This window comes from Azolla caroliniana, unplaced genomic scaffold (genome assembly GCF_043228905.1).
Source record: "Azolla caroliniana isolate FFs.n. ecotype wild unplaced genomic scaffold, voAzoCaro1.0.p SCAF_8, whole genome shotgun sequence".
In the NCBI taxonomy this organism is placed as follows: domain Eukaryota; kingdom Viridiplantae; phylum Streptophyta; class Polypodiopsida; order Salviniales; family Salviniaceae; genus Azolla; species Azolla caroliniana.
In genome coordinates this window covers 9,693,661-9,765,749 of record NW_028230443.1, presented here as the reverse complement: position 1 = coordinate 9,765,749, position 72,089 = coordinate 9,693,661, and the positions used below count along the sequence as shown (strand labels likewise).

The 72,089-nt window shown below is 40.4% G+C and overlaps 1 protein-coding gene across 1 annotated transcript; it reads left to right on the top strand.

The window, feature by feature from the left end:
• The first annotated feature begins 43,730 nt into the window (after nucleotides 1-43,730).
• Nucleotides 43,731-62,369, top strand: LOC147860987 (transcription factor bHLH35-like). The gene is made up of 4 exons (XM_087323815.1): nucleotides 43,731-44,142; nucleotides 44,434-44,667; nucleotides 61,098-61,268; nucleotides 62,114-62,369. Exons 1-4 carry the CDS (start codon nucleotides 43,774-43,776, stop codon nucleotides 62,201-62,203), a joined length of 864 nt encoding a protein of 287 aa, XP_087179941.1. The 5' UTR covers nucleotides 43,731-43,773; the 3' UTR covers nucleotides 62,204-62,369.
• Nucleotides 62,370-72,089: the final 9,720 nt, after the last annotated feature.

Genomic DNA, 72,089 nt, shown 5'->3' with positions numbered 1-72,089 from the left:
TTAGAATAAAAAAACATAGAAAAAACGGGGAATGAATGCACGGCACAATGGAGAGAAGAGTACACAGGATGTTAACATGGAAAACCCAAACTAGGGAAAAAACCACGGCAGCCCACAGACTGCAAACTATCACTATGTCAGAATGTACAAATGGTAAAGCACCGAAACAATGACCTCGAGCTTTCTATCTTCGCCACAGGCGGCGGTTACAACACAGGCAACGACCTCTTCCTCTCTCTCACTCTCTCTGTACACAGTTGCACGCTCTAATCTTGCACCAACAAGAATGACAACAACATCATCATAAGTTTGCCCTAAGTCATATTTATACTAATATGACTTTTGGGCTATTTACAAATATAGTCCCGATGGACTCTTAGAAACATATTTACGAATATGTCCCTTCATCCGGTGAGCACTCCTCACCGGGCCTGCATCATCCAGCGCTTGCCGGGCACACGTCATCCAGTTCTCCCCGGGTCTTCCGTTGCCAGGTACTCCACATCCGGTTCTCACCGGGTCTTCACCATTTGGCTCTTGTTGGGTACTCGTCATTCGGTTCTCATAGGGTCTTCACCATCTGGCTCTTGTTGGGTACTCGTCATCCGGTTCTCACCGGGTCTTCCATAGCCGGGTCTTCCACATCCGATTTGCTCATCAGTACTGTTCTTCTCACTTCCCATCCGGAGGGACCTGTTTCCTAACAGATAGCTAGTTCCGTGTTGGCCTCGGAAACAGTTCCAACTCTTGCTCGGGTAAGCGATACAGTGTTGATTGCATCCATTTCTAATTCTAAGGACATGGCGGTCATGTCCACTCTAGATACTACTCTATGTACTAGCTCTTTTCCATCAAAATACAATGATTCTCTGATGTATTTGAGAAGAAAAATGATGATCGCTTACCCTAACATCGCCCATATGATTGTCCGATTGACTTGAAAGATGGTGCTTGTCCTCCATTTGGCCCTATCTATGGGTTATCTAAACTTGAACTCAAGACCCTCAAAATATACATTGAAGAGAATCTCGCAAAGGGATTCATTCGCCACTCAAAATCTCCAGCTGGCTCTCCTATTCTATTTGTCAAAAAGAAAGATGGAACGTTACGCCTATGTATTGACTATCGCGGGCTCCATCAAATCATGGTTCGAAACCACTATCCACTACCTCTAATTCCTGAACTCCTCAACCAACTTCAGGCTGGGTGTATATTCTCCAAAATCGATCTCAGAGGCACCTACAACATGGTGCGTATCAAGCCTGGAGATGAGTGGAAAACAACATTTTGAACCCGGTATGGGCATTTTGAATACATGGTAATGTCATTTGGTCTCACAAATGCTCCTGCCATTTTCTAGCATATGATGAATATCTAGACCAATTTGTGGTCATCTATCTTGACGATATACTTATCTTCTCACAGACTACATAGAGCACACCAAGCACGTTTGACTTATCTTGTCCAAACTTCGGGAACATGGACTTTATGCGAAACCCGAGAAGTGCGAGTTTGATCGAACCTCAGTCATCTGATGGGCTCACTATGGATGAGAGGAAAGTCGAAAGGGTTCAAGAGTGGGAATTCCCCACAAGGGTCAAGGATGTGCAATCAGTTTTGGGTTTTGCGAACTTCTATGGTCGATTCATTCAAGGATTCTCAATATTGGCACAACCACTTATAGCACTCACTAGGAAGGATTCCCCTTTTTGTTGGACTCCTACAACCCAACTAGCATTCGAGACACTAAAGAAAGCTTTTACCTCGGCTCCGGTACTTCTACACCCAGATCTGACCAAACCATTTATGATTGAAACTTATGCTTTTGACTTTGCCATCGTTGTCATTCTCTCTCGATCAGATAACAATGGGATTCTTCATCGTGTACCTTTTATTTTCAGAAGTTCACACCTCCCGAGATCAACTACCCAGTTTATGACAAAGAACTCTCTACCATTATTGCAGCCTTTGAAGAATGGTGTCCTTACTTAGCATGCGCCCAACAACGTGCCCAGGTGGTCACTGATCACAGGAACCTCGTCTACTTCACCGCTACTCACATTCTGAACCGGAGGCAAGCGCGATGGTCAACCTCCTTGGATAACTACGACTTTGAAATTGTTTTTCGTCCCGGTGCCCAACATGGTAAAGCTGATGCCCTATCTCGGCGTTCGGAATTCGAAATCCGACCAGGAGATGAGACCTACAATCAACAATCACGTTATCTCCTACAGACACATAAGATTCAACTCTTTGTAGCTTATATGAGTGCGGATGAATCATTACTCAACGCAATAGCCATAGATACTGCCACTGACAAATTTGCAAAAGAAATTAAGGAGAATCGAGTCAACAAATCAACCATAAAGGAGGTACAGAATAGTCAAGACCAATTTATGTTTCGAGATGGTTTTCTTTTCCAGAACAACTTAATGTATGTCCTAGATGGTCCTTGTCGTATCTGTATCATGAAGGAATGCCATGATGACGCCGTAGTTGGACATTTTGGCGTTGCAGAAACTTTGGAGTTAATCTCTAGAAGTTATTGGTAGCCGCAACCTTGGAAACTTGTTAAACAATTTGCGAAAACATGTGATACATGTGCCCATGCCAAAGTAGTACATCATCGTCCCTATGGTCTACTTCAACCATTGCCAATTCAAAGTAAGCCATGGGCCTCCATCTCGACGGATTTTATCACCGACCTTCCCGACATTGAGGGATTCAATTCAGTATTGGTTGTGGTGGATAGATTCACAAAGATGACACATTTTATTCCATGTTCTAAAGCAATTTCAGGGATGGAAACAACAGATCTATTGTTAACAAATATTGTACGCCTTCATGGTTTACGGGATGACATTATCTCTGATCGTAGTCCCCAATTTATGTCTCATTTCTAGAAGCGCCTCTTCCAGACTCTTGGAACTTCCACAAAATTTTCGTCAACCTTCCATCCTGAGACAAATGGCCAAATGGAACGAGTAAATCAGATCCTAGAGCAATATCTCTGATGTATGATAAGTTATCAACAAGATGATTGGATCTAATTTCTTCCAATGGCTGAGTTCGCTTACAACAATACACTCCACACATCAACTAGCATAACACACTTGTTCTCAAATTATGGGTTCCACCCACGCTTTAGCATAGCTATCCTTGCCGGTTTTGTGAATCCATCTGTTGAAGAACTAGCTCATCTGATGAAAGAAGTGCATCATGACCTATCCCTAGAACTCTCCATTGCTCAAGAACAACACAAAGAGAAGGCTTATCAACATCGACGGGCTTCACCTAGTTTTAAAGTCGGTGACATGGTCTGGATATTACATCGACATATTCCGACAACTCGCCCATGAAACAAACTTGATTACAAAAAGTTGGGTCCATTCTACATCATTGATAAAGTCAACCCTGTTCCGTCTTGCTCTTCCATCACATTACCGAATTCACAATGTCTTCCATGCATCACTTCTTGAATTCTATCATCCATCCTCAATTCCAAGAAGAAACATCGAACCACCTCCCCTTGTGGCTTTGGCAACCGTGGATGAGTATGAAGTCGAGACCATTCTGGACTCGTGGAAGAGCCGACAAAAGCTCCAGTATCTTGTATTATGGAAAGGATATCCCATCTCTGAGGCTACATGGGAGCCCGTTAGAAATTTACTAAATGCCCCAGAAGTTGTTCATGACTTTCATCTCCGATATCCTTACAAACCTGAACCTTTTTGAAGTCGGCACTCAAGGGGAGGATAATGTCATGAACATCGATTCAAATGTGAACCTTAGGGCCTTGTATATATATATATTTCTCCAAGACAAACTTTAGACTTCAAACTTTTGTATAAAAAGTGGTATGTAAGACTCAATATGTAAGACCCAGTATGTAAGACCCATTACGTAATACTCAGTATGTAAGACTCAGTATGTAAGACTTGATATGCAAGAATTAGTATGCTTGATATTATAGTATGTAAGATTTCGCATGAGCATGCTTATCATGCATCACTACATGTATAAAAAGGGTTGATCTCCCTTGTTAACATGAAGGAGATCAAAACATGTCATGGAATAGATATTTTTACTCCTTCTCGATCTCCCTATCTCATCAACTTCTCCATCTCTTTTTCTCCAATTGTTCATCCGTGACAGCTTTGACCAATGCTTCGGCCACATTTCAACAAGAAATGAATGACATTTTCCGAGAACAACTTGGAAAATTTGTCATTATTTTCTTGGATGATATTTTAGTTTATAGTCGTACATTAGAAGAACATGCTAAACATGTCCGCTTTGTTTTACAAACATTGTGCGACAAGCAATTCTACGCGAAGATCTCAAAATGTTAGTTCTCCAAGAAATCAATTGCCTATCTTGGACATCTCATAATCGAAGGAGGAGTTGAAATTGATCCTTCTCGCATCGAGAAAATCAAACTTTGGCCCACTCTTCGAAATATTTGAGAACTTCGATCATTCCTTGGTTTTGTCGGGTTTTAGTGAAAATCCCTTCGTAATTACTCCCAATTGACGATGTCGTTTACTAATCTTCTAAAAGGTCTAACACATAAGTCTACAAAACCTATTGTGTGGAATGCTACACTAGACCTCGCCTTTAAGGAACTCAAGGACCTAGTGTGCAAGGCTCCTTCGCTTCTTTTACTCGATCCTTCAAAACCTTTTGAAGTTGAAACCGATGCAAGCGATTATGCTATAGATGTTGTCTTATATCAAGATGGTAAACCAATAGAATTCAAGAGTAAAAAACTTGATTCTGCTCAATGTCAGTATACCGTTTAAGAAAAGGAATTATTTGCAATTATACATGCGCTCAAAACATGGCGCCATTATCTTTATGGGAATCGCTTTGTGGTAACTACGGACCACGAGTCCTTGAAATATTTTGGTGACCAACAAGACCTGAAAGGTCGTAAGGCACGATGGGCTGATCTCATCCAGGACTTTGATTTTTCCATATGATATTGTAAAGGTTCCATGAACACTGTCGTTGATGCACTAAGTCGCATCCGTGAAGTTAACATGCTTAGCTTCACTGAAATAACATCAGATCTTTATGATCACCTTCGAGGAAAGTATCCTGATGACAGTTATTTTGCGAAATACTGGGAAAGAGTTGAGTTTGGAACAGACACCGCCACATCCTCAAAGGAATCCTTCCACATTGCTAATGGTCTACTCTACCGTAATGGGAAGGTCTGTGTTCCAGACTTGCCTGAGGTCAAAAAGAGAATTCTTTTTGAATGGCATGATGCACCCTCAACAAGGTACCCTAGAATACATAGTACACTCATTCTCATCCCCACTCACTTCTATTGGCCTAAGATTCGTCCTGACATACATAGCTTTGTGACTAAATGTCACCAATGTCAAGTTAACAAAACCGAGCGACTTAAAGCCGCAAGACTTTTACATCCCTTGGAAATTCCCAATAGGGTGGAATCACGCTATGGTGTACCAGAAAAGTATTGTTTTTGGCCACAAAAAATGTCAGTCCTTTCGATACTGTTAGTACTAAATAATTAAGAAAAAAAAATCGATTTTGGGGAGTGGGGTGAGTGTAGTACAAGTGTCATTTAAGACAAGGAGTGGGGGGAACACGTGAGGAGATGTTCTTTCCATTTTGGGGGTTATTTTCCCCTCACATCATTTTTGGCGCTTCCCCTCAAACCAACTCCTCTTCCTCCTCTTCCTATATCCCTCTGAGCTCTTCATCTCAGACATCCATGTCAAGTTTCTGGTTTTCCTCCAATGTATAGCATTCGTTAGGGTTTAGGGATCATATCTCAGACATCCATGTCAGGTTTTTGGTTTTGAGTTGCGGATTTCTTGTTTTGTTAGGGTTTCTGTTTTAGGGTTTGAGTTGAGGATTAGAGACTGTTCTGAGGCCTCTTATAACAACCAATAGTGACTTCTTCGAGAACGATTTTCTTGCTTTTTCCACTGATTGCAGTTTATCTTACAGTGATTTTCGGCTTTTTCGACCGAGGCGAGGATCCTTCCACCCAATCGAGGCGGCATATCACAAAGATTCAAGGCTGCCTGCACCATTGGAGGTTCCTTCCACCAAATCGAGGCGGCATATCACACAGATTCAAGGCTCCCTCCACCATTGCAGGTTCATTCCACCAAATCGGGGTGGCATATCACACAGATTTAACGTTCCCTCCACCATTGGAGGTTCCTTCCACCAAATCGAGGCGGCATATCACACAGATTCAACGCTCCCTCCACCATTACAGGTTCCTTTCCAGTACTAAAATTCAGAAATATTTTTTCATTTTCAGTACTAAATTTTTTCATTTTTAGAAATTTGTGAATAAAGAAATGATAATTGTCATCTTTGATCCGTAATTCTAATGTCCGAAACGAATTATTTCTCACTTTGCAGGCCGCATTTCAAAACATTTGATTGTGATTTCCTAGTGTAGTCTATATAACATTAACTACTCTCGCAAGACACTTAATTTTTTTGGATAAATCTAGTGACCAAATGGGGATCCCCAACGAGAGTGAGTTGTCAAGTAACTCATGTATATCTGAAAGGACCAAAAGACGAGTGGTTCTTCACATAATCAATTATTTGGTAGAAATAACGAAGAGATTTGGTGAAGAGGATCGTAGGAATATTATACGTAGAGTGTTACACCATCAACGTTTGAATGAAGACATGGGGAGAATAAAATTTAGGGACCAATGTGTTTCAGAAGAGATTGTAGAGTCTATGAAGTCATCCCTAGACTTAGTGAAAGGTGTAGAGAGCATAGACAAACTTGCTGCAAAGAGGGAAACCCTACACATGGTTGTGAACAGTGCGAGAGAAAAAAAATATAGTGATACTAAAGTTGCCTTAGCCCTGGGTATTCAAAGAAGGAACTTGAGGAAACATCACCGAAATATACACTCAAGCCAATTCAAGTGGTTGGCGTTGGGACGTAGACGATGATGTGATGCCTTATCTCAAGAGATTATTGAGAAAGTGGATTCATTTTGGGCAAAAAATACCCGTGTCTCACCAAATAAGAAGGATGTGTGTAGACAACGAAAAAGTCAGGGTAAGTACCAGATTCACCATAGACACTTCTTGGAGATGACGGAGGTATTCCATTTTTTTATATCAATTCACATTCCATAAATTTTTGTTTTGACCAAGTGTATATGAATGTTTGCTATATATATTGGTTGATGTAGGCTGAATTGTACATGCACTTTAAAGACGAACATCCAAGCTTGACTATTGGATTCCGCAAGTTCCAAGGTTTGAAACCATATTATGTTAGATAATTAAATGAGAGGAATACATGTTGTTGTGTGTACCACGTGAAGATGGACATGTTAAGGCTTGGAGTGAATGCAATGCGTACTGATTCTAAGGGTATACATGGGGAATTATGTGTCTACACTTGTGAGGTTTGTAGACCAAATGGGGAGGATAATAGGTGTAATGCACGAAACATGACTTATGCATCCGTTTCTGAGTTATGGAAGTCTTGTGTTTGTGAAAAAGAACCATCATGTGAGTAGCATCGTCATACATGTCTTTGAAGAACATGTAAGGTTTGTCCGCTACCATTATTTTGTAGGCAGGAGCTTGATTTGGGAAACAGTCATATTGTGAAATGGAAATATTTAGAGTATATGACTAAAAATATTGGCAAGGGACTTGTAACTAAGCGTATCAAGGAAGTATATAAGAAGACATGTGCTGCTACCCTTGTCTCAGAATTTAAGAAACAACTTGGGGAGTTCATTCCACATAACTTCCGGAGTTATTGGCAAAATTCATAGTTCAAGGAATGTATTAGTAACTTACCAACGGGTGTCATCGTATCCGTTATTGACTTTGCAGAAAACTATACATTTAAAGTTCAAAATGAGGTTCAATCAATGCATTGGTACAATGATCAATGTACAATACTTGTACATATTTGCTATTAGAGACAAGACAGTGAGTTACATAAGAAATCAATATTTTACATTTTAGATGATAAAAAGCATGATACACTATTTGTTCAACATTTTTTTAAGCTTCACCATGCAGATTTATTGTCTCTAGGGTTTTGCTTTAACCGTCATTGGGTTCATTGGGTTTGGTCTGCTGGTGCTGCCTCGTAGTTTAAGGCGGCACGATTGTTCTACTTTATCGCCAGGCAATTTTTAATCCATATGTTTAGTACTTATAATGCAATGTATAAGGAAGTAATTCTTGTGTTCGTGCATGCATACTAATTATGTTTGTAACTATTCAAACACAGTACTATTCAAATGGATGCATGCATACTAATTATGTTTGTAACTATGTTAAGTGTTCTTGATTGATCACATAGTACCATCCTGTCACTTGAATATGTGTTTTTAATCTTTTAATCCATGTGAAGTGTTCTCCATTGACACATTGTACTGTGTTGTGTGTTGTATCTGTACTAAATCAGTATTTATTGAAGAATGTAAAGTACTCGTCTTGTACTCATAGTATTGGCCGTTCTTAAGAGTTTGTACTAATTATCTTTTAGTCCATGTTGAGTGCTCTCCATGGACACATTGTATTGTAATGTGTGTTGTATCTGTACAGAATCAGTATTTATTGAAGGATGTAAAGTACTCGTCTTGTACTCATAATATTGTCCGTCCTTAAGAGTTTGTACTAATTATCTTTTAATCCATGTTGAGTGTTCTCCAAGGACACATTGTATTGTATCTGTACTAAATCAATATTTATTGAAGGATGTAAAGTACATGTCTTGTACTCATAATACTGTCCTATATTGAAGAGTTTGTACTAATTATCTTTTAATCCATGTTGAGTGTTCTCCATGGACACATTGTATTGTATTGTGTGTTGTATCTATACTATATCAGTATTTATTGAAGGATGTAAAGTACATGTCTTGTACTCATAGTACTGTCATATATTGAAGAGTTTGTACTAATTATCTTTTAATCCATGTTGTGTTCTCCATGGACACATTGTACTGTGTTGTGTGTTTTATCTGTACTAAATCAGTATTAATGGATGTAAAGTACTCGCCGTCAGCACCATAGTATTGTTCAATATTGAAGAGTTTGTACTAATTATCTTTTAATACATGTAGAGTGTTTTCCATGAACACATTGTACTATGCTTTGTGATGTATTCGTACTAAATTAGTATTAATGGATGCTAAGTACTATTGGTTGACAACATAATACTATTTATCTTTTAATCAGTGTAGAGTGTTCTACATGGATACGTTGTGCTATGCTTTGTTTTGTATTTGTACTAAATCAGTATTAATGGATGCATAGTACTCTTGATTGACAACATAGTACTAATGTTTGTTGGAAACCTGGGATACAAAAGCATGTACTTCTCCTTATTCAACATTCGTATGCAATGGAACTACTTCGGATCTGGACATGGAAAAGAAGAGCATGATGGCGCAGGGGCTGTGATCAAACGTGCCTTTACAAGTGAGCAGTTGGATAATAATGGTGCTAAGTTACAAAATGCACATGATGTTGTGGAGTGGCTAACATGGAAGATGTCAAATGATGGTAAGAACAGATTGTTTGTTGAGGTTCGCACTAATGAGGTCGATAGAACTAAATCATATGGTTGTAAAACCGTGAAAGGCACACGAAGCACCCATTGTGTATTAGGGTTTAGCCGCAAGGACACAACACAATTGTTACTCCGTACTTTATGATGCTTTTGTTCCATGTGTATAGATGAAGCTTGGGATAAATGCATCAACCTATCAATCGTGGAGCCCTAGAAGTTGCAGAAGCTTGAGCCTGAACAACAAGATGATATTGAAGAGGATGCACATTTAAATGATATTGTATACTACAACCAACATCAAGACTTGGTAGTTTTATTGGAAGCTGAAGATCATTTTGCGGTGCTCAAATCTCCTCAAAATGAAGATTTAGAAGACTACTACATTGTGGTGTGCAAGCAAGGAAAGACATTATTGAAAGAAGTGGTGAGGGATGGCTGGGGCAACATGTTCAACGTTGGTGAGTCTGTCGTGTATGGAAACTATTCTGCAAAGTTGCCACAATGCAAGAACACATATGCATTACTAAAAGATGCACCCATCGCAATAATCTACATTGTTGCCATTCTTGCGATCAAGTTCAATATGACTCAAGCAAAGCACAAGGTTAAGGGATACAACACTGTCTACAAGGTCCCCCAAGAGGTTCATGAGCACATATTAGGGGAGGTCTCTCTATTTAACGCTTGAAAGTTACCCTATTAATACATTGTAGTTGGCAACTGAAAAACATCCGCTTGTAGTTCACTATTTGATGTATTGATATATTATCTTTGATGATTTACAAATGAATCGATATATTTCGTCTTTCTTCTAATGTGTTTAGAGTATTTATTGAGCTTGTTTTGAAAGTGTTCATGGTAATTATAGAGTTGCTTGTTTCTATGGTTTAGGGTGTGAAGTCTTCAATACTTAGTAACATCAATATGGCCCAGACTTATTCAACTATCAATACCAGTAGTCTAATCCCTATTGTGTTAAGTCTCTATTCGACTCTGACTATGTGCACTCAAGGAAACCATACTTCTCAAGTATCAATATACATATTAGTTTAGTACTAATGTCAATTGTAAGTGTTCACTAATACATAGTAGTCTACCGAAGTATCTCAGTTAGACGGATGGATACATACATCTTATTTTAGTACTAATATGAATGTCAAATTGTTCCCTACTACATTCATGGTTGCAAGACAATTGACAATAGAATACATTCTCATTCTCTACAATTAGCAATATAGAATTTCACATTACACTACAACACTAGATGAGTGATCTGATCTTCACAGCATTTCACAGGGGCAATTTTGACAGTACGCTGGTAACAGTTCAACACAATCATGGCTACATGACAATTAACAAAGGAATACATTCTCATTCTCTCCAATTGGCAATATAGAATTTCACATTACATTAACAACACTAGATGAGTGAACTGGAATCAGTACAACATTTCACATTAGCAATTTAGACAGTATGTTGGTATACCAAATAGTTCAAGTTCAGACATCACTAACAGTTCAGCTATAGTTCAAGTACAATCTTGTAATGTGCTTGTTATTGGCTCCAGTTTTTTGTGATTTTACATTATCAGCTTACTAAGTGGCACTTCATCATCTCACATTAGCAATTTAGATAGTATTTTGGTATACCAAATAGTTCAAGTTCCAACATCACTAACAGTTCAACTATAGTTCAAGTACAATCGAAAGACAATCAGGCACCATTTCACAATTTCGCCAATCTTGTAATGCGCTTGTTATTGGTGCCAGTTTTTTGTGATTTTACATTCTTCTTTATCGTAAAGCCTTTAGGCATCAGCTTACTAAGTGGCACTTCATCATCAAAGACATTAGAGACAGGTGTGGATGTACATGCACCTTGTACCAATGGCAAGCTTGAGAGAGAAACTATGTTTTCTGCAACTATAATGCTTGTACACACATCCACAAAGGTATTGTTGATAGTCAAATTATCACTCATCTCCTGTATGTGGGTTGTTTTAGTACTCATGTTATTAGAGACATCAACTAATGTAAGCATGAGATAAGGATAAAAATAAGATAGATAGATACCAAGAAGAGAGAGAAAGAAGGGTGTCGATCCACCCGACCACCCCCGAGCGAAGGGATCGAGACGGACTCGAACCTCGATCGGCGTCCCATACCACCACCATGGCGTTGAGTCGTACCTGGTGCTGGCGCGCTCGCTACAAGAGTTGACCCACCACAAGACAGAGTCTCGACGTATTCAACCAGATAATGAAATGAGGGTAGCTAGGCCTCTTATGTATAGCGATACCCAAGGCCCCCAACCATGTTCACACTTGGCCCAATGGGTTGTCTCAATCCTCAGGATTAAAAGTAATCCTCCCCTTCTTTACACTCTCGTTTAACCCTCACACTTATCCACGTGTATAGAATACTATGGTAAATTCTCACCACGGGATATTATATGGCCATGCTCGTAACATACTCCCCCTCTTTAAAACATTCAACTCTTGCAATGGAAAGTTAGGGAAGTTAGTTCTGAGAGTACTTTCGCGCTCCCATGTGGCACCTTTTATTGATTTATCCATCCATTTTATTTTAAATTCTCGGATTTCTTTAGTACATAATTTTTTGTTTTAACATCGAGAATTCTTTCTAGTACATGTGGTTTAGAAGATAATTCTTCAGAAGTAACCAGAGTTTTAGTTGTAACTGTATTGTTGCCATAACCTAGAAGTTCTTTTAGACGACTCACATGAAAAACTAGATGAATTTCAACACCATCGGGAAGAGCGAGACGATAGGCTGATGACCCAATGCATTTGAGGACGGTAAATGGTCCACAAAACCGTGGGGCTAACTTAGCGCACCTACTCGTAGACAATCTCTTAGAATTGTGAGGTACACGTAAAAATACCAGGCTTCTATCTAGGGTTGAATACACGAGGTTGCCTATGATGCTCAACATAAAAACGCGCTCTATCTTGAGTTGTTTTTATATTATCTCGTGCAATATGCAACATATCTTGCATATCCCGAAGAAAGTTTTGCATACTTCGCAACTCATCATGATGTATATTAACATCAATCGGGGCTCGTGGCTGAAAACCATGCATCAACATAAAAGGACTATATCTCGTCGATGTATGCTTGGAGCTGTTATAAGAAAACTCCAAAATTGGGAGATAACGTTCCCATTTTGTTGGGTTTGCACCAACGTATGGCCGAAGCATGTCCTCAATAATTTGATTTACTCATTCTGTTTGTCCATTAGATTGAGGATGATCCGTGGAGCTCATGCTCAACATAGTTTTTAACTTCTTAAAGACTTGCGTCTAGAAGTCACTAGTAAATTTTGGATCTCGATCACTCACAATATCCATCGGTAACCCATAAAAACGAAATAACTCGTCAACGAATTGGTAAGCCAATTCAGGAGCTGTTACCGTGGTTTTAGTAGCAATAAATCTAGCCATTTTAGTTAGTCGATCAACCACAACCTAGATGGTATCGTGGCCTTTTTGGGTGCAAGGAAGGCTAACAATAAAATCCATGGATATACTCTCCCACTTATTATTGGGAATTTCCAAGGGATGTAAAATTCTTGCGGTTTTAAGTCGCTCAGCTGTGTTAACCTGACATTAGTGACATTTAGTCACATAGCTATGTATCTCAGGGCACATCTTAGGTCAATAGAATTGAGTGGAGATGAGAACGAGTGTGCGATGTATTCCAAGGTGCATCATGGCATTCAAAAAGAATCCTCTTTTTGACCTCGGGTAAATCTGGAACACAAACCTTCCCATTACGGTAGAGCAGACCGTTAGCAATGTGGAAGTATTCCTTCGAGGATGTGGTGGTGTTTGTTCCAGACTCAACTCTTGCCCAGTATTTTGCAAAATAACTGTCATCAGGTTACTTTCCTTGAAGGTGATCATAAAGATATGATGTTATTTCAGTGAAGCTAAGCATGTTCACTTCACAGATGCGACTTAGTGCATCAACGACAGTATTCATGGAACCTTTACGATATCGTATGGAAAAATCAAAGTCCTGGATGAGATCAGCCCATCGTGCCTTACGACCGTTCAGGTCTTGTTGGTCACAAAAATATTTCAAGGACTCGTGGTCCGTAGTTACCACAAAGCGATTCCCATAAAGATAATGGCGCCATGTTTTGAGCGCATGTATAACTGCAAATAATTCCTTTTCTTGAACGGTATACTAACATTGAGCAGAATCAAGTTTCTTACTCTCAAATGCTATTGGTTTACCATCTTGATATAAGAAAACACCTATAGCATAATCGCTTGCATCGGTTTCAACCTCAAAAGGTTTTGAAGGATCGGGTAAAAGAAGTGAAGGAGCCTTGCAAACCAGGTCCTTGAGTTCCTTAAAGGCGAGGTCTAGTGTCGCATTCCACACAATAGGTTTTGTAGACTTACACATTTGACCTTTTAGAAGATTAGTAAACGACGTCATCAATTGGGAGTAATTACGAAGAGATTTTCACAAAAACTCGACAAAACCAAGGAATGATCGAAGTTCTCGAATATTCCGAAGAGTGGGCCAAAGCTTGATTTTCTCGATGCGAGAAGGATCAATTTCAACTCCTCGTTTGGTTATGAGATGTCCAAGATAAGTAATTGATTTCTTGAAGAACTCATGTTTGAGATCTTCGCGTAAAACTGTTTGTCACGCAATGTTTGTAAAACAAAGCAGACATGTTTAGCATGTTCTTGTAATGTACGGCTATAAACTAAAATATCGTCCAAGAAAATAACGAATATTTTTCCAAGTTGTTCTCGGAAAATGTCATTCATTTCTTGTTGAAATGTATCCGAAGCATTGGTCAAACCAAAAGGCATAACTAGAAACTCATAATGGCCATAGCGTGTACGAAATGTCGTTTTAGGAACATCATCCGCACTTATACGAATTTGATGGTAGCCAGTACGTAGATCAAGTTTCGTAAAATACCGAGCTCCCTGGAGGCGGTCAATTAGATCGTCAACCCGGGGCAATGGATACGAATTCTTGATCGTCACTTTATTCAAGCGCGGCAATTAATACACATATGCCATGTGCCCTCTTTCTTTTTAACCAAGAGAACTGGTGCACCCCATGCAGATTTACTATAATGTATATAACCCATTCATAAATAGTCCTTGAGTTGCTTAGATACCTCATCCTCTTCGGATCGACTTAAGCGATAAGGAGGTATACTTATTGGTGCAATGCTAGGTACAATATCTATATGATAGTCTATATTAAGTTTAGGAGGTAACCCATCTGGTAGTTCACTCAGAAAAACATCATGAAAACCATTTAAGATTTCATCAAGTTGTTGTTCAAAATATGTTAATTGAACTGAGACATTATCGATATTGTAAACGTGAATGTCCGGATCAAGTACACAATAAAATAGAGTAGAACAAGAAAACTCGATATTGATGGACACGAGGAAACAATCGAGAGGGATTGTTTTTTGACACATCGAATAAAATGAGTACAACCGTTTAGTACAAATGTAATTGAATGATGAACCCAATCAATAGACAAAGAAGAGCTTTTATTATAAAACCAGGGATAACCCAATATTACATCGGTGGTACAAAGATTCATTACATGGAAGTCTACTTCCTCTATATAAGTATCAATAGAAATTCCTAATGAATGAATCACCCCGTTGATGTATTGTACTCTTCCATCAGCCAAGTGCACCGTGTAGGTGTGATCACTTACGGTGGGTTGGATTCCCCATATCTGAACCAAATGATCATTTACATAGTTGTGTGAGCTTCCCGAATCAAACAAAAATTGTACGGGGGATCCATTGATATACCCGTTTGCACGTAGTAAATCATTGGGACCCAATACATAGTGAGGGAAAGAACATTGACAATTACTTAAATGATGTGTATAGACCTCAAGGACATTAGGAATATGACATTTATGGTCTACAGCTTTAGCTTTGTTGTCGTGCTCTTTGCGTTGGAGCTTTCAACATTGTTCTTTTGTATGACCCTTCATTTTGCAGAATACACAAAAAGGATGTTGTCGCTTACAATTGCAATCCATGAATTTGTTGGGTGTCTTGCATTTCCTAGCGAATTGTGACTGCTTAGTCCCGGGCGCTTCGTTGGGCTTATTGTGGTCCTTCTTCGAAGTTCGTTGATAGCGAAGAACTATTTCAACGGCCTCTTCGAAGGATTTTGGATCCTTATCGTGCACTATCCAGTGATAGTCCGAATTGGGGATGCCATTGACAAAACAAGCTATTAACCAATTGTCCCCTTCTAGACCCAATTTTTGGATTTGGGTTCTAGCATGGTGAACATAGTCTTCTAGAGAGGAAAATTTCTGACTAGAGAGGTTCATTAAAGCTTGTGTTGCCTCAGTTCGAGAGGGAGGTTGCAAAAATTGGCCCTTGAAAACTGTGACAAAATCTATCCAAGTATCGGGCAATTTCCCCAAAGTACGGAGCCCATGCCACCAGGTGGTGGCCTTACCCCCTAGTTCTCAGCCGACATATGCAATCTTTGTATTATCTGGCGTGGGATAGTGCTCAAAATGAGACTCCCATCGGCCCAGCCACGTGCAGATTGCTTCTTCGGTTCTTTCCTTTTTTTTCTCCCGTAAATGGCTTAACGACAAATGATGGTTCACCCCGTCGCTCATCAGGTCTATTAGTCTCACGTTGTAGACTAATGACACGTGCCTCAAGAGCACTTTGAGATTGTTGAAGTTCGGTCATCTGTTGAGCGGTGAAACTAAGGTATTGGGTTATTTGCGAAAAATACATCTCAATGGACATTATTCCAGGAGGATTCCCTTGAGTTCCTTCCGCTTGAACGGATGACATCGGGTCATTATTTTGAGCCATTAAATGATTATTTCTGGAAAAGAAATAGGATAAGGTCAGAGAGATAGTCATAACATCATGTCGTGATGTAAACATATCATGGGTGAACATTAATCGATATCATTATCTCACGTCAATACCCCTCTAGACGTATGAGATGAGGTTCAAGATTAGGTTACTATGGTAACACAAAGGTGTTTTAAAAACCATGGGGGTGACAATTTAATGTCTTTCCCTGATATCTATATCGATATTTTCATGGCGGCTCCCCGAGGCTCAACCATGTATGTTCGTGTCCTGAATAGTTTATACACAAAAAAATGTTAACAATGAACTATGTTTCGGTGCCCACATATGTGGTGTCGGCTCTTTAAGTCCTATTACGAGAACCCCGAAGTGCACTTAGACCTCAAGTCTAAACATGTGTTATAGTCATATGTATCAACGATGTTGTATAGTCTTGGTCATATTTGAACTCGAGACTTCGAGAACAAATACATTAAACACTTGAGCCAACCAAGTAGATTGCTCTTCTTTGAATGTTTAATGTTTCATGTGTATAAGAGATATGCAAGGCATTTGCCCATATATGTTTTTTTAAAAGAAACATATATGTCAAGAGTCCTTATTTCGCCCTCATTTACTACAACTATGTTGGTACGTTACCTAACCTCAAGTCTCGTAATTATGATGGCATACGCCAAAGTGCAACCTAATGGTCAAGCCAAATGAGCCCTCTTTTCATAGTAGGCCCACGTGGCCCATCACATGTCACTTCATTACGAATGCCTCTCGTAAGAATGATCTCATGGTGGCATCGTATCCATGTAACGAGGGAGGGATGTTGGATATGTGTGTCATAGGAGCAACCTCACATGAAGTGGTTCAAGCCCTACATACTCAACATCATTATGGCTATAGGCGTTTCTTTACGTAATGAAATATCGAAGTCACCAACAGGGATTTCAACAATAAAAAATTGTTGAAAAAAGGGATGGTGACAACACTATTCTCACAAAAATGTGAGGACGGCCACCAAGATCCTTTCCCTGAAAAGGAAAACATTTGATTTACACTTGGCCCAATGGGTTGTCTCAATCCCGAGGATTAAAAGTAATTCTCCCCTTCGTTACACTCTCGTTTAACCCTCACACTTATCCACGTGTATAGAATACTATGGTAAATTCTCACCACGGGATATTATATGGTCATGCCCGTAACACATGTTGTTGACGAACTCCTCTTGGCTGGTGATAGTCACCTCATTCTTAAGACCACTGTGCTCTCCTTCTTGGGTGGTCTTTATTGGCCTATCATCATCGGTGATGCTAGTATACTCGTTCTTAGTACAATTAGACTCCTATATGTGGGTTGTGGCAGTACTCATGGTCAACTCCTCTTGTACGGTGGCTATCAACTCATTCTTAAGACAACCGTGCTCCCCTTCTTGGGTGGTCTTTATTGCTTGGTCCTCATGGGTGATGCTAGTATGCTCGTTCTTAGTACAATCAGGTTCCTCTTCATTACAAGCTATATTCTTTCCACACTCCTCATGGGCTTCTATAGACACTACTAAAACATTCTCAATACAATCAGGCTCCTCTTCAGTACTAGCGATATTCTTTTCACACTCCTTATGGGATTCTTTAGACACTACTAGCACATTCTTAGTACAATCAGGCTCCTCTTCAATACTAGCGATATTCTTTCTACACTTCTCATGGGCTTCTTAAGACAAATTGTTGTTTATACATGCCAACTACTCTTCAAATATAAATCCTTCCTTTTTTTCACAGTCCTCATGTGTGGAAGATGTGCTCCTAGAGTTTGCCTCCGTTGTCGGGGTAGTTGTGGTTCGTGCGGCGAAGTCGCGGGGACTAAGGTTAAGGGGAGTTGAAGGTACTTAACTTTTAATAAGGCTTGTATGGTGATGATAGAATGGTTAAGGATAGTAAGAAGAAGAGTTACGAGTAATGTGTGTGTGTGTGTGTGTGTGAGAGAGAGAGAGAGAGAGACAATCATAGATAAAAGATAGAGGCAATGTATGATTCAAGAAAGAAGATTGAGACAAAGTATGATTCTAGAAAGAAGATTGAGACAAAGTATGATTCAAAGAACAAGAGTATATGATATAAACATGATGTATATTAAAAATATAATATTTTACCAACTTTACAATCCTTGATCGCAGGATGAATCTTTTCAATACCGACCCTTGATTTGAACCCACGACTTCCACTTTGAAACTCGAGGCTCTTCACCGAATAAGATATCTTCAATACTTGCTTAGATTCTTTTCTCCCATTTTCTCTTCTTTTCTTCCTTTCCTTGTTTTCCCTTTCCCCTCTTGATATAAGTGTTGCCATGCATATGGTAATGTATGGGAGCATGGCATGCATGAAATGCATGAGTTACATGTAATGCATGATCGCCATTTGGCGCACATGCATTGCATGTGATGAATGATGGCTATGTATGAAAATAGATATGGGATAAGTATAATGATGAAAATGCATTCTAAAATAACTAACCTAGCTTAGTGCTGTATGCTTGGTGCTTTGTATACAAGGTTGAGGGTTCAAGTCTCTCAATTTTACTTAATACAATATATAGCTTCATTCTTATATCATGAAGCGGAACCGGGGCGCGGGGTGTCGGGAATTGGAATGCGCCACAAACAAACGATGGATAATTAGGATCTGAACGATGAGTAGGAGAAATCTAAGCCATAAGCGAGGGTTGATAATCATCCCTCATATTAGAAATTATTAGATTCTTTAGCTTACCCAAAGGGACGGACTAATGTGAGGTTGAAAGTGATAAATTCTATGATACTTTTTTTATCAGTAATATAATCTTTGTGAGTAAGTCAATTACTTTTTTTGATCGATGGTTAATTGATGGTCTTATCAACGGAACGGGAATTTTCAGCTTATTTGGTGGAGAAGGTATAAGATATGGAGGTGGTGGTAGAGTATCTTATTATCTTTTTGCATTAACTGTTGGCGCAGTACCCATCCAATTTCATTAAGGATTCGTGTGACAACCATAACATATTAATCAGAGCCATCAACCACCAATTTTTTTTTTTTCTCGTTTTGTGGATGGAATAGATATAGGATTCTCAGAGATGGGCGAAAGAGAAATATCGGATCAGTGGCTTGGCTAAAAATCCTGTAGTATACTATTCATATAAAGTTTAACTCTCTTACCAATGTAAGAATAAATAAACTTCTGAGCACTTTTCCTCAGATTAACTTAACGGTTTTTTGTAAGGCACCTCCTCTACGGAAAAGGGTTAAGGCCGATCGGACTTATCAACCGTTGATGCCCACTCACGAGTCATTCCCAGCCCGAGTTGATCTCGACTCATTCAATAGCAATGATAGATCAGTTGCCAAACATCAAGGTACTGTTCATTCAGTATCAGAACGGGGTGCATCTTACCTAACCCTATCGGCGTTCAATTTCTTTCGTAAAGATTCGTCTATTGATTCGGATATATCTTTATCAATAATGAAAGCGGCTAAGTAATGAATTTTTTTTTGCATAGACAGACAAGAAGGGGATGCGGAAAAAAGCGGTTATACGGCTTTGGTCGTCGTATACGTATAATTAGTTGTCAAATAAGAAATAGAATAAATAATAGAACCATTTCGAAATTTTAGTAGTTGCTTATAAAAAGAAATGATGCTTGTGATGAGTGCTACCCAAACTAATGGGTACAAACTAGCTTTCCATCCGTGCCAGAAAATATAAAGTTTACCAAAAAAACCAGATAGTGGAGGAATACCTCCGAGGGATGGTGAACGGAAAACCGAAGAGAGTGTTAGAACAGGATCCTTCGTATATGATGCTGTATAATCTCGAATATTATCAGTTCCAGTTCGCAAACTAAATAGAGTAACACAAGCAAAAGTTCCATCAAGCCATTAATAGCTATTAAGGTCCTTCGATTGATACACATACATATTTGTTGTGTATATAACGAGACAATGGGAAACCCGTGGAATGAGGGATATACCCCCAACCCAATCTATTCAAACGATTGGTAGATTACAAGCATTCCGTGAATTTTCATAATATTTTTTAATCACAACATCAATAATAGCTTCGGGTCTAGGTGGACAACCCGGCAAATAAATATCTACAGGAATTAATTTATGTACATACCACTAGGTTAGGCTATTTATTTTACAAATAAATAGGTTAGGCTATTTATTTTACAAATAAATAGCCTAACCTAGTGGTATGTACATTGTACATCGTATATAAGGATGTGGGTTCAAGTCTCTCAAATATTATTAAATACAACATTTAAGCTCATTTTTATATCGTGAAGCACATTCTTCACGACACCCACCCCCTTTGAACTTGCACATTGGTTGTGCAGAGTTCATCCAACACTTCTTCCGATTCTTTTAGTTCTTCTACTTCTTCATAAAATTTAGGCTCTAATGACTCCCTCCTTTTAAATATTTTAATCCTTTTTCCTGCAATTGGGATACGAATTTCTATCCCATCTAATTTATTGAGGAAATATGTGGCTTTGTCTGTTATTTTCCTAACTTCATAAGGTTCAAACCATCTTTTTGCAAACTTCCGAATAGTACTGTATTGATTATCTAGGCTATTATCATATACTAATACCCAATCTCCCTCTTGCACCTTCCTTGGTGGTATTCTTTTCATCTTGTCAAATCTGTCCTTATTCTTGATTCTTGCCTCTTTCAATCTAGTAGCTGCTTTTTCTATGTTTTCTGTCCTTGATTGAAGTTGTCGTATTCGAACCGCAAGTAAATCTTCCCTACTCATTTCCGATTCCCAAGGCAATACAGCCCATGTAGTTATCTTTTCTTCAATTGACATTATTGGCTTCTGTCCTGTGATTAATTCTGCAGGCATATATCCAGTAACAGTGCTGTGAGTTGTCCTATCAGCCCATAGTGCATAGGGTAAGGTTTTTGGTCAATCACTGACCCGTCCTCTACATGCCTTTGCCAAAGCTTTGACTATTGGCCCATGTCCCCTTTCTACCTTTCCATTAGCTTCTGGATTGTACGCCGTTGTCAAAGAAAGCCGAATTCCTATTTTGTCGAAAAAATCTTGAGCTTCCACAGAATTGAGTTCTCCCCTATCTGCCACTATCTTCCCGATACATCCATATCTACAAACAATGTCCTCCAAGATGAATTGACATACTCCTAATGTCCCTTTTGTTCGCAATGAACGACCTTCCACTTGATTTGTTAGATCTTCTCTAGCAAGAACCAAGTATCTCTTTTGTCCTACTCCAAGTGGCATTGTTACCAAATCTATCATCCACTTGTAATGCACCCCCGGTGAGTATGTTGGGTGTAATTCATCACAAAATTTTACGTTTGAATAATATTAACAAGCAGGACAAGTTTCCACATACTTTTTTATTTGCTCATAGTATCGAGGCCACCAAAATCGTTCTTTAATCTTACTGAAAGTGGCCCACATTCCTCGATGACCAGCCCATTCTTTGTCATGTAGCTCTCTGATTATCTCCTTACTTTGCCCTTCAGAACCTATTACTCTTTGCAGGTTTCCAGTCTTGGTTTTCGGATGTCGCCATAGATATCCTTCATGCAGGAAGAACTTATGGGCTTTCTTGCGAAACTGTGCGAACTCTTTTCCAGATCGACCTTTGTACTTGTTAGGGGTTTGTAGGTATTTCCCAATTTCCTTGAATTCTTCTTCATACTCCTCTTCTAGAAATTGCATTCCTCTTTCCCAGGTAATGCTTGTGGTAAGGACTGTTTGTTCTTTGTCCTCATCGTCCGAGATTGGAATCTCCTCTTCCTCATACCTTGCTCTTGATAACATATCTGCTACTGCATTTCTATTCCCAGAGATATGTCGAACTTCAGGGTTGACTGATCTAATATAGATACACCATCTTAACATGGCTTGATCTGGAATATCACAATTAGCTATGATACCAAGAATAGGCACCAATTAAGTAATCTCTGTCTGTCTTTACAGCTGTTACTATCCCCCATAGCTCTCTTTTCACCTGTGCATATTTTCTTTGTCGACCACTAAGAACCTTTGCCTTGAATCGGACTGGATACCTTTCTTCCCTATCTTGTTGGCTTATCACCCATCCAATTCCAATGGGACTAGAGTCTACTGTGAGATATATGGGCCGGGTGTAGTCTGGTTGCTTTAATGGTGGAGCTTGTGCCAAGTAGTACTTCAATTTCTTCATTGCCTCTGAATGCTCTTCACTCCATTCAAATGTCTCTCCTTTTCTTAGGATTCTATATAAAGGTTCAGATAAATGGGCATAATGCGAAATCCATTTACAGTAAAAAACACATACCCCCAAAAACCTTCGCACTTCTGAGATGGATGTACATTCCTCTTGCATATTTTGAATTGCATTGACCTTGGTTGGGGATGGCTTTCTCCCGTACGGGCCACACATATGACCAACTATTAATATCTCTTTTGCCCCAAATATTGACTTCGCCCTTGATAAGGTCGAATGCACTTCTTCCATCCTTGATAGCACCTTCTCACAATCCTTGATATGATCAGCAACGAATTGACGGCAACCACTTTTGTCCAATTCCTCGTTCTTCTCTTCCTCCTTGCATCCCTTAATTGGAACATCATATAGAAAAGGCATTGTAATATGAGGAATAAAATCACGAAGTACCTTGTTCATTCCATTCATCATATGCACCACTGAGTTGGTCGCTCCTTGCGGCAAGGTGCACATCCGTACTAACCCTATAGGTGTCTTGATAGAAGTTATATCTCAACTTTTGATAGCAAGTTGAAATTGATCATACCCAGAATAAAGGTCTCCCATTGAATATATACCTCTTCCTGCAAACATCTCAGCAAACTCATCCACAATTGGCCCTACTCCTGAGTTTCAGATTGTTACCTTATTCACGGGTTGCATATCTTGGATAAATCGGAGTTGCCCATCTTTCTTTAACACAGTGAACCATCGACTCGAGTAAGGAGCGTTCGATGGTTCCAAGATACCCATCCTTATCTTTTCTTTCAAAAGTTCTAATAGTTGAGGGATTCTCGCCCTAGGCATGGGTATTGGCTTAAAGTTCCATGGAATATGAGGGATAGTGAATATAACCATGGGCTCCACAATTTCTGGATCCACACACCCTATTTCCTCCGGTTGGAATGCGAACGCCTTTCCGTGCCTTTTTAACATCTCCTTGAACTACTTTTCTTCAGCAGGTAATAGGAAGTCACCCCCTCCTATTTTCACCCCTTGCATTGTTTCCGGAGTAAACACATGTCCTACCTTTCATGGGTCTCTGATCATTGGCTCTTTGGCTGCTTCTTTGATTGCCTTTTCACTATCCCCTGGAAGTGGAGCAGCAATAGGACGAACCTTCTTCTCCACTGTCTTGTACTTTGTTAGTACATGTGCTTCATGATCCTTTCGAGCAACTTCTTCAATGACCTCGTACATCTTGATTGAATGGACGGGAACTTGGATTTCGTTGTCTTCTTCCATGGCTTCCAAATGAGTTATTGTATCTTCAAAACTTAATTCTTCAAACATATCCTGAATTTCTTCATCATCGTCTATTAATCCAGAACACTTAAAGTACTCGAAAGCATTTTGTATTTTATTATTATTTACTTTTAGTATAAAAGTAGCACCATTAGATGAGATTGTACAAGGAATATCTTTATTTACATTATTATTTATGGGGTTTTCTTTTATGCTCGGGCTATCACAGCCCCTACCTGTAAAAGCCCTATCTAAAAATCCTGGGAAAACTCTTCATCCATCTCTTGAATTGGATGTTCCCTCAAGTGTTCTTTGTTTCTTTCATGGTTGGGCCTCACAGTTAAGAATTGGACAGTCTTTCCTTGAATTGGATGTTCCCTCAAGCATTCTTTGTTTCTTTCATGGTTGGGCCTCACGGTTAAGAATTGGACAGTCTTTCTTCCGTCTTGACTCTTGATTCTCGCGAAAGCCGAACCATCATCAATAACCTTTGTTTCCATCCTCATTGCGGTGATGTAGGGCTGACCCAGGAGGACGGGGTAGGTTGATCGATCCTGCACAAAGAAGTTTTGATTCACCGACACATCACCAATTGTTACCTTCACACTAGGACATGCTCCAAATGGATCCTCCGTAGTCTCTGTGGCAGCTCTTATTTTCCACCCATGATTCTTGTCGATCGGCCATCGTCCTCGAGCGTAAAATTCCGATGAAATCATGTTAATCTCGGATCCATGATCGATCAAAGCAATACATGGAATTTGCTGCTCCCCAATTTTTGCAGGTGCCTCCGTTGTTGCTCGAGCCCAATGGTCCCTTGTATAGTGACTCCTATCCCCTTCATGGACGCCAACATCATTCTGGTTTTTTACACTTGCAGCATTGATGGTGCCACCATACAAATCTTGGAGTGTTGTTGCACACCCTCCCGTAATTTCCTTCGTCACCTGTCTCTTCCTTCTAATAATATCTATGATAACTTCATGAAATTCTTTCTTTGCTATACCCAGCACTTCTCTTAAAGTAAATTCTACCTTACTATTTAGTATTCTTGTTTCTAGTACCTTTTTTATATCCGTCGTAGTTTCTATGTCTGAGGCAAGCTTGAAAGATGGGCTTGTCTTTCCTTTTACTTTATCAGCATCCTTCAGCTCAGTAGCACCCTTTTCCATCTCCCTTCTCTTCTGTTCTCGTGTCTCATGTCTCTTTGTCGGATCTGCTTCCTTAGCTCTCTTCCGCTTCTCTTCCACTAGCACATCTTGGGCATTCACTTGGCCGAATGCTGATAGCGCGTCTACTGGATCATTCCATCCAGTGAAGTTTCGTATTTCATCTCCCGCTCTTTTTAATTCATCCACTCGAACGTTCCCTTTTCTTGCATAATCCATCACATCTTGCCAAAAGCCAGATCCACCATATGAGTCTTCTACGCGCAATCCTAAGGTTGCCACGGATTGTATCGCTTGAGTCGTTTCCCTCTCGGCATCTTCCATTAGCTTTTTCATTCCTCCTCGCCCGAAGTTGAGTTGAAGTGATTGTCGAGTCTCTGTGGAGTGAATCTTGCCATCTTGATAGTAGATTTTATTACGATTAAGAGCATCCCTATGCTCTTGACAATCTTTCTTCTGGTGGTCGATACTATCACACCACATACACCTTCGGACCATTCCACCTCCATACCTTGATGAAGTTGAGCTTTGTCCCGATTCTAGCTTCGTCACTTTGATCGACAAGTCTTTCATGCCTTTCACCAATTCGTGTAAGAGTGATTCTTCTACTTTCTTTTCTCCCAACTCGTTCCTCGTTTCTTCATCATTTCTATCGGGCAACTCCATAAACCATAACTTTTTTTTGCAGAAATGGGCGCACGCCCTTTTCACGTCCTCCCAGTCTTCGATAAGTCCACTTGGACTATTCTGATCTTCTAAAAGCATTCCCAAGTCCTTCCTGTCTTTAATATTTGTGGCTTGGAGAAACAATATTACTTTATCTGGCATTAGTATATTTCTATCCCTAATATTTAATTGCTCAAATCTTTCAAGAAACTCTTTTAATACTTCCAAAACACTTAAATGTTTATCAAACTCTACCCAATCCATGAAAGCTCGCCTTGTCATCCTTGACATATCGTTGAGGTTGTATTCATTGAGTAATGCTCTTTCGAACGTTGTCCATGTCTGATTCTCCCTTTGGAGCTCTTGGATCCTCTCTTGTAGCCCAATCGCAACAACTCGACTAAAGCTATTAATTTTTGTAGCTTCGTCGACACCCTGTTTAAGCATTTCTTCATTATAAATCTTCAGAAATCTTGTTAAATTTATACCATCGAAGATTCCTACTCGTGCGAGAATATTGTCGACGGCTTTGTCGATGCTTGCCATCATCCCTTGTTCCCGCATCACTCGTTCGATCATCGTACACATAAGCCGCAGTTGTTCCTCCATTTCTCCTCGTCGCCGCCTTCACGTCGGGTTCACCAAATGTGTCGGGGTAGTTGTGGTTCGTGCGGCGAAGTCGCGGGGACTAAGGTTAAGGGGAGTTGAAGGTACTTAACTTTTAATAAGGCTTGTATGGTGATGATAGAATGGTTAAGGATAGTAAGAAGAAGAGTTACGAGTAATGTGTGTGTGTGTGTGAGAGAGAGACAGAGAGAGAGACAATCATAGATAAAAGATAGAGGCAATGTATGATTCAAGAAAGAAGATTGAGACAAAGTATGATTCTAGAAAGAAGATTGAGACAAATTATGATTCAAAGAACAAGAGTATATGATATAAACATGATGTATATTAAAAATATAATATTTTACCAACTTTACAATCCTTGATCGCAAGATGAATCTTTTCAATACCGACCCTTGATTTGAACCCACGACTTCCACTTTGAAACTCGAGGCTCTTCACCGAATAAGATATCTTCAATACTTGCTTAGATTCTTTTCTCCCATTTTCTCTTCTTTTCTTCCTTTCCTTGTTTTCCCTTTCCCCTCTTGATATAAGTGTTGCCATGCATATGGTAATGTATGGGAGCATGGCATGCATGAAATGCATGAGTTACATGTAATGCATGATCGCCATTTGGCGCACATGCATTGCATGTGATGAATGATGGCTATGTATGAAAATAGATATGGGATAAGTATAATGGTGAAAATGCATTCTAAAATAACTAACCTAGCTTAGTGGTGTATGCTTGGTGCTTTGTATACAAGGTTGAGGGTTCAAGTCTCTCAATTTTACTTAATACAATATATAGCTTCATTCTTATATCATGAAGCACATTTATTACACACTTTTACAAATAAATAGCCTAGCCTAGTGGTATGTACATTGTACATCGTATGTAAGGATGTGGGTTCAAGTCTCTCAAATATTATTAAATACAACATTTAAGCTCATTTTTATATCGTGAAGCACATTCTTCACGACACCGTGCAAAGGTTAATCCCAGAATCTGACTCTGCACTTGTGCTCCATATAGTTCCCAATTCATTTGAATGCAGTTGGGAATCAGACTGGTCTTGTAAACTTAAATAATGGGATTCCAGAGGATATTAGTATCAACTCACATACTCAAAATTTTGCGAACATACCAACACCAATGAACATAGGGTTAATAGGCACATTTTTACCTATTGTTACATCGTCATACTGTATAGCCGTAGACAACCCATTGCAAGTGGTAGGCTCGGTCATCTTCTCCACAACATCTAAGTGTTCAACAGGTTGGAGCTCATTGTCAATAGAAGATTTCATAATAGTATCTATAGAATGCACCAAAAGCACCACTATAATAGGGTTGTTATGATCTAAATCATTGTTTTCTTAGAGGGCTTTTGACGTGTACCTGGGAGTGTGATAAATTCGTCTTCATGATCAGGTTTTGGACTTGTATCTCCCTCACCAAAGATCATTCCGTCATCAGCTAGTAACACAAGTACATGGTATTAGACAATGCATTAGGTTGACAACTCTCCGGACAAGTGAGAACGTATATGACTCACCATTGCATTCAACTCTGCCTTTCTAGCCCTTTCCATACAACTTTCTTGCAGCATTCCTCTTCTTAGTGGGATCTTTTTTAAAGACATTGGGCATTCAACATACACACAAATGAGAATTAAGATATGCTAACTCAATTTGTGACCGGAGCTTGGGGAATTTGTTTGTAGAAGCATATGTTCCACTGTTCCAATAGCCCTTCTCATACATTCATCTTCATCATAAAACTCATAGGTTACTGGTAATGATGGTCCCTGAACCTTGGAATGTGCAGTAGATACCGAGGGTTTAGGCACAGGGGCTAGTTGTTCCATTACCTTCCCTGGCGTGGAGTTGTTTGACCCTACAACATTCATTGCAAGAAACAAAAAAACCTTCAACGTTAGTACCGTGATATAAAAAATAACGTTAGTACTATCATATAAAAAATACAATGTAGGTCACAAGAACTGCATTACTAAATCATTAGGCTACACCTAGTTCCCATATTACACATCTAGTACTAATCGTGAACAATGTATTACTCACTTAGTTCCCAAATTACACAACTAGTACTAATCATGAACAATGTACTACTCACTTAGTTCCCAAATTACACAACTAGTACTAATTGTCAACAATGTACTACTCAGAAGAGATGTTACACAACTAGTACTAATCGTCAACAATGTACTACAAGTATAGTGTACTAACACTAGTACTAGGCACATTGTAATATAGATTGGACTAACATCTAATCCAACAAATGTAGATTGGACTTTAGTACTAACGTGGTATTTTGCACACAAGTAATACTAAACGTGATATGTGTTCTACACACCTAATTACATAACTAGTACTAATTACACCAACAATATTAATCTTCAACAGTATTAGTACTAAACGTGATATGTGTTTGACACACCTCATTTCCAAATTACACAAACTGTACTAATCTTCAACAATTTACTATACACCTTGTTCCCAAATTACGTAACTGGTACTAATCATGAACAATGTACTACACAACTAATTCCCAAATTACACAAATAGTACTAATAGTCAACAGTCTACTACAAGTATAGTGTGTACTAAACTAGTACTAGGCAAGTTGTAATATAGATTGGACGAACAACTTATCCAACAAATACATCTAAACGACTTCCTTCTTTAGTACTAGGCAAGTTGTAATATAGATTGGACGAAGAACTTATCCAACAAATACATCTAAACAGTTTCCTTCTTTAGTACTAACGTGGTATTTTGCATACAAGTAGTACTAATCATGATATGTGTTCTACACTCCTAATTCCCAAATTCACGTTTAGTACTAATCGTTCACAGTGTACTACATACCTTGTGCTCAAATTACATAACTAGTACCAATCCCAAACAATGTCACACGGTTCCCAAATTACTCAAATAGTAGTAATTCTGGAAAATGTTCGTTCAACTACCCATACCAATTATATATTAAGAGTACTACCAATACTAACCCACATAAATAGGGTCCCACATATTAGTTGTTGGAGCTACACTAGTACTAATTCATTGTTTTCCTAAATTTGAAGTATGAATTGTGGCGTACACTAGTTCTAATCCAAATGTAAATTGACATCATATAATACAAAAAATAGAATAGTAGAGCCACATACCATACGAGTGTACTTTTAAACCCCAAGCATAGTACCACTCAGCAGCAACTGTAGTTTTACAGTCCATACATGTATTTTCTTTCTCAAAATGATACTTAGCACATAACACATTATATGTGTGCAAGCACGATGTAATCACAACTTCCATAGCCTCAAGCTTGAATCCGAGGCCACAAAATATACACCTGGCAGATTGCAAACACAAGTTATAATATATTAGCTAATATGATATTTATACCAAAAAAGTAGAAATAAATAACTTTTAAAGCCAATATAGTGATATAGCTATACTAGTAATGGTACTTTCCATACCACTTGTGTGCTCAATTATCAATGGACACAAAGTTTCAAAACCTTTTCGTTTTAAATCCTACATCAAGCACGCAAGGTTCTCGGAATGCAACTTATTATCTAGTTCGCAATGTGCAATTCTGCAAGTATCGAGGTCTCTCATCTCTGATCCTAATTGAGTGCCCATATTGTTCAGCTCTTTCTTCAACTCCTCTTTCAACACCTCACTTTCTAAATTTTGGATTTTCGATGCAATCCATTCATATGTAGTCTTTATTGAAGAGAATTGCTTTTATGCCTGTATCTCAACTGATTTAACTGCTTCCAAATCAGCAAGTAGTGCTTGTATTCTTGAGCTCATAGAAGCTATGCAACCGGCCATCATCTGTTCATGCTTTTCAGTCATTGTGGCCTGTAGTTTTGCAGATTGAACTTTGTGGACATGTGTTGTAGCCGGAATATCCACATGAGAGGTTCCCAATGACTTCAAGCCAGTGTTGGTACTGGAGGACCCTTTATAATGTTCTGATCGGTGACGATTAAAATCTTCCCAATCTACGTCGATGCCACCTTGAACTTCACATGCAAATGCACGTGCAAAAACAATACCCACCTCATTGTTACAGCTTTGATTAGTATCATAAACAAGTTCATATCTCGTCTTCAATAAGTTCACATCTTCCTTCTTCAATCCAGTTATCTGGAATCCTCGCCTTGTATCAGGATGTGGTGACCCCCAAGTTTTTATCAACCATTCTCTCAACTCTTCATAAACTTTAGGTTGTGCTTGAAGGAAATAATGCCATCCGAGAGGTGTGTCTCGAATGATGGAGTGGCACATCTTCTTTCTCTGAGTTGATGAGTTCATCACCCTTTCTCTTGTGGGTGTCTTCTTGCTTTCTTTGATAGGTGTCCTTTTTCTTTCCTTCATTGGTGTCTTCACTTTCTCTTTCACCAATGTCTTCTTTATGGGTGTCCTTCTTGTCATTGTCCTAGTCTTCACTATTCTTGTTGAAAGAATATGCATGTACAAGAAGAACACTCATCAAAATACCATCAACAACCAGCAAATCATCATAGCTAACTCAATCTAAGTTGCATGTACAAGCCATGTGAAACACACAAAAACCCTAAACAGTTGGAAAAAACTCATCCATGTCAAACACACAAAATAAAAACAGACAGACAGGAAACACAAATAAAACGAAAACAAACCAGTTGGGCATGCAACACATAGAATATGAATAATCAAACCCTAAACAGTCGGAACAAAACTCATCCATGTCAAACACACACAAAATAAAAATAGACGGACAAGAAACACAAAGAAAACGAAAACATACCAATTGGGCATGCAACACATACAATATGAATAATCAAACCCTAAAAATGCAGCATAGAGAATACTTGGAGGTCGTACAAGTTGCAGATGGAACGATGGGTCGAAGGCAGATGGAGCCAAGGTCAAGCTAGAGGTACCATACTATGTTGATTTCTTCACCTTGTGAGCACACCAAGCTGAGAAAATCACCTATATGCAGGAGGTTGTTGACGAGGCTGTTGCAGAGGAAACAAACGAGCATACACAAAGGAGACAAACGAGCATACACAGAGAAAGCACATCAACAACAAGAACAACGTTAGTAGAGGGGAAACAACAATCTCTGCATATATAGAGTTCAGAGATCGTAGAGAAACAACAACAAAAATCATGCACAGAGGGAACACAACAAGAATTACATGGGGAAATAGAGAATCGAAGGTGGAGTGAGAGAGAGCAAGAGAGAAAGAGAGAGATAGGTAATAGATATGTGTTTGATTTCTAACTTTCTGCAACTCTCTGAATGACAACTTTGAGACAGAAGAGAGAGAGAGAGAGAGAGAGAGAGAGAGAGAGAGAGAGAGAGACAGACAGACAGACAGACAGAGACAGAGAGAGTGAGAGAGATTGGCCAACTGACACGTTCGACTACCCATACCAGAGAGAGAGAGAGAGACTGAGACTGACCAACTTACACATTCAAAACCTTCTCCAGGTCTGCTTTCGTACAACTCTACCAAGGAGAATGAAGTTTAGTTAATGTATTAAATACGGCCTTGGGACACTTTGATTGTGACGTATAATATCATTGAACATTCGTATTGAATTTTTTATATGAATTTGAACCTCATTCAATGGATGATAATCCACTAGTTTGTGCACTAATTGTTTTATTTTCAATTTTTCATGTTTATTTTCTTCCTCGATTTAGTACTAAATTTTTGGCAAAAAGTTGGTACACCGTACCATGCTTCGACCCAATAATAAGTGGGAAAGTATATCCATGGATTTTATTGTTAGCCTTCCTCGCACCCAAAAAGGTCATGATGTCATCTGGGTTGTGGTTGCTAGACTAACCAAAATGGCCAGATTTATTGCTACTAAAATCACGGTAATAGTTCCTGAATTGGCTTACCAATTCGTTGACGAGTTATTTCGTTTTTATGGGTTACCGATGGATATTGTGAGTGATCGAGATCCAAAGTTTACTAGTGACTTCTAGAGGCAAGTCTTTAAGAAGTTAGAAACTACGTTGAGCATGAGCTCCACGGATATCCTCAATCCGATGGACAGACAGAATGAGTAAATCAAATTATTGAGGATATGCTTCGAGCATACGTTGGTGCAAAACTAATAAAATGGGAACGTTGTCGTTAAAATCCGTCACAACAGGTGGATCGTGAGGTGGAACCGCCAGGGTTATGGATGGGAAGGAAATAGGGCTCAAACACACAACAAAAGGAAGGCTTACACAAACAAGGCATGAGTATTCAAACATGTTTGTGAAAAGGAGAGGTGCATGGGCAAAGCTCGAATCGACCCCGAGTCACAAGGCGAACGAATGTACGCGAGTAAGGCTTACACACAGACACACAAGGAAGGCTTACACAAACAAGGCATGAGTATTCAAACATGTTTGTGAAAAGGACAGGTGCATAGGCAAGCCCAAATAAACCCCCAGTCACAAGGCGAACGAATGCACATGAGGAAGGCTTAGACACGGACACACAAGGAAAAGGCTTACTTACACACACGAGAGACAAAGTTTTGAATGCCTTTGTGAAAAGAGAGGTGCATGGCCAAGCCTGAACGCTCCCTTGTTACAAGACACACGAACACACAAGCAAGGTTTACACACGGGAGATACAATTTCGGACGCCTTTGTGAAAGGAGAGGTGCATGGGCAAGCCCGAATGCTCCCTTGCCACAAGTCGCACGGACACACAAGAAAGATTTACACTAACACGCAAGACACGAAAGTTTGAATGCCTTTGTGAAAGGAGAGATGCATGGGCAAGCCCGAAATGCTCCCTTGTCACAAGACACACAAACAGATAAGCACATATGACAATAACATATAAGACACGTAAGTTGGAATGCCTTTGTGAAAGGAGAGGTGCATGGGCAAGCCCGAAACGCTCCCTTCTCACAAGACACAACAAATAAGCACAAATGACGATAACATTTAAGACACGTAAGTTTGAATGCCTTCGTGAAAGGAGAGGTGTATGGGCAAGTCCGAAACGCTCCCTTGTCACAAGGCACACAAACAAATAAGCACAAATGACAATAACATATAAGATATGTAGGTGAAACCAAACATTAGTTTATTGCAATATAATAGATTCTTTTATAAAATAAGAATCAATTTTACAACGAGTTTGATATGAATATGAGAGAGAATTTATAAAGGAAGGGGGAAGGGAGGTGGAGGAAAGAATAGAGTGGAATATAGAAGAAGGTGATTCTTTGTTGATGATACCTCTCGATGTTGTTGATCGTCCCATTGAGTCCAATTGAGTAGAGCTTCCACATTCCTTCTCCCTGCCCCCCTTCCTCACTAGAATAGGCTCTTATTTATAGGTTTAGGATTGCTTGTCTTTTTCCCCTAAAAAAGAACTTGTCTATATGAGTTGAGTTTTCTTTTCCTCACTATTTATGTTTTCTAGCCCCAAATTTCACATGCAAGATATTCATGGAAAGTTGTTTGGGTTAGCTTTCTTATGCATTTTTCTTTTCTAACTTGGACATCTGACGAGGAAATTATGAGCATTTTTCTCTACTGTGCTCCTCAAATTCACGCGTGCTTCTTCTTTTTTGCCCCCATCATTTTCTCTACTTTTGTCAAGATTCGAACTCTTGACATGACCATGTTATAATCGAGTGTTATGTGTTAACCACACATCTAGCATATAATCATGTATATACTTCCTCATTGTAGGTTTTAGCTAGCATCATGTGCATAATTTCTCCCTTGTATTATTAACACTTGGCACATGCATGCGTACCTACTGCCTACATGCTCTATTGTATCACATGCGTGCAACAAGTATGCATGCCACTTAGTATAAATAGTTGAGTTCACTTTGAAGGAATTCAAGGTGAACAACGCCAGTCATGGACATATCAATCTAGTATTCTCGTTTCGCCCATCTTCTCTCCTTAATCTTCATCTCTATCTTTATGCTCTTGTGTCATTCCGTCATCACTCTGTCGTAGCCTCATCATCCATGCTCCGTCTTAGTTCGCACATGGTGTGTCCGTGACAACTTTTGTCTACTTTTGAAAACCGCCTCTAACTTAATATTCATCATTATTTATAGTAAGGTTCTATCCTTTGACCTTTTATTTATGAGGAGTTATCTTTGGCAAATGAAAAAGTATTTATTGCTACCAATAAAGTTGACTTCACAATACTAGTTTATTTGAACTACTATTTTACTTCTTTTCGAGGGTGGTTTCACATTATGTGTTAGAAACATCACGACAATGTTATCTCTAATTTTGGAGTTTGCTTACAGCTCCAAGCATACATCTACGGGATATAGTCCTTTTATGTTGATGTATGGTTTTCAGCCACAAGCCCCGATTGATGTTAATATACATCGTGATGAGTTGCGAAGTACGCAAACATTCTTCGGGATTTGCAAGATATGTTGCATATTGCACGAGATAATATAAAAACAGCTCAAGATAGAGCGTGTATTTACGCTAATCATAATAGGCAACCTCGTGTATTCAACCCTAGCCAGAAGGTATTTTTACGTGTACCTCACAATTCTAGGACATTGTCTTCGGGTAAGTGCGCTAAGTTAGCCCCATGGTTTGGTGGACCTTTTCAAGTCCTCCAAGGCATTGGATCATCAGCCTATCGTCTGACTCTTCCCAATGGTGTTGAAATTCATCAAGTTTTTTAAGTAAGTCGTCTAAAAGAACTTCTAGGTTCTGGCGACAATATAGTTACAACTGAAACTCTGGTTACTTTTGAAGAATTATCTTCTAAACCACATGTACTAGAAAGAATTTGAGAATAATCCAAGAATATAAAATTAAATGGATGGATAAATCTATCAAAGATGTCACATGGGAGTGCGAAAATACTCTTAGAACTAACTTCCCTAACTTTCCATTGCAAGAGTGCAATGTTTTAAAGAGGCGAAGTATGTTATGGGCATGACCATATAATATCCCGTGGTGAGAATTTACCATAGTATTCTATACACATGGATAAGTGTGAGGGTTAAACGAGAGTGTAAAGAAGGGGAGGATTACTTTTAATCCTCGGGATTGAGACAACCCATTACGACAAGTGTGAACTTGCCTGGGGGCCTTGGGTCTCACTATAAATATGAGGCCTAGCTACCCTCATATCATCATCTCTTGACTACGTCGAGACTCTGTTCTTGTGGTGGGTTAACTCTTGTAGTGAGTGCGCCAGCACCAGGTACGACTGACGCCATGATAGTGGTATGGGATGCCACTCGAGGCTCGAGTCCGTCTCGATCCCTTCGCTCGTGGGTGTTCGGATGTTCGCTATAAATATGAGGCCTAGCTACCCTCATATCATCATCTCTTGACTAGGTCGAGACTCTGTTCTTGTGGTGGGTTAACTCTTGTAGTGAGTGCGCCAGCACCAGGTATGACTGACGCCACGATAGTGGTATGGGACGCCGATCGAGGCTCGAGTCCGTCTCGATCCCTTCGCTCGTGGGTGTTCGGGTGGATCAACACCCTTCTTTCTCTCTCACCTTTCATATTTCTTATATATTTTATCCTTATCATATGCTTATGTTAGATAATAACTCTAACACTATCACCCAATCCCCTTCTTCAATCTTCCATGGTCGAAGTCGGTGGTTTTTGTCAAATCGACGTTTGTTCCGAAAACGCACTTCTTGTTATTTGTGTACCACTTCCTTTATGTATTTTGGTATTCCTTCTAGTTGTCATATCTGGACTGGTAGTAGTTCTTCCCGACTCATCTCTTCCTTCCATCATAGCACTGTCTATCCATGTCGCAATTGCGGTTTCCGTAGGCATTACCGGAGCTTGTCCAGACATAAGTTCCTCTGGCACATAACCAATCACAAAACTATGCATTGTGCGATCCGCCCATAGTGCATACAGAAGCAGCTGAGGCCAATTCTTTACCCTTCCGTTGCATGCTTTCGTAAGTGCTTTTACAATTGGACTATGTCCTCATTCGATCTTCCCATTAGCTTCTGGATTGTATGACGTGGTTAGTGTCAACCATACTGCATGTTTGGCGAAGAATTCCCTAGCTTTATCAGAGTCAAGTTCTCCCCAATCCGCAATCACTTGTCCTACGCACCCGTACATGTAGAACACTTCTTCCAAGAGAGAACATGTTTTCCTCCATAACACCCGACCTTCTACTTAGTTCGTCATATCTTCCCGAGCTAACACCAAGTACTTCTTTTGTCCGATCCCGGTTGGCATGGCCACGATGTCGACCATCCATTTAAAATTGATTGTCGGTGAGAATGTCAGATGTAATTCTTCTTGGTGTTGTACTCCGGAATAGATTTGACATTTCTTATAGTTTTCCGTGAACTCCGCTACATCCTTGTACATATTCTTCCACCAATATTTTTGCTTGATCTTTGCAAATGTCGCCCATGTTCCCCGATGTCCAGCCCAATCAGATTCATTAAATTTGGATATTACCTGTTTCTGTTGCTCCTTTGTGCCGACTACCCAGAGTGGTATGCCATCCGGTCTTTTCGGCTCCCTCCAGATTAATCCATTGTTCAAGAAGAACTTCCGGACTTACCGTTTCTTCCTTCAGATCTGGACTCTCTTTTCTTTATTGTCCGATGATTCCCCGATTTCTTGTAGCACTTTCCCGATCAACAAGCTTTCGCCCTCGTATTCGTCTTCCCAGAACTCCCGAATTAGATTTACCTGGCATATGTGCTCCGAAGTAAAGTAATCTTCGGAATCTTTTTCATTATCTGATTCGACTATGTCATCTTCGAACCGGGCCCTTGATAACATATCTGCTACCGCGTTGTCTTTTACCGAGATGTGTCAAACCTCCGGATTAAGTGACTTTACATATGCAATGCATCTTAGGATAGCCTCATTTGGTACCATGCAACATCGCATCATCCCAAGTATCGGAAGACAATCTGTTACGATCACTATTTCGGCTCCGATCAAGTAATCTCGATCTGATTTTATTGCATACACGACTCCCCATAGTTCTCTTTTAACTTGTGCATATGCATGTTGCCTTTTGTTGAGAACCTTTGCTCCAAATCAAATCGGGTATTGTGAACCATCTAAGTCGACGTGGTTGATGACCCATCCGATCCCGTTTGGACTTGTATCAACCGTTATTATGATCAGTCGGTCATAGTTCAGCTTCTTAAGTGCTTCTGCCCTCTGTAGTGTTTTCTTGAGCTTCCTCACGGCTTTGGTATGTTCCGGTCTCCATTTGAACTTCTTACCATTCCGCAACAAGTGATAAAGTTGGTCCATAGTGTGTGCATAGTGTGGAATCCATATGTGATAAAATGCACATGCACCAAGAAACCTACGGACTTCGGATTGTGACTCGCATATTTCTTTCATAGCTTGAATCACATCGATCTTAACTAGTGATGGTCTCCAGCCATAGGGTCCACATAGGTGTCCGACTATCAATATCTCTTCTTGTTTTCTAAACTTCATGCTTTTTCTAAACTTCATGTTTATTCTAACCTCATGCATTTTTTTTATTAACTATAGCACGCTAAATGTGCATGTGTAGCTTTTTTCTATCATGTGTTTTGTTTTAACTAACTTTTTCCTAGAAAATATGCATGAAATAGCATTTCTATGTGGAATATCTATTTTTCTAATACTCATGATGTGTTAGTATAAAGGTAAGGCTTCAACTTATTAACATGGAGGGACAAGGTTTGAATTTTTCCCTATGCATGTAATGTATATTTTAATGATATTCATTGAATCTAGTAATCTATACGTTTTTCACGTAGTGTACGAAATACACTACGACACTCGCCCCCTCCAAACCTGCACATCCTCCGGTATGTGCCGAAATTGTCGGAGCTCGTTATTCTCTATCCATAATATCCTCTGTTTGTCCCACTATGTTGACTTTGTCTCTTCATTTTGAGCACGTCCATTCCTTCCACTCGAACCATTGTCGTCATTCGATCCACCATATTCTTCGTTCACTCTTTGCATTGACATGACCGGTTCTCATGGCTCCTTGTGCTCTTTTTTAGCTTAACCCTTCATGTCTCGTGCATGTGCCACCTTCGTTCCGATTGTCTCCTTGGTCAATGCAATTCGACCCATCATTTGTTCTTGTTTCGTTCCTTCCTCCCCAAGGATTTGTCTAAATACCAACATTGACTATCCCATGTAGACCCTTCAAGTGCATATTCTCATGCTTCTCACTTTGTCCACCTTCGTTGTACAATCTTGCTTTAGAGTTGACAATCTTCATGTTAGAGCTCTCCTTCTCTGTCAAGATCTCATCCTCAGTAACAACCTTCAAATCCGCTTGGCCCTTGTCGTCCATGGTAGTGCGCCTACTTGGCCTCTTACTCATGTTCATCAGCCTCGATCGTTTCGACCTCTGGTTGAGTCGGATTAGCTTCTTTCCGAATCGGTCTCATCTAATCGGCTTTCGGCTAGGTCGGCTTCCATCCGGATTTGCATTCATCTAAATCGAACTCGGAAATCGGTTTCGACCGAGTCGGGCACCTTTCGGGTCACGTTCAACCGATCGGTTTCGGTCTGGGTTGGCATCCTTTTGGATCGGAATACTAGCCTAATCATCTTCCATCCCAATCGACTTCCAGTTCTTCCTTTCTTACCGGTCTCTATCTCTTCATCGAACTCTACCTCACCGCAACATTCCATCTCTTCGGTTTCATGTTGGATCTCGTGCACAACTGTCGAAGTCTGTGAAATAGGATTGGAGGAATCCCTAGGTCTTTGATCAATCACAATCACCTCGTACTTATCTCTTGCATTGGCTTGGTCTTCCACTTTCCCACTGCCACCTTCTGTCTCTCCGGTCTCACATTGCCTGTCAAATGCAACCGCTGAAGTCTCTAGAATTAGTGGGCAGAAATCCTCGATATTACCATCCTCTGTCGTTTCGCCCAAAGCCACCTTCTGGGCTATCTGTCCGTCGTATGCATCGGCTTCGACCTTCATTTTCTCTCCGCCACCTTCCATCTCTTTGGTCTCTCGTTGCCTTTCGAACGCAACCGCCAAAGTCTTTGGAATTAGAGGTGGGAAAGTCTCGACACAGCCATCCGGTCTTTGACTCGTTCATCGCCACCTCTGACTCGATGTCATCTTTTGTGGCTACCTCCTCAATCACGTCTACCTCGCACTCTTTATTACCCCTTTTTCACTCAATGTTTCAAACACTCGTGTCCCGAAACCTTCTTCCACCTTTGAAGTAACATTCGCCACTCTCAAGTTATCTCCCTTATCATTGGTTTTCGTTCTTTCGCAAGACGAGAGGTTATCTAGTTCTATACCCTCTCCCGTGGTACTGCCGTATCGTGCGTCGACCTTCATCTCAGACACATCATTCGTCCTCAATCGATAGTTCCTCATGGATCATGTTGTTGCTAACGAGATTCTCGTTTTCCTCTTATCATGTCTTTGGCATACTCTTTGGACTTCGGCCCAATCCTCAGTGAGTCCATTTGCACCGTTATCATCTTCAAGTTTGATCCTGATGTCCATCCTTTCTTTCCGATCGATCGATCCTACGAACATTAGAACTTTATCTACCCCCATCAATCTTTGTTCCCACTCCAAGAGTTGAGCAAAAATGCTCAACCTCTAGGAATGCTTGTCACGCTTTGGTTCTTTTGTATTGTTCAAATGGAAGATAGTACTCACGTTTTATAAAATGCGCGATTGCTTAACAAATTTGGAGTTACCTTTCTCAAATTTGGCAAGTTTGATCACAATGTTATTTGACGTGTAGACAGTGCGTTTTTGCACAATTTACACTGGTTGACCCAAAATCAGAGATGGGGATTGTTCTCCTATTTCTGAGGGACTAGGGATTGCGTCATAATTGGGATATGCACAATGCTTTTGTATCTGGTGGTAGGCATGGAGTGAAAGCATATCGACAAAAATAGGAAATTTTCATTACTAGAGCAAGTGGAACTTCTTTCTTCAATGGAGTGTTCGTCTTGCCTAATGGCAATTCAACAAATTTCGGTACGCATGTAGTTAGTGGGTAACACCCATTGTAAATAGTGTTTTTCACACACATTTTTTAATATAATTGTGGGTTTTGACTAGAGAGAGAGAAAGAGAGAGAGAGAGAGAGAAATATATATTAACGTCTTCTAAGGCCAAAATTGGCCCATGAGACAAAAGGTTTACAATAAAAATGGGGTATTTACCCATTCATCGAAAGAAAAAATAAAAACAAAATAAAATAAAATAGAGCTTAAGCTAAATGTTGCTATTAAGAAAACATGTTCTATAAGGAAATGGCTTTATACTAGGCCTAGTTTCATTTCCATCCAAGTCTCTCGAAAAGAAGCGGGCGGTCAAAAGGTTTCGATGTGGATGTGGCTTGTGGTCCTAATGTAAGAGGTACCCCAACCATAGCTTCTAGGCGACGTAACTCACGTTCCCTTATCTTCTTAATCATTTCTACTCCGTGTCGAGTTGCTTTGAAGCCCAACATCTGAGGGCATTTTGTTGTTCTTTTCATTTCAGCTTCATCAAGAGAGAGGCCGAGTGGTGTAGGTGTGTCCACATTTATTGTCTCCCCTTGTTCCTGAAAAATTACATTAGTTTCATGTTGGTGGATATTAAAAGGTTTATTGTTAACACTTTGTAATTTATTCTCCATATGTTGTTTAAGCTCTAAGATATACCTACCTAGTCTCTTTATATCCGGGGTTTCTAATAGCTTGGAGAGGGTGGGAGAGGGTCCTAGTATATCTTGGTATTTCACCCTTATTTCGGCATAAGTTGGACACTTACATGTAAAATGATGTCCATCCTCTATCTCTATGTGACATAACCTACATAGCCTTTCCTCTCTAGGGACTCTATTAGCACGATCATTCTTAATCTCAAGTTGGTGAGATGATTTCCTAAGTTGTCCAATGGCCACCCTTAGTGCATTTGATAAGAATGTATTAGATATGTTGGTCGTGTAATAAAACCTAACTGAGAGAAGTGCAAGAAGTGTTCCTTATAGTACAACATTTTCGATGGGAGTGGCTCTCGTGGGGCCACTCCAACATTAGGAAACTTTTAATTTCTAAGTTCCCCAACATTCTTCGTTGTCAATCCTAACTTCTACTTGATTATGCTTTTTCATGGTGGCCCTCAAAAGTTTCGAGTTATGTGTTTTACATGGTGTTACTATTCAACAAATGTGAATATTGTTATATACTGGTGAGAAAAGGATGCCTTTACATCGAAAGTAACTTCTTCCATCTTAATCTTCATAATAATGGCAAGGCAAAAGGTCCCTGTGCATGCATTAATTAGATGGCAAACACGTAACCAATTTTATGTCCATAAGTATTGTTTGAAGCAAATGACACACTTTAACATTTTCCTCCAACATTGATAGTGACCCCTCTACAATAGTTTTCACCAACTTGGCTTTATTACCATAACAGTGTAAGTGGCATTTGAACTGGAAGCCCTAACACCATGTTGGTTGGCAATGGCAATCTAGTTAATGATAGTGTTATTTAGGATAGCATGATTTAATGGTTTCAAAGACTCTAGAGTCTATACTCTATCTCGGGAGGTCTACTTTTCATATCATTTCAAGTGAAGAAGATAGATGATGGTTGTGATTATTGCTTAGGGCAATGTGTGAGAAAAGGAAAGAAGTTTTGGTAATAAACCCTACATTTTTGTAGTATGTATACTCATGTTTTCGATACCTTTACTTTCAAATACTAAAGCATTTCAATTATGTTTCTATAGACAATTTGACACTTTAAAGAGATTTAGAGATGACAGAATTTAGGGCAACTTGACATCTCCTGATGTCATTGGTCTAAACAAACAGAAACTTTTTTATGGGGTGCAAGCAATGCATTTCTATGAATGGATGGCCATACCATTTCTATTCATTTTCCGAACATAAAGTTTAATCAACTTATATTGTTTAACTATACGAGTCATATCTCTCTTAGAGAGTGTTTTGGTCACATGTGTAGAAGAAAGCACATCTAATCACCTCAAAGCAAAAGCAATACATATAACAAAACAAGCTCTCATCATTATGACTTCTAATGATCCTCCAACCTTTTGGGTGGGTTTTCATGTATGGTCATGAAGTGTGTGTGTGTGTTTAGCATGGCATAACATGTCTTCTTGTGACAAAGTGTGTGTTGATATGTACTTATAGATTTTATGTATAGTAAAGGAAGGAAAGAGAAGGGGATGAGGACAAGGAGTTAATGGTGGAGAAAATGATTCATGACCGCACATTACGCAAGTACAACCGCAAAATGTGAAGGAAAAATATGTAAAGGATTGTTGTGAAATGAGGCAAAGTTGGCCACGTCTGTCTTTGTAATGAAATGCTCTTTTCTTTGCAAATTGCAAGGATTTAACATCCATCCATTCCCACACCTATACACTAGTAAATAAATATACGTCCCTTTCTTTAAGTTAGTTGATCACCACACACATACTACATACACTCTTATATAAACAATCACACAATGGCGTTGTTATCATTATTATTTGCCTATTCCATTCCATCTTTCCACATTTTAGAAAGTGTCGGGCTCTCCGAGTGTGATGTCCACCGGCATTGATACGTCCTACGGCACCATTGCGGGAGCTGCCTGCCGTGATGCTCCCTTTTTGGGTGGACCCGGCATCGGTGATGGCAATGACCTTGATACCATGAAATCGCTCTCCTCCGAGTACACGATGCTTGGTGCCAATGGCATCGTCCCCACCGAACCACTACTCTCGCCCGCCTGCCCATCCGATCTTGAACAATCGATCCCGCACTACGACTTACCCGTTGTCCCATGCCATGACACCCCACAGAATTCGGCCGCGTTTCGTGCTCCTCCTCCTCCTTATACCAATACTCACCACCACCATGACATCGATCATCATGAATCTACCACTTACAATGGCCATCTCTTGGGCTTTGAGGATTGGGATATAATTGCTAGTAATATTAGTACTTGGAATGATAATGACCATGATGTACCTCCTAATGAGTTTATGATTCAGCGGATGACTACTAATCCAGCCGTCAATGTCCATGAGGTCCATCTATCCGGCCAGATCTATAACAGTACTAGTCACAAGAATTCTTCAGGACCCACTATGGTGATAGGTAGCATAATTCATGATCTAGCAATCCCATCATGGGATATTATGGATGATCATCTTAGCATGGGGATTCATACGCAGAACTCGCTGCCGCTGGACAGTAGTTATGGTCAGGATCCACATGAAGATGATGGTGAACATGACCACGATAAGGACGGCAATGATGATGATGATGATGATGATGATGATAAAGTGCGGACTCATTACGGAAGGTTCGAATCATCAGATGCATGTATGTTTGATAGCTGCTTCGGTGATTACATATCGGATGACATAATAATGAATCAGATGGGATTGCAGGACATGAATGGGATGGTTAACAGCAGTCATCCATATGTTGTTGGATCAACTAGACATCAGGATTTCCTTAACCCTAATTCGAGTAGCGATGGAGTGGTGCCTACCATTCACATGGACGACCACAAAAAGAAGAAGACAAAGACAAAGACGACCCAAACAATAATGGCTATGAAAAATGAGAATGGTGTGAAACCAAAGAAGAAGAAGAAGAAGAAGAAGAACTTGGTTGCAGAGAGGAAACGCCGGCAAATATTCAATGAGAAGCTCTATTCATTGAGAGCCCTTGTCCCCAACATCACCAAGGTAAATTCTTCTTCTTCTTCTTTTTAAGTAAGTCGCAAGCTTAGTAAATTAATTACATTCCCTCACTCTACTTAGTACCATCATTTGGGATTCTTCTCTCTTCAATTTGATTGACATCTTTGCTACCGCGATCAGTTTGTATGTTATCGATCCAATTTGTTTTCTTAAAACCATGTTGATACAATCTCACATTTTGTTTGATCTTTTTTATTTGATCTATTACCAATCCCATCATTTGCTCAGAAAACCATATTATTGTCGATACAATCTAACATCTTGGTTTGATTTTAGATGGACAAAGTGTCGATTATTGGGGATGCAGCACGATACATGAAGGAGCTACAGACGGATGTGGACGAGGATGAAGCCGACATTGAAACCCTTGTGGCCATAATGCAACGTGCCATCACTGGCCAATGTGGTCAAGACGTTGGCATACGACATGTGGATCCCTTAACATTTCCTTTACCAATGGGCAATGCATCCCTAGAGAATGTATCCTTCCAACCTTGTGAGATTATTAAGGTAATCTCTCTCTCTCTCTCTCTCTCTCTCTCTCTCTCTCTCTCTCTCTCTCTCCATTGGATTTTATTTGTGTTTTATTTTCGATGATTGGGTACACATCCTATTTTGTAATCAATTGTCTCATGGGCCAAATCATATCTTAGTGGACATGAATATATTTTCCTTTATTTCTTAGTGGCTACACTCGTTTAGATGCACAATACTACTCATACAACGCTACTCAGCATTTAGAACTCACCTCATATTTGTTATGCAATCTAAATCTAGTTAGGAAGATGGTTAACACCTTTAATGCCAACCTTTTACTTTTAACTTTCTAACCAAAGTAACTACAGTAGGAGATATGACAAGCAACCGTTAATCCAAGTTCGAACCTGCATGAGATATTATTGTACATGTCTATTTTGAGGGGAGGGGATAGGGAAGAAAAATTACAAACCAGGCTATGGGAACAAATAAGGAAAAATATAATCAACAGTTTAGAAAAAAATCACCAAAAAGACCATGTACAACAAAGGAAGTCCCCAAGTCATCATCACTAAATAGTCTCCTACCAAATGATATGTTTTTTGTTTGCAATAATATGATTGGAAGGATGTTGTTTTCCCTTTTTTGTAGTGTACATTCACTCATATGTATTTTCCTTTGCAATACAATTGAGACGATGTTGCTTTTACTTTATATAGTATTCGTAGCATGTGAGAAATATATTATGTGTATGTACATGAATCTATAGATATTTCTGTATCCATCCTAGCTAAATAGACAAGTCCAAATTCAAGCTCTCTTTGCAATCTGATTGGATGGATGTTGCTTTTACTTTGCATACTAATTACGTTTGTCCTAAGGTGAGAAATATACGTTCCATAAATGAATAGATTTTTATTAGTGTCTTACGCCTTTTCAAATGTCATATTCTACCATCATGTGGTTGTAACTTTGGACTCTTTGATTCTCTGGTTATGCATTGAGTTTCCTCTCTCTCTCTCTCTCTCTCTCTCTCTCTCTCTCTCTTTTTGCCTCATCATGCATCTGCTCTTGTAGTGAGTCCACGTTTACTTTCTACAATTCTCAACTTGCCCACATTGTGAGGTGTACCCGTGTAGCATCTTTACATACTTGTGGTAAGGGGAACAAGTAATTATGTACATACTCCACATATTTTAAAAGGCGTGCCATTACACCTTGGGACAACATTATGATTGTTTTCATTTCCGGCTATTTAATGCATTGATTTCCATGCAGTCTATAGAAGACATGGAAAGTAATTATTAGAAAACACTGAAGAGAAAGAAATTATAGAGAGAGGTACTCAATAGACTACGAGAAAAAGGTATTGTTGTATTAAAGAGGAAGTATTACATGGGGGGCCTTCCCCTAATTTCCAGAAAATGGCCTCCTCTTCTTTGTGCACACAAGCTAATTAAATACCCATGGACTCAACTACTTGACCACTAATTTCTCTAGCTACTCCCAACCAATCTTCCATTAATTTCTCTAATCCTAACTACTCCATAACACTCTCCTACGAGGCGAAGAGTTTCATCCTCGAAATTGAAACACTAGTACACTAACATGACCGGCTAAGTTGAAAAGCATAATGAAAAAGAGAGAAAGAAGAACAATGGCAAAAGTGGTCTTACCATATTGATACAGAAGGAAATGCCTAAACCCTTGCCATTGTAATACTAATTATAGCTAGGGTACCAAAACAAGAATGTGGGATCCAAATGAAACAAACTTCTTTCAAAGATCCATGTGGCTTCCGAAAGTGGTCGGCCTTTCCACTTGATCAAAAATTGCGTATTTCCATTGCGCGCTTGTTGTTTTAAGATTGCTTCAGGTTCTTTAGCTTCCTCACATGGTTAGTCTTCCAGCTCCAATCTTTATCTGCATGAAATCTTTTAGCAATCTTACATGAAATGTGTCATGCACCTTGATGAAATTAGGTAATTTCAGCTTGTAAGTAACTCCATTAAAACTTTGTAGTACTTCATATGGCCCGTAATAACGATGATTAAATTTTGGTGAGAGTCGTCTAGGTAATGGCCAATGAGCGGCACTAATGAGGACCAAATCACCTTTGAAAAAAATCGATGTGTTGACATTTTTTGTTGGTTGCCTGAATCATTCGTTCCTTCGATTGTTTTAATCCTTGTTGTGCAATCTGCATTGTTGCTTGCCAGTCTGCTAGAAAAAGGTCGACATCAAGCTCTTGAATTTTATCTCAAACAACATGAGAGACCAAAGCCACTGGTGTAAGAACTTGTCTCCCTATAGCTAATTCAAAAGGAGAAAAACCACCGGTAGTCTGTTTAGAGGAATTATAACAAAATTCCAGCATATCGATATGATCCGCCTGCACATAACAACGAATGTAGTCTTCAAGACTCTGATTTACCATTTTCGTTTTGCCATCTATTTGGGGATGAGCCATAGAAGACATTTGGAGTTGTGTGTCTAGAAAATTGAAAAGTTCTTGCCAAAATCGACTAGTAAAACGTAGGTTCCTATCTGATATGATAGCCACAAGCAGGCCATGATATATAAATATATGTTTGCAAAACAATTTGGCTACCTACAAGGTTGTCAACGATGGTTTTGTTGGTACGAAGTGAGCTTGTTTAGAGAAATAGTCGATGACCACCATGATAGCATTGTAACTTCTCAACACGGGCAAATCTGCTATGAAATCCATACTCACCACATCCCATGGTTGAGTGGGTGTTGGCATGGGTTGTTGTAATCCATATGGCAGTCCACATCGAGCTTTGAATTGTTGGCATATCACACAAGATTGGACGCAGTCTTTTACATCCAACACCATATGGGGCCAAAAAAAATGAAGTTGGATGTTGGTAAGTGTCCTGTGAATACTACCCTACCCTGCCATCTTACAATCATGTGCTTCGTGCAAAACCAATGCCTTAATTTCCCTTATATTAGGTACAAACCTGTTACTATGTACCATTATTTGACCTTTGTTCTTGTTGCATTCCAAGTGACCCATGGGCCGCATGTTTCATTCCATATCAGAAATCAATTGTTGTGTGTAGCGATCATGTTGTTGAGTTGTTTGAATGCCTTGTAGCAAAGAAGAATTAGAGATCACCAAAATGGTACAAGCATGAGGCATTCAACTTAAAGCATCTGACATAGGATTAAGAGCACCACTTTTATGGTTTATGCAAAAGTCAAATTCTGCTGGAAAATCTTGCCAATGTGCTTGTTTAGGGAACGACTTCGGCTATGATTGAAAATACTGCAAGGATATATTATCTATGAATAATTTAGTAATTTATCTTGGACATAATGATGCCATTTGCATAAGGCATAGACAATGACAAGTATTTCTTTCACATGAGTAGGCCACCTAGTTTCAATCTCTAAACATTTCTTGGATTCATAAGCGACCATATGTCCATCCTATATCAAAATTGCACCATAAGTCACATCAGAAGCATATGTATGGATTTCAAATGATTTAGTAAAATCGGGTAACTTAAGCACCAATTGTGAACATAGTGCTGCTCTGATTTTTTCGAAAGCATTTTGTTCTAGAGTTGTCCACTTCGGGGTTAGCATATAATTTGTTTTCTCGCAATATTTGTAATAGCTTCTTAACATGTACCAAGTGCTCTTCCAATGTTTTGCTATAGATGACTGTTGAGTAACAAGCTCAACATGAAGCCGAATCGGCTAATAGCCGAAAGGCTGAATCGACTGGTAGGATCGGCTGATAGCTGAGAAAGGGCCATAGGGCCAGATCAGCTAGAGAAGTTGTTCAAACCTATATTCCTATTTTAATAGGAATATTATAGGAAAGTTAGGTGTCAGAGCTCATAATTGAGCATTTAGTACTTTTTAGTACTTGTGTTAGCCCACTCTCAAGGGCTTTTATAAAAAGTACTTTGTGTGAACATTGTATGTACAGAGTCTTTTGTAATAGAAATTTTTTCATGTTGTTTGCTAACTCTATCTCTCTCTCTCTCTCTCTCTCTCTCTCTCTCTCTCATTGTGTACTCCATCTCAATCACCATTCTTTGTTTTTTTACCTAATTGTTTATTATCTTTTTTTCTGGCTCAACCACATGTGTAAAGCTTTCACATCATAAGAGCACCAGGGATAGATGGATCCTTTGTAACCGACAAAGCAATTTAAAACATAGACCAAACAAGTCTTTTGGACACACATAAAAATAGGAACATGGACAGAGGTATGAGTATTTCTCTACCAATTGTCATGACACAGTGACATCAAATACGTTGTTAGTGAGGATTGAACTTTCAACCTCAAATCTACAAGACGTCATACTCAACCATCTAGATATGAGCATGTATTTGTATGATAATAATTGTATATTCTAGCATATATACATTCCAGAATATTCTAGAAATATTCTATGGTGTATTCTAGACGGGTATATTCTAGAGATATTTGTAAGGTATATTCTAGAGATACTCAATCTTAGAAATTGTATAAATACTTTTAACCTCCTTGGTTCCTTTCAAGGGATTCAACACTAGACATTGACATATCAATCTAGTATTCTCGTTTCATGCCATATTGTCTCCTTCGTCATCTATGTCTTCATGCTCTCAATAGCTTCCTAAGTTCATAGACTCATCACTCACAACTTCTAGAGCTCCTAGCCTCATCACTTTTGGTTCCACATCCGTAGCCTTATGGATCGTATCCTCATCATCCATGCTCCGTTGTAGTCCGCAGTTGGTGTGTCCGTGACACCGACAGAAAACTCGATAGGAACATCTATGTATATTGGGAATACAAGATGCACCAGTACGTGCTCAAACACGAGCACTGGAGTTAATACGTGGATGGAGCAAATTATGAAGCTCCGGAGCCGACACACAAGGATTTCCCAGTCTGGGAGCAAGCAACAAGTCGAGTCTTGTACTGCTTGGCATCCTGTGTGCACGATCAGATGCTCGGCTGCAACTGGTATGCGAAGACACCAAATGACACTTGGAAAAATCTGAAAAAGTTTTTTGCTACAAGCATGACTATTAAAAAGTTGCAGTTCAACAAGAATTGAACAACATTAGGCAAAAAGACATGTCGGTGGCCGATTATACCTCCAAATAAAGGAGATGTACGACGTTCTAGGGTCCATCAGTGTGATGGTGGATGAGGACAAAATGGTGTAGGTCTGCCTCAGAGGTTTGGTGCAAAGTTTCAGATAATTCCGAATGGCACTCTATACTAGGGAGAAAATGTTAGAGACACCCACAACAAAACAAAGGGGTTTTACCTTTTTTGCCCTTGCCATGACCTCCATTACCCCATCGTCCACTTCATCAAGAATGTCGAGAGGTTCATGTCTATTGTTGTCGAAAACATCATCAAGATCCCTAACATTGGCTTGGGCTAATAGAACTTTTGTTGATTTCCTTAGGGGACATTCAGATGCTAAGTGTTGGGGACAAGGCCGTCAATGCGGAAGTGCAAGCAACATTCGTGATGAAGAAGAACTTGTGTATGCGCATATGCAAGATAAACACACACAAAGAGAGAGAGAGAGAGATAGGCACAAAGAAAACGTTATATTCGAATAGCAACAGTTACAAAGAATGACAACCGACCTTTACTAAAGGTTACAAAGTCACTTTATATAGTGACTATCCTAGGGAACCTACCCTTTATGCTATTTACAGAAATAGCCCAAACTTGGGCTGTCCAAAGGGACAGTGTGAATACGGCCATTATACACTCGTATTCGACACTCCCCCGTAATGGGCGTATACATAGGTTATCTAAAAAATTACAGGTATATACAAGGTTTATCGGACGGATCGGTTTTGTTAGAGTTGGCAAGATCCAAAGAAAGAAGACCACACCGGTCAGGTCAGAAGAGCTGAAGCTGATCCTCAAAGAACCGATGTCGGTGGTCCAAAACCATCCTGTGTTGTGTGTCCGACTTTAACTAGACTGATTTTTCGTTACGCCCATCTGGTGCCGAAGGGACCGGAAACGATCCGCCGAAAGACACTTGGTCATTCCATCTGCGACATTATCGGTTGTGGATATTTTCTCGAGACCGATTTTCCCTGAAATGACGCAGTCCCGAACGAAGTGATATCGAACATCGATATGTTTGGAGGTGTTGTGGTGAATCGGATTTTTGACAAAGCAACAACACGCTGACTGTCGTTGTAGACAACTAGAGCCGAGTCGAGGTCGGACGCATAAGGCTTCTTTTGCCGCATCGGACGCAACTACATATTCCGCTTTGGTTGTTGATGTGGTTGTGCACTCCTGAAGTTTTGACTTCCACGAGATTGCTCCATTGCCGAATTTGAAACAGTATCCGGTTGTTGATTTCCGACTGTCCACGCAGCCGGCGAAGTCCGAGTCAGTGTAACCGACTACGCTTGAAGTTGAGTTCGGGCCAAAAAGAATGTCGTGGTCTTTTGTGCTAGCTAGATATCTGAATACTTGCTTGACTGCGTTCCAGTGCGATCGGCCTCGGTTGTACATGAATCTGCTGACGACTCCTACGGCGTGAGAGATATCATGCCGTGTCGTGACCATCACATACATAAGGGAGCCGACTGTCGGTGCATACGGTACCGACTTCATATCTTCCCCCTCCGGACCGAATGTTGGGCAGTCTCGCTGACACAGCCGAAGGTTAATGGGGAGCGGGGTCGAAGCAGACTTGCTCGAGTGCATGTTGAAGCGTTCCAAGACACGTCCGATGTAGTCGGTTTGAGACAAGAAAACTTGTTGTTTATTGTGATGCCGACTAATCTTCATACCAAGTATGTGTCTTGCCGAACCAAGGTCCTTCATGGCAAACTTCAACCGCAATTTCCGAACAAGTTCGGTGAACTCTCCAGCATGCCGACCGGAGAGTAGCATGTCGTCCACGTAGATGATGAGGAAGACGAGAGACCCGTCTTGAGTTGTTTTGGTAAAGAGACAATGGTCCTCATCGCTCTTTGAGAAGCCGACCGATTGGATGAAGTCGTCGAACTTCTTGTACCACTGTCGGGGTGCCTGTTTCAAGCCGTAGAGACTCTTCCTCAGTCGGTAGACTAGATGTTCCTGGTTGGATGCCACAAAGCCTTTCGACTGCTCCATATAGATTTCCTCCTGTAGGTCACCGTTGAGGAATGTCGTTTTTACATCTAGCTGAATTAGCTCCAAGTTGTCGGCGGCCACGACGCCGAACATGAAACTAAGGGTTGTCATTTTCACCACTAGTGAAAAGATTTCGTCGAAGTCGACGCCATATTCTTGTCAAACTCCCGTCGGAACTAATCTGGCCTTGTACTTTGGGTTGGTCGAGTTGGACGTCTCTTTTAGTCAATAGACCCACTTACACGGAAGAGCACGTTGATTCTTCGGTAATTCAACCAAGTCCCAAGTCTTATTTGCCCAAATGGAGTGCATTTCCGACTCCATCGCCACATGCCATGTGGCTGAATCGGTAGATGCCGATGCTTCTTCGTAAAACGTCGGTTCGCCGGCGTCGGTAAAGAAAATTCCGGGAGAGTACATCTCCGGAGGTTGCGACAGTCTCTCGGATCTGCGAGGTATGACTGGACTAGTCGCACCAGGTGTCGATGTCGGATGGTCGGGAGCCGAGCCATTCGGTTGTGCCGAGTCGGTGGATTCAGTGCGAGAGTTGTCGGTTACCCGTGAAACCGATCTCGTGTTGTGGGTTGGACCTTCATGAAGGGTTGACACTTAAGACAATATTACCCTTTGGACTTCAATAGGCCTTTCGGTCATTTTATGCATAGCCGACTCGTTGAACACGACGCCCTAACTTCAGATGATTTGTTTGTGCTCAGGGTCCCAGAGTCGGTATCCGATCTCGCCGTTGGGTCCATATCCAAGGAAAACGCATTTCCTTGATCTTGGTTCAAGTTTCCGGCGGTCGTCTTTCAGTATGAGGCCATACACCCCGCGGCCAAAGATCCTCAGCTTGTCATCATTCGGCTTATTGTCGGTCCATGTTTCCTGAGGTATTGTAAGTCCTACAGGTCTACTTGGCGACATATTTATTATGTGTACTGCTGTAAGTAGAGCCTCCGCCCAGAAGCCATCCAACAGTCCATAGTGTTGGAGCATGGATACTATGCGTTCTTGAATCGTCTGATTCATGCGTTCTGCTCCGAACTATAAGGTGTCGTATATTCACGTCGAATGCCGTCTTCCTGGCAAAATTTGACGAATTCTTCAGACTTGAATTCTCCTCCGTTGTCGGTTCGGAGACATTTCAGTTTCTGACCAGTCTAATTTTCGACCATTGCAAGCCATTCGGAGAAGATCGAGAACACCCGATCTTTGGTTCTGATGGGGTAAGCCCACACCTTCCGAGTCGAATCGTCAATAAAACTAACGAAGTACGAAGCACCACTGAGAGACTGATGTGGCATTGGGCCACAAACGTTCGAGTGGACCAAATCGAGGGGACTTGATTCTCTTGGTGCTGATGTCAGGTGTAATGTGGGTACCTGTTTGCCGTACTGGCAATGCTCGCAGAATTGGTGATCCGAGAAGGAGAGTTTGGGGATGTAACCAGCTCTAGATAGGTGCATTATGCCGGCCTTGCTGAGATGTCCAAGTCGTCTGTGCCATAACAATGACACGGGGATATCAACCAAAAATAAGTCACCTTCCTTGAGTGTGACATATAAAGGATACAAGGATTGTACCTTTGGTACTCGAGCAAGAAGGAGGTTCCCTTTGTGGAGTGTCCACCCTCCTGATGAGAATCTGGCACGGATGTCAGCTTCGTCAAGCTGTCCAATTGAGATCAGGGGTCTTGAGAGCTCAGGAACGTGTCAGACGTTTTGAGTACGAATGTAGAGCCGCCCGAAAGGTTGAGGTCTACGGTGCCGATTCCGATTATAGCACAGTGTAGCGAGTTTCCGACTCGAACTGAGTCGGGGTTCCGGTCCAAGTATTGCCAAATCTGAGATCAGTGAGGTGTCACATGATACGATGCACCCGAGTCCAAGAGCAGAACTTCTTATTCGATTGGGTTGTCTATGGAAAGTATGTTCGGGTCGATCGTCAAAATTTCGGCTAAAAAGCCGATGTACTTGACCTACTCATGCCGGCTACTCTTCTGATCCGCTCTCAGAGCTTTGTCGATTTTTGCTTTCAGTGACCGACAATCGGCTTTGATGTGTCCCGGTTTCTTGCATTAGTTGTAGATTTGGTTGTCTCAGGACTTGCTCCGGCTTCGTGTTCGGCGGTCGGGAAGAACTTCTTCCCCGGTTGTTCGATCGGTTGATCGAACGTTGTACTACGTAAGCTTCATTTGCCGAGTCTTTGGCAAAAGACTTTCTCCGACCTGCTTCAGTCAGGATTGCGCTCATGACTTCGGAGTACTTAACGGTAGCTATTGAAGCATTGCACACGGTTGTAACGAAAGTTTCCCATGAAGAGGGAAGACTACTCACGAGTATCATTGCTCTGAGTTCATCCTCGATTGCCGCCCCCTGAGACGAGATTTGGGAGCTTATGCTTTCGTACTCGTTGAGGTGTGCCTAAACCGAATCGGACTCTTTCATCCACAAGTTGTAGAGGCGCCGGATCAGATACATCTTCGTTGCCGCGACCTTCTTTTCATACATTTCCGACAGTGGTTTCCAAAGTTCAAATGATGTCGAGCATGATTGCACTGTGAAGTACACTGACTCCGACAAGTGCATCCGAATCGTGGCATGGACAATTCTATCCAACTTCTGCCACTCGTTTGCCTTGCATGCTTCTCGGGAATTTTCATTCTCAATCGGGTCTATCTGAGCCTTGACTTTGATCCTTCGAGAAGTTGAAGTTCAAGCCCTTGAACCTCCTTAGACTCATCTCCAATGAGCCGAATGTTGATGCCATATGCTTCGGTTTCGGTTGGTAAGACTCGGTTCGGAGTTTACTACGAACCTTAGTGGGGTGCAGCCGGTTGGCTCACCCGATATCGTTCTAGTCGGTTTTGAACCCGAGTCGGTTTGGTTTCGGGTACTTGTTGCTGAACTTGCTCGGAGTGACTCCGGTAACTTGAGGGACAAAACCGGCTGGTCTTCCTGAATGTTGCCGAGTCAGAGTTAGCCCGGTTAGCTTCTGATCGTATGCCGAATACCGATTACCGAAACTGATTGTTTGGGCCGATTCTGCTTCGGATGACTGCAGCGATGAGAGGGACGGATCCAACTGATCCTCCAGAATGTCGATCAGCCGAGTGAAGCATGAATTTGGTTATTGCCTAGAGACCAATCTGTAGCGGGTGGTTACAACAAGCGGGTGAATAACGTCTGGTGACCTATTCGGATGTTGGTTAACCGAATGAAGCACGATTGGGTCAGTTGTTGCTCAAGGAGCTCCCCTCAAGCAGTTACAATCACAGGAACAGAGTACATCCGACTGGTTTACTCCAATTTGTGATTTAACATAGTGAGATGCGAGCTTTTTGTTTTTTTTTTCTTCTTCTCCCTTCTCTGTTCTTCAAAGAAAACGAAAACGGAATGTTGTGTGGTGTACTATGATGGCCGGCAACGTGTTGAAGAACCTCCAATGCTCTGATACCCAATGTTGGGGACAAGGTCGTCAATGCGGAAGTGCAAGCAACATTCGTGATGAAGAACCTGTGTATGCGCATATGCAAGATAGACACACACAAAGATAGATAGATAGATAGATAGATAGATTATATTATCGTCTTCGGAGATCAAATATGACCTATGAGACCAAAAATATTACATTTCACGTGATACGTGTGAAAGTGAGTAGTGACTCTCGATGTTCAAGAACTTTACCAATGAATGTTGCAATCGAGAGTGCACATTGTGGTTGTGAGAGGAATTCATGCAAAGATTGGGCTCGATCGAAGAGATGTGGAAAGCATGGTCGAATATGATCAAAGGCAGAGCATTGTATCAAAGTGTGATACTCAGACTCGCGAACTTGTTTAGGGCAAAGTGTGCATAACCGACCACTCTCATCACTTGTACCCCAACGCCCTGTTTCACATCGCAATGCATGTGAGCTAAGTCGCATGGAAGCAATGGTTCGAATGGCAGATAACGGTATGGGCTCTAACATGTATGGATGTGTACGATTTCCCCGTTCCGCAAAGAATATGGTTTTGTAGTTAGGTGCAACATGTGTAGTATAATGTGTGAAGCGTGAGCCTCCACATTTGTCCCATGTCATGATACATTGGCGTTGCAAAAATGCCTCATTTACAGAGGAATCTAATGATGCATCATGAAGCAAGTGTCTCACATCCCATCTACCAAACCATTTTTCTATATCTTGCATCCAACCGGAACACAAAAATTTGCTTTTATGCGTCTTTTGGATATTTTTGCTTGCTTCCCACGCAATTCTAGGAAGTCGATGTGAGGGACTTTTTTGAACCTTAAGCATGTATTCAACAACCCTTTCCATGGCCATGATCTCAATGGGAAGCGATCCTGTCTCAAGGAGGAGGAGGGTGTAGGGCGTTTGTTTCTTAACTTGTAGAAACTTGGTAAGAAAATGCTTTTGGACATTTTCAAACTCTTTCCACATAGACTTAGGGATGCTACCGCCCCATACTTCCACCCCATAGAGAAGAACTGGTGTCACCAAAGTGTCAAAAAGATATTTCTTGAGGACCCAACACTTAATATCTCCAAGATTGCATGTGTTCTCAAATGCATAGTATGCTCGTTTGCCCGCCTCTAAGCGGCGTGTAGCACATTCATTCCATCTATGATTTGAAGGAACTTCAAGGCCAAGATATTTGAAGCTTTCCACACATTCAAGTGGCTCATTGTTGTACATAATGCATGGTTTATCTCTTTTTTGGCTCTTCACAAGCATAATCTTTGTTTTAGAGCTATTGACACTTAATTTAGTATGCATGCAAAATTTTTCCAATGCCTTCATAAGCTTTTGTGCATCTCCTAAAGTATTTGCAAAAAGCACTACGTCATCTGCATATAGCAAAAGCATAATCACAACATTCCCAATGGCAACTTCTTCAACACATTCTTCCTTTGCAAACTTGGTAACCATTTCTTCCAATTCATCAATGCATAGACCAAATAGTGTTGGTGAGAGTGGGCATCCTTGCTTAACACCAATAGTGCTTTTGAAAAAATCTGAAAGTTTATCTTTCATGCGCACACAACATATAACCTTCTCATAAATTCGGGAAATTGCAAGCATATATTCACTTGGCACCTCAAGTTCTTCCATTCGCCTCCAAAGATGCTCACGAGGTACCATATCAAAAGCTTTCTTGAAGTCTACAAAGCAACAATATAAACCTTTACCTCTAAGGCGACTTTCCTCCATTAATACTCGAAGGGTGATAAGGTGATCAATGGTGCTATGGTGTTTCCGAAAGCCAGCTTGTCCATAAGCTCTCTTACCACTTTTTTCAGCCCATACACTTATCTTTGATTCCATTATACATCCAAATAGTTTTGCCATTAATGAGCCAACCATGATGGTTCGATAATTGTTTACATTATTTATATCTCCACCTTTATGTAAAGGTTTGATCCAATTTGTAGTCCAATCGTACGGCATACCATGTTGCAATGCATCATTAAACATATCGCTTATCCATATATGTGCTTCCTTTCCCGTCCATTTGAGCATTTCAGCCTTTATACATTGAAGATCGCTTGCCTTTCGAGAGGCCAATTTCTTAAGTCCTATGCATATATCTTCAATTGTAAAGAAGGAAGGCATATGTGAAAGAGAACCATAACACATCATCTTTCCGGCAAGAGATAACTCATATAAATTCTTACAATGCATAGACAAGTCGTGAAGAGTTAAGTCACCATAACTCTCAACACGTTTTCCCTTTAGATTTCCCCAAAATTTAGCACATGCATGTGCTTTCTCTTGCGTTTGGATAAATTGTTGAGTAACTTCCCATATTCTTCTCTTTCTTTGAATAAGCCTTTTATACTCATGCAAATGCTTTTGGTAATTCTCTTTATCCTTAACTACATCCAAAACCATAAGGCACTTTCGAGCTTCACGACATTCTTTATCAAACCATTTTTTCCTAAGTTTCTTGGTGCATTTCCAAGATGTGCGGTTGGTCGAAAAACATTTGTTTGTACATGAGAGAATGACTTTCTTGAAAGCTTCCCATTTGCATTCTAGTGTGGCACCATGTTGTATCTTTGTCATTTGTAACATATCCTCAACCATCTTGGAATACATGGGTGCTCGCTTAAGGTTCATGCTCAAGTGCGGTTGTTTATTATCTTCAATAGCCTTCTCACAATCAAACCTATGCATACATTTGAGATCAATACATAAAGGCCTATGATCTGATTCCGGTGTCCATTCACCAAGTGAGAATTTATGTATACGATCCAAAATACCTTCGGAAAGTAGCACATAATCAATCACACTATTTCCGTTGTATTTTCTACATGTAAAACCATTAGTGTTGGGCCATAAGGAAATACCATTTGCAATAAGCAATCCGGTACTATTGCACATTTGTAGGAGTAGTTTCCCAAATTGGTCCGGATCTTTTTCATCGCTAGAAGAGCGGTTATACATTTGCATATCCTCTTGCATCCTTGAGATATGTGGCATGAAAGATTCTTGTGAATCAAGTTGGAAACTTCTTGTACGAGCATTCATGTCACCAAAGACAATAACTTCCCCTTTGGATTTGAAATAAGCAATATCATCTTCTAGATTGGCAAACGGTTGATCTTTATCCAAACAAGCATAAAAGTTAGAATCTTGATGAGGAATGTAACATCCAACAACAAAAGTGGGCAAATCATTAGGTGTTTCTATTTTGAGCCATATGTAGCATTTATTTTCATCATTTTTTATGATTGACACATATTTCTCTATTTCCTTCTTAATCAAACATGCCACCCCTCCTTGTCCTCTTCTTTGTCTTGGATTTTTCTTCCATATCAAAGAGTGTACATTATAGTTTCCTAAACCTTGAATCCTTTGAGTATCATGCTCCCATGTTTCAACAAGAAGTGTGATATCCGAGTCATTGGTGAACTCCTCTATGCCAAATCCCGCATTCCATGGGTATCCATTGCAATTCCAAAAGCATAGTCGTAAAAGGCGTGGGTTAGTCTCATAGATCACGTGTCCCTATTTGCCTACATTTCCATCTTTAGGCACATCCTTAACCTTGTTTTTCAATCTTTCTTCATAGAGAGAGAGAGAGAGAGAGAGAGAGAGAGATAGGCACAAAGAAAACGTTAACTTCCAATAGCAACAGTTACAAAGAATGACAACCGACCTTTACTAAAGGTTACAAAGTCACTTTATATAGTGACTATCCTAGGGCAACTGCCCTTTATGCTATTTATAGAAATAGCCCAAACTTGGGATGTCCAAAGGGACAGTGTGAATACAACCATTATACACTTGTATTCGACACTAAGTGTGGAATGCCACATTCAAAACAGCCCCTTCGAAGATTTTGGATCCTTTTCCCATTTGATGTGGATGGCATGATTTTTCATGTTCCACGATTATCCCCGCAATTATCCTTGGACATAGTTGGTGATCTGTAGAGAACTCTTTGCTCTTGCCTACTAAAATCGCATCTCATAGGGAAGTTGATGGATGATTTCATGGCTCAAAATGGTTGTTGAAGTTCTGCGATATCACCAATTTGTTCAGCCAATTGGATTGCCATCTCCAAATTCACTGGTAGCTGCTTTTTAATCTCCATCCTGATTTTATATCTTAAACCAAACAAAAAACTATGAATTTTAGTCACTTAATGAAAAAATCCCCTCGACTTTCCTTAATTTCCTCCATTCATCCATCAAACGAATTGTTTCATTTGGTGGGATAAAATATTGCCGCATTTGAGTTGTGAAGGCTTGCCATCCCATGAAATAATATGTGTTCTCTCCGAAAAGTTGCCCATTTAAGGTCGTCCCTTCTAAAAAGTTTGTTGGAGATATTGCCCATTGGCCTTGGGGTATACCACTTTGTCGAAGAAAGTGTTCTACCTCATGAACCTACCTAATCAAGGCTAGTGATTTTTGTTCACCTGAATACATCCTTGGTTTGATTGGCATGAACTATCTGCCTCCCCCTTCTATGCCCCTACTTCATTATTTAAAAGAAGATCGACTAGTATTTCTAATCGATGCTTCATTAGGGCTTGGTTATGGCCATCATCTGTATTGTATCCACGAGTTTTCTAATCGTCTCTTCCCTTGACTCTTGCCCTTCTACTTCCAATGCTTCATGGAGAGATCCAAATTCGATCCCCACCGTTTCTCCCAAATCTTGTGAGGTTTGCCCACCTAGTTGTTCCACATGATCACTACCGTGCTCTATTATTTCTCGTGATTCAAATTCATCCACGATTTCCATATTTCCCCTTTGTCGAAAAGGGTGTGATTCCCTATCCATTCTCCTTCTATTATTCAACACATTTTTAGAAATTTCTTACCCGAGAGTTTGGCCGGTCGAGTAGATATGTTGTCGATAAACTCTTCTTAACTTATTAGATGTGTTTCTTGTTGCTATCATAAGATGCTCACTTCAGTTGTTGTAGATTGTTTCTTTCTCTAGTGCTTGAAAATAAAATCAACCACCAATGTAGCCTTTCACTTGATTTCTAGCCATACCTTCCACTCCCTGGCTATGACTATTTGAGTTTGCTATTTGCTTCTCTTATGTGCTAGTTGCTAGATCTTTCCACGGTCGTACACCTTCTTGGTGAAGGTGATGCGTAGAACCCGCTTTGATACCAAGTATTAGAAAACATTGAAGAGAGAAAGAAATTATAGAGAGGGGTACTCAATAGAATAAGAGGAAAAGGTATTGTTGTAATAAAGAGGAAGTATTATATGAGGGGCATTCCCCTAATTTCTAGACAATGGCCTCCTCTTCTTTGTGCACACAAGCTACTTAAATACCCATGGACTCAACTACAAGATCAGTAATTTCTCTAACTACTTCCAACCAAGCTTCCCTTGATTTCTATAATCATAACTACTCCATAACAAGAAATGTCTTGCAGACAATTTTCTGTCCTCATTTCATAATACGAATAAATATTTAATGCTTTAGTTTCCATGAATCTAAAAGCAATGGAAGGGAGGGTCCCCCCATGTCCGTTTTTCATTTTCTATGCATTTTGTAGTGCTCTTTACTTTTTTATTTATCTATTTTGCACTTGCATGACTCCCAAATTAGCTAGGATGCTTTTAATGTTCTAAAATAGAACACTCGTACTCTTCATTTTGGGCAATATTGCCCTCATCTTTTCATGGAGCGTTGAACATTCAAGATTGGATCCATGATCTAGAAATTGTATAACTTGTATTACACTTTGAAATTGTGCCAGATCGCATGTAAATCAATTGAATTTTGTCTAAGTTTTCTTTTGTGTTTCTTTATTGAATATATGATCAATAGATGTGTGCCAATGTAGGTACACGTGTCCCAAATGGACAAGCAATTGTACCACATTCACATACATTGCAAGAAAAGTGATAATGTGTTAGTTCAACTATGTCGAGCTATGGAAGCAATTGAAATTCATATTTTGTCTGCAAACATCACCTCACATGGCAATAACATTTTCCAAAATTTAACTATCGAGGTAAGCTACATTATTCATTTCTTTATAACGTCCCCAAATATTGCATCATTTTTCATTTTATCTAAACCATATGAATGGTCATTATTCAACTTGTGAATATATACTCAATATTAAAGATGGTTATGAACATCAACACTATATAAACATGTCAAAAACTGATTGCATGATTATCTACTAGATCTCCATGACTGTCCAAAATCAATACCTAAGATTTCTAATACATTATTGTTAGTATCAAGAGTAGCAAAGGTAGTAAGAAATTATTGTTTCACATATTTGTATGCATTAACATGTCAAGAAAAGTATTGGTAATTGCCAATGGAAGTAATAACAAATCTCAAGAAGGATTTTATATTGTTCAAAATAGTTCGCAAATTTACCTTTACATTACTGGTAGTAGCAAAGATAGTAAGATTTAAACCATTGCTTCATGGATTTATCCCCATTGACATATCAAGTAAATTATTAGTAATTACCAATAGAAGGATTTGCAATTCCCAATAGTTTGCAAATTTATATTTACTCGCATTGGGACATCATGCATTTGGGTTTCATTACAATGGGTTGAGGATGGAGGGTGAGTGTCATCCCAATAGTTATGGTTGTGGTGGTGGTTATCATAATATTACTAGTAGTATACTATCGTATGAATATATTATTTATCGATCTTTGTTTATGTTTTTAAGACATGTATAAAATAAATACAAATTCTTCCTAGTGTAATCCTTATCAATTTTCTACTTATGTAGATCGTCATATAGTTGGGGTATTTACCATCATAAAATTTTAGTCATTCTTTCTTGTGGAAGGTTCTCTAATCATTGAACTTGTTAATTATTGTCAAGGTTAAAAACAAATTTGTGACAACAATTGAAGATGTTCGACAAATGATACTTCATACCACATCTATATTTGGGCTTAACTTGGAAACTTGACGGCCATTGGTTGTGCTTCATTTCATGAGGTATTTAAAAATTAAGAAGTAACAATTATATTTCAGCACAAATATTGCCTAGATGTGGATAGTTGGATCTATTGCATCTCTAATTCCCCTAAAGTGTAATATATTTTTCTTGGTTGTGGTTCAAAAGCCAATCAAAACCCTCTTTCTAAAGTTCAGTTTGTGTCTTTCATCATGAATAACCAAATCAATCATTTTCAAATCTCTCTAAATACTAAAGGAAGTTCATACCATATTCCAAATCATTTACCATTATTTTCAAAGGTATTATGTATTACGCTCCATTCATTACTGTCAAAGGTATTACATACTAGCTCCATTCATAATTGTCAAACTCAATCATATTATGGTCTTAAAATCACAGTTGATAACAATGTAGTCTCATCACCATTTAACAATTCAAAAGTCAAATGGTAACATAAACCTATGTTTTCATTGGATGATGTTCAGATGGGGATTATTCTTTTGGTGAAAAGGGAATTCAGGGTTTATTACTTACAAGTGTAGCATATGATGATCACATTTGGAACTAATTAGTTTACGTGATGGAACGTTTATAGCAAAACAAGCATCTAAACAAAAAATGGGAATACATATAGTACTCATACATTTCAATTCATGCTACCATAAATAATTTCATCTAACTCATTTGCAAAGGGGACAAATAGGTCCATAACCATTCAGAAGTAATAAGCATTATCAAAATCATGTGCTCTTCACATAAACTTATTCACTATGTATGATGATACATGGTATAAATTTTGTAATTGTGGAAGTGGAATCTACTCCAATAGGAGTATGCAAAATCAAGAATGACTTTGTGTATGACATGTTTAAGCTAATTTAAAAGAGAAACCCTAAATCAAGAGTGAGATAGAGAGACACAATGTAAGCACAAAACTTTATTCTCTATTGTAAAATTCAAATGGTTTTGCCAGCATATATATATATATATAAGATAAAACATAGGCTTAACTTTTCCCTTGTGGATATTTACATAGATAGCCACAAGAAAAAACTCATAATATGTATGTGGAAATTACCACAGACAATACAATTTAACACGACCCCTTAATGGGCACGCACTTTGTAATTGATTCAAATCATCAATGCCAGAATAAACTTGAAGCCCATTAGAGCATGCAGAGATGAGAATCAAGCCATTAGAAGATTTTATTCTCGGCATTGGATATATTTTTTAGTGTCAAAATCTTGTCAATAACAAGTCTTTTTTTGGTGACACTATCAAATACGGGTATATAATGGCCATATTCACATTGTCCCATTTGTACAAACTAGACTTGGACATATTTGTAATATGGTCAAAGGGCACTTGCCTTAACTTAGTCATATATAACTTAGGTTATAAGTAGTTTGTTAAGGTTGTTGCCATTCTTTCATTGTAACGTATGTGAATAATACAGTTACTCTTTGTGCCTCTGCATCTCTATCTCTCTCTCTCTATCTCCTTCACTCGTCTTGTATCTTGATCTTGATCTTAGAGAAATGGTTTAGTGCAATGCAAGAAGAAATGGATTTCTTGCATGAAAATTACACCTACCACCTGGTTGAGCTAATGGAACGTAAGAGAGCACTAAAAAACAAATGGGTCTACAAGGTGAAAACTGGAGAAGATGGCAACACACCCAGATATAAGGCCCACATTGTGGTGAAGGATTTTCAGTAGACAAAGGATGTCAACTTTGATGATATTTTCGCACCAGTCGTGAAGATGACATCCATCCAAACTGTTCTGAGCATACCTACTAGTATGGATTAAAGATTGAACAGTTGGATGTCAAGACTGCATTCTTGCATGGAGGATTAGATGAAGACATCTATATGCAACAACCCAAAGGCTTTGTAGTGAAAGGAAAAGAGAACCTGGTGTGTCGACTGAAGAAAAGGTTGTATGGTTTGAAACAAGCTCCATGCTAATGGTGAAAGAAGTTAGAATCCTTCATGCTGGAACCTAGGTTCCATAAAACACAAGCTAATCACCGCGTGTTTATAAAAAGGTATAATGACGGTGACCTCTTGATCCTTCTATTATATGTTGATGACATGTTAATAGTCGGATGGGACACAAAGAAGATCGTGAGCTTGAAGAAAGCGTTAGGCAAATCGTTTGCAATGAAAGATCTTGGACAGGTCAAATAGATTTTGGGGATGCACATAGTTCAAGACAGAACTAGGAAGGTGTTATGGTTGTCACAAATGAAGTACGCTGAAAAAGTCCTACTACCCTACACTCTTTCGCATAACACGATGTTTGTCACCGGCTTACCCCTCCACACTTCCTCCTAATTTCTACTCTACCCTTGCCCCACTCTCTCCTATTTCCAATCCTACCCTTCCCAATTTTACTTTATGTTATTTTAATTTGTCATTTTATCTTCTCTTACTTTCTCTTATTCTCATGTGTACCCCTCCCTTTTCTCTTTTCCCTAACCTTCTCCATTTGTTCCTTGAGTTTTTTACTTTCTAGCCTTTTTATTTTTAGCCCCTTCAATTTAATTTTAATTTTAATTTCTGTTTTAGTATCTCGGCCCCCTCTAATTTTTTTCCGATCCTACCCTTCCCAATTTTACTTTATGTTTTCTTTTAATCATCTCTTACTTTCTCTTATTTTCATTCATACCCCCCCCTTTTGTCTTTTCCCTAACCCTCTCCATTTGTTCCTTGAGTTTTTTTCTAGGCTTTTTTAGCCCCTTCAATTTAACTTTAATGTTTTGTTTTTGTATTTCTCCATTCAATTTAATGTTTTCTAAACTCTGTACATAGGATGTGCTCAGAGAGAACTTTTATACAAGTCCATATGGACTGACAGAAGTATTGACACGTACTTCAATGCTCATAACTGAGCTCCTACACTAACTCCCAAATATATTCCCTCGTAGAATATCTATTCAACGGCCTTCTGGTTTCCACACTGATCCAACCTCTTGTTGCGCACCGGTTTACGCACCGATCCGGCTAATGTTGAGCTTGTATCTCAACAAAGATTAATTTAGTTTAATCCCTCTCTCTCATGTATGCATCAACGGTTTGGGCTCCATGATTACCATCTTTCATGTGGACGCAATTAGAGAGACCATTGGTGATGATGTTATCACGCCAACTCTGAAGCAAATCGATAGTACCACATGACATTATTAGGGTTGAGTTCACGTTACCCCCAATGTTAGTAGAGACACTTTTCCAACTTGTAGTCTTTATTCATAGGATACATAGCCAACCACATGATAGAATATTTCATCAAGCCTTTAAGGCCTCTCGATCATTGTATGAGTCCGACTATACTAGCTCATGGTATGGCATGATGGTGAGTTGGCTTCTTGCGAATGGTCTAGACATTAATAACCTACCTCCCCTTAGGTACAACCACATGATTGATTTAACACTTTAATCTCTCATGAGGACCGCAATAAAGTAATACACCAAGACATATGACAAATTTACACTCGATATAAATGGATCACCCCATGAGAGCCACTCCCATCTAAAATGTTGTACTATAAGGAACACTTCATGCACTTCTCTGAGTTAGGTTTTATCACGCGGCCAAAATATCTAGATGTATTCTTACCACATGCACTAAGGGTTGCCATTGGACAACTTAGAATATCATCTCACCAACTTGAGATTGAGAATGGCCATACTAATGGAGTCCCTAGGGAGGAAAGGATATGTAGGTTATGTCACATAGAGATAGAGGATGAGTATCACTTTACATGCAAGTGCCCAACCTACGCCGAGATAAGGGAAAAATACCAAGACATACTTGGTTCCTCTCCCACCCTCCCCAAACTATTAGATACTCTAGATATAAAGAAATTAGGCAAATACATTCTAGAGCTAAAAAAACATAGGGAGAATAAGTTACAAAATGTTGACAATAATGTTGTTAATGTTCACCAACATGTAACAAACGAAGTTTTTCAGGAACAATGTCGACACACTTGCACCACTCGGCCTTTCCCTTGATGAGGCAGAAAACCAAAGAAGAACCAGACGTCCTCGGGTGCCGGGTTTCAAAGCAACTCGACATGGTGTGGAAGCAATAATGAAAATAAGGAAACGTGACCTACACCGTCTAGAAGCCATGGCTAGGGCACTCTCTACATTGGAACCACGGGTCACACCCACATCAAAACCCTTTGACCCCCCATTTCTTTTCGAGAGTCTTGGGTGGAAATAAAATTAGGATTAGTGTAAAGTCATTTCCTTTATCGAGTATAGCACATATTGTACACTACTAGAACTCTTTTAGCTTAAGTTCTATATTTACTTTATTTTATTTTACTTATGATGATTGGATAAATACTCATTTTGTTGTAAACCAATTGTCTCATGGGCCAAATTTGGCCTTAGAAGACGTTAATATATCTTTCCTTCTTTCTTTCTTTCTTTCTTTCTCTCTCAAGCTTATGGGTATGTTTTAATCTCATTTAGTGTTTTATTCTTATGTAGAGTTTTATTATTAGTGTTTTGATCCTTCATCTCCCTCTCCCCTCCCTCTATCTCTTCTAATCCTCCCCTACACCAAGTTTTGTCTACAATTCTGGTGCGCTCAAATCGATCTTGGTGGTCTCGTCTCCCTCTTGACTTCTCTAGAACCCATCGATGATTTCACCTTTCTTCACTCCTTGTACTAGCCGAAAGGTCAACAAAGACACCTGATCTTTCTCTTAGTTTCCCTTTCCACTAGGCTCTTTATATTCCGGAAACAGTCGAAGACATCAATTTTCTTCTCTATGAGATAGATCTAACTGTGTCAGCTATAGTCGTCGATGAAGGAGACAAAATATCGACTCTCGCCTAGGCTCACATTCTGTGCCGGTCCCCACACATCCGAATGTATTAAGTCGAGCTGATTGCGACTCTGGTTTCACTCGTTGGCAAAAGGAAGTCGTTGTTGTTTCCCTAGTTGGTAGGCTTCACAAACTTGGACCTTCCGGCTACTAAATTTCGGCAAGACAAACACAACTTGTTTCGCCTGCAACTCCTGAAGCTGTTGAAAGTTGACATAGTCAATCCGGTTATGCCATAAGTTGATATCCGATTTGATTTATTTTACTTTGGCAAACATTGTAGTGACAACGTCATTTGTGTTAAGGATGAACATCCTCCCTTCTCCTAGCCCTTGTGCGATGATTTTCCCTTCTTCTTCGATGAAGCTGCCAAGATGGGTAAACCGGACCTACATCCCTTGGTCGATGATTGGTCTAACTAACACCAAATTCTTGGTGATTCTCGAGATGTGAAAGACGTTCATAAGTCTCCCCTTTTTTTCGACATTGCTCAATGGGACATCACCGACATGCTCGATGGGATGTGAGGTGTCCTGACCAGTTTCGACGACCCCTAGTTGTTCCGGTCTCTCCAAATATGAAAACCGCTCCCAGTGGCTCGTCATATGATTTGACGCTCCGGAATCAACATATGAAAACCTCTCACTCGGCTTCGAGGTCTTGCTCTTTATTGAATTGGCCTTGTGCTTTATCACAAAGGGTGGGCCTGTTTCGGGTCCTCCAGAACCTTCTGCGTAGTGCGACCATTGCTGATTTCCTTGTTCGGCCCTGCCTGATCCAGATTTGTTTGGATTTGCCTTCTTCTTCTAGCACTCGCTTTCTCCGTGGCCTTTCTGGCCACAATACTAGCATTCCGACGCAACCTTCGCTAGCCATTTTCGGCACCACCTTGGCTCCCCCTACAAATGGAGGGTCCAGAACTGCTGTCGGCATGTTGATTATGTCTCTGGTTCTTCTCTTGTCGGCCTCCACCATTGGGTGTCGATCCACCATGTTGTCCATGACTACGGGGCCTATTCGCCTCCGTGTACAACATCCGGTGGTTAGGTTGTGTGAACCTTGATGCATCCACGTGGTTTTCTTGGACCATAAGCAATGATTGAAGGTCAAAAAACAATGGTGGTTTCTCCCTCATGTAGATAGTCGTCCGGATTGGCCCATACCTTTGAGCCAAATCACCAACGAAAAATTGTACGATTTCGTCCTCGTCCACCGTCACATTAATGGACCCCAAGGCATAACAGATTTCCTTGATCTTCTTGGTGTAGTCGGTCACTATCATATCCCTCTATCGGATATTGTTGAGCTCTTGACAGAGCTACAACTTACGGGTCGTGGTACTTGCGGCGAAAATCTTCTTCAGATTTTATCAGGCCTCCTTCGACGTCTTTGTATCTCGAATGTAGTCCACCATCTGGTTGTGCACACAGGATGCAAGGCAGTAGAAGACTCTACTGATAGAAAAATGGATGTCGGCCACAACCAAGTCAAATGTGGAATAGGGAGAGAATGTGTTGCAAAAAGCGCAGAATATTGCTCGGCCACAACCGAGTCTTGAACACTTCGATGAGAATGGAGACCATAGAAATGAGAACTAAAGAGTGAACACAAGATGTTTACGTGGAAAACCCTAATAGGGAAAAACCATGGGAGCCCACAGACTCTGAACTATCACTATGAAGAGAAGGTGTACAATCAAAGACTCATAGGCAACTACCTCGAGCTCGGTTTCTTCGCCAGGCCGCGGTTACAACAGAGTATCGCTCTGTATCTCTCTCTCCCTCTCTGTCACTCTCTTCTGTACAATAGTTACAACAACAATAACAACCACACAATACAAAGTGATTGCCCTAAGTCATATTTATACTTATATGAATGTAGGGCTATTTACAAATATAGCCTCAATAGGCTTACTCAAAAAACATATTTACATATATGTCTTCTCTTCCGGTTCTCACCAAGTCCTCTTTATTCATCACCGGATCCCATCCGGAGAGACTGATTTGCCAACAATCTCCCCCTTCACTCGGGCATAGGATATCTTGTCAACCCGATCCGCTTTCGGCACGCGTCCAGCTTGTTGGTTGTTAGGACCTTGGTCAGCATATCCGACCCGTTCTCCTCTATGTGGATCTTCGTCACACGAACTCTTGATCTTCTACTCTCTCCCAAATCCAGTGGTATCTACGCTGGATATGTTTCGTCCGGGAATGGTAGGCCGCATTCTTCGCAAGGTGGATGGCACTTTGACTATCGCAGTAGAGTCGGTATTCCTCCTGTTGGATCCCTAGCTCTCCGATGAAGTCCTTCATCCAGATTATCTCCTTGCCGGCTTCTACAGCTGCCATGTACTCTGCCTCCGTGGTTGACAATGCAATTGTCTTCTGCAGCCTCAACTACTAGGAAACAATTCCCCCTACATAGGTCATGACATATTCGAATGTAGACCGGTTGGTATCCGCATCAGCCGACATATGCGAATCCGTGAATCCATCAAGTTGGGGATTACCAAAGCCAAACCGGAGGCACATACTCGAAGTGCCTTTCAAATAGCGGAGTATCCACTTGACCACGTTCCAATGCTCTTTGTTGGGATTGCTCATGAACCGACTCACCACTCCGACTGCATATCCGATATCCAGCCTGGTACATACCATCACGTACATCAAACTCCCGATGGTAGAAGCATATGGTATCTTCATCATATTCGTCTTCTCTGCCTTTGTTCTCGAGCTTTGTTTCCCGGATAGCTTGCAGTTTGCCAGAAGCGTCGATCCGACCGGTTTCGCCTCCGACATGTTGAACTGTTGAAGCACCTTTGTCACATACTGTAAATGATTACTTGCGGAAGGGTTAGAAAATAGAGAAAGCAGAGAATACACAGAGTACACGAGAGAGACAAAGAGAGCTGAACGTAAAAGCTTTTTTTCAAAACAATATAGACACTCTGTATTTACAACTGTGCTCAGTAGCACTATTTATACAAGTCCTCGTGGGACTGACAGAAGTACCGCGTACTTCAATGCTCACACGAGCATCTGACACTTACTACAAGACTATAACCGCCTAGTAGTCTAAACTAATACTAGGCCTCCGGTTACCGTCTGGATCCGGCTAACTGACTCCCCATCTCACCGGCTCTGTTGCCTGTCGGCTCCGTTGCTCATGGCTTACCGATCCGTCTCGCTTGCCAGGTCAGGATTATTGAGCCGATCCAGCTCCAGTTGAGCATGCCGCTCAACACTCCCCCTCAAGCTCAACTTGAGGTTGGATCCTACTGTTAGCCTCTGTGGCAGTCGGTTCTTCCAACCGACTTCTCCTGGCGTCGCTCCGCCTTGCTCGCGCTCCTCTTCCGGTCCGGTTCTGTTTGCCGCGACCCTTCTGGTTCTGTGCGCCTCGACCTTCTTGGTCGGAATGTCTGCTCAATAGGCCACTCTTCGCTCCTTCGCTGCTATGACTCCGGCACTTGCCGATCCGTCGGTTCCTCCGCGATGGCATCGACTCCCGCTGCATCCGTGTCTGCTTGGCCTTGAATTGATCTGGTTCTTCCAAATCTGTCTGTTGAACCAAATCGATTGTCTCTGATTTGTTCCAACTCTTATCCGAATCAGTTGCTCCCGATCCGTCTTCTGGTTCCAAGCCCTTCACCACATCGAACCATGTCCGGGTGTTGGCCTTCTTCCTTCGCTCAACTCTGTCCTTCTTGACTCTCCCTTCGTCTGTTCTTCCCTCACCAGCGCAATCTGAAGTCTCTTTGCCTTTGCCTATTCCGGTGTCTTTGTCCGTTCTCCCCCTCAAGTGTGGCATGTCAAGATGCTGAACACCAAGCATTTCGGTGAAGTGCTGCAACTTGTCTGATCCGAGTGGTTTGGTGAAAATGTCGGCAACAGTCCGATCCGTGTGAAAATACCGAAGTTCGACCTCACCACTTAGGACACGCTCACGCATGAAGTGATAGTGCACTTCTATGTGCTCTGTACGAGCCTGGAATACGGGGTTCTTGGTGAGTTCCATGCTGCTTACGTTGTCGCAATAGACCAGAATCGGGGTTGGTACCTCGATCCGTAGGTCTTGCAGCAGTCGCCGAAGCCAAATGGCTTCACATGTGGCAATGGTAGCGCCCCGATACTCAAACTCAGTGCTCGACAGAGCAACTGTTGGCTGTTTTTTGTTGCTCCACGCAACAGCTGCGCTCCCAAGGGAAAACATAAAACCGGAAGTGGATCTGCGATCCGACGCATCGCCGGACCAATCGGCATCCATGTAACCGACTAGCTCTTCGGTTATACCTCGCCGGTATGACAGTCCCCGGTCCTTCGTGCTGCTTACATATCGCAGTATCCGCTACGTGCACTGAAGGTGCTCCATGGTCGGCTTCTGCATGAACTGACTTACCATTCCGACCGGATAACTGATGTAGGGTCGCGTGATAGTCAAGTAAATAAGGCTTCCAAAAATTTGTCGGAACCGTTTCTCGTTGCAGGCTGGTCCGGAGTTGGGACGAAGCTTCTGGTTCCGGTCCAAGGGTGTGGAGACAGGTCGTCATTCTGTCATGCCGAACTTGTACAACATATTCAAGACGTAATTTCGTTGTGAGAGGAATATGCCATCGGGGGTTCGGATCACCTCGATCCCAAGAAAATAATGAAGGTGCCCCAGGTCCTTCATCTCAAATGCGTCCGAAAAATGGGACTTGACGCGGTTGACTTTTGGAAGACCCGGTCCGGTGATGACTAAATCATCAACATACAACAGGATACATACCGGACCGGCTGAGCCTTGCCGGATGAACAACGAAGAGTCTGACTTGGAGGCCGCAAACCCCAGCTTGCGCAACTGGTGCGTGATCTTCGCATTCCAAGCTCGAGGGCCTTGCTTAAGGCCATGCAACGACTTCTTCAGCCGGCATACCGCCGACTTGTTCATCTCCGATTGAAAACCGGGAGGCTGAGTCATAAAGACTTCTTCTTCAAGATCACGTTGAAGAAATGCATTCTTCACATCCATCTGATGAAGATGCCACCCCCTTGTCGCAACAACCGCCAA

Excerpts from the sequence above, each read along its gene's own strand:
- LOC147860987 (XM_087323815.1), top strand. The coding sequence starts at position 43,774 with ATGTTTGATAGCTGCTTCGGTGATTACATATCGGATGACATAATAATG. Across the intron at positions 44,668-61,097 it reads AACCTTGTGAGATTATTAAG|GTACACGTGTCCCAAATGGA; the intron begins GTAATCTCTCTC and ends GTGCCAATGTAG. Across the intron at positions 61,269-62,113 it reads TCCAAAATTTAACTATCGAG|GTTAAAAACAAATTTGTGAC; the intron begins GTAAGCTACATT and ends ATTATTGTCAAG.